Consider the following 72,089-nt stretch of genomic DNA (forward strand, 5'->3'; position numbering starts at 1 on the left):
GCAGTCTCAAGGGGCCAAATGGCCTACTTCTGCTCCTATTTCGTACGTTCGTAACACAAGGGTCAACTGCAAGACTCCATAGTTGGTAAGTAATATGTGGAATTTTAACTGCCCAGCTGCCAGGTTTCTGCCAGGTGGGTAGATTTAAAACCATCTCCAGAGTATGCAAAGAATATCAAATTAATAAGGGGGGGATATTATGTACAATTCCATGTTTCCTTTTTCAACATCCCAGCGGAATTGGGCAAGCAGCTGCATCATCATCGTAAGTGTGTAGGGAAGAAGAATGTTGGACAAAATTGTAAATAGGCTATAAATCCAGTAAAACCTAGGAGCACAGCAGTGGCCATAGAGAGCCCGACAGTAAGGGTGATACTGACAGCAAATTGGCTGCGTGACACTCATTCAATATAAAATGAATACACAACAGATTGACAATCTGTCCAGAGACCTATTAGCACAATCTGACCATTAGTCCCAGCTGCTCCTGAAGCAGTTGTAGCACCACAAGAGGTGTTGTTAGGTTGACAGAAACCTGTGTGGTGCAGCACCGAAATAGGACCTGTATGAACAAACATTACTTGATCCTTAAAGATAGGAAATCAAGTTGATTGGGAGCAATCCTGTTTGCACCAAAATACATTGGACAAACACTAGACAATTGTCTGCTCCTTATCAGTATCCTACAAGCAGAGAAAAGCCATTTTACCCAGCTGATCATGCTAATGCTTATATACTCCACAGCCCCCACCTTATTTCATCTCTTCCTGTCAGTGGAGCATGACAACAAAACCTGTGCAGTGTTGCGTCCAATCTCCCACGGGAGGGGCATCCCTCGTTCAAAGACACTCGGTGCCTGATTGAGGGACCTGGCATTAGGAACAAGGTGGGCCCACTGAAAGCCACCCCTTGCTCTCCCTCCTCCCTGACCTCCCTTCCCCCTCCTCTCCTCCACGCTCCCCACCCCTCGATCCCCCTCCCCCCATCACACTACTTTGGTCTGGGATCCAGTGATGATATTAAGCCTCAGTTGGGTGTGGTATCTGCAGCAGTCACTGTTTCCATTAAATACTGCCCTTTATCCTTCATTTTAAAAAAAGATTTCTTCAACTTTTCTGCACTTCTTTTTACTTCTCTTTCCCTTTCATTTGTTATCATCTGCCTTTCTGTCTCTTTTATTAAATTTATCTCCTGACTACAGCCCTAATAAAATATTTTGCTAACCTTGGAAATTTAAGCAGCCAGTGTATCCGAGTGTGCACTTGGCATCATTAAGAAGGATAAAGAAACAATTTATAATGACGTTAAAGGATAAGATCATGTTGGTGGAAAATTTCAGAAGTGTGGACAGGAAAGCAGTTTTAATAGTTGTTCGGTAGTACAGAACTTCAGTATTGCTGAAAAAAGAGACATGTCGAAGCTTTTCATCGTGCACTCATCAGGACACTTTGCAAGAATACCAAATAAGGGAAAAACCACAATTTATATGGTATGTGAAGAGGGTACTGATTGGCTGGCAAGTGGACTCTGATTGGTAGAGGCATTGCCTTGGAGAAGGCACCCGTAATGGTTACTGATAGTTAACTGCCAAGCACCGTTTGAAAGCAGTCTTATTTGTCTGTGAGGATCTCCACTATCCAGTAAATGTCACAACAAAGAAATGGTCAGACACAGCGTCTTTGAAATAGCCATAAGGTTGGAAAACTGTTTCGGGGAGGCAGTGTACTTTGCAGCCTTGTTGGTTGGTCAACTATCACATGACTGTCATCAGAGAGGGAGAAAGTAACATCGGGAGATGTCCGAGGCTTCAATTCTACCTCCCCCATTTCAACCCAACTGACAAGAACCAGTTAAAGAATGGAGAACGCAATGCTCAGGTTTACGCGACCTTGCTGACTGAGAGTTTGGCATGGGCCCACGGAGGCAAAAATTTAGATTTAAAAGAAGAAACCTTACTAAATGTTTGGCAAGCAGGGAAACTATAAACATTGCCAATCAAGTCACATCAAATTCTGAGCCATAAAATGATAAAATAAAAACCAACAACATAGGGAAGCACAGGATAGCTATCAGTCTGCGAAAAGATTTTCACCAACAATTTAATTTCTTTCCTTATTTTAAACGTAGTTAGAACTGTTGTGTGCTTCCAGCATTTATTTCTGATTTGCATTATTCATTTTATTTAAGCTCTGCAGTAAAAATTAAGAATATTCAAATTAACTGATCTAAATTGACTCATTAATAGTATCATTACTGGTTAAATGCTCATTCCATTGAAGCGGATTCAGACCAATTACAAGGACTATGGAGATGGGACTCATTTGCCAAAACATAGAAATAAATCAAATTGCTGGCAATACGATGACTTAAAATAAAACTGGATGAATCGAATTGAATCACTACAAGAGCTGTAGTAAAATTGTCAATAAATCAGAATTTTATGTATTTATTTCAGGTTTCCAGTATCCGCGCTGCTTTACTTTTGTAACAAATCAAAGGAGCTGAAAGCATGCTAAATCATTACTTAACCAGAAATCACAACTCGCATTGTGAAATTCAAAACACTGTACAACATAATGGAGAGCACCATGATTAATGGCAAGGATAAAATGATTAACTTGAAAAATAGGTTATCTACAGTAACCAAAGCCATAAATTAATTGAAAAGATCCTTTCAGAGATATTGAGGGTAAAATTGGTCTTGCATGAGAACCTCACATGGACAATTGCAAACTGACATATCATTTCACCCCACCTGACTTACTTTACCACTGAAATTAATGGAAAATTGACCAGGCTGTAAAATTGACGACTGATTCGCAATCACTTGCTTTGGCTTACTGCCCGAGATCAATTTCACCCTCATTACATGCCAAGGCATAGGCTAAAAACAATTAAATCACAAAACACAGCTCCATCTTGAAATAACTGTGGCCTTGAGGCTTCAGCTTTTGAGCAGCTTTGTAAGATCCAACTGAAATGAATGGGCCTCGATATAAGTGGGGAGGTAGGAAAGTGGCGGGGTTGCCCCGTAGCGGGTGAAAGACCAGGCAAGGCCAGTGGGGAGGAGATCCTGCTGCTTTTAATGACAGAGGCTCATTTAAATAAATCTTTGCTCAGTCCCAATCCGACACCAGACCAGTTTGAAAGCCTTGCCAGCGGGCGGGAATTGAAACTGGTCACCAGCAGGCTGTAGCTAAGGAGATGTGAGCGTGGACATCGGCCATCTGTGAAAGGAGCGCTTTGCAGCAGATCAGGAATGCCAATGAGTTTAGGGTTGGGGAGTGGGGAGGAAATTGGGGCTGGGGAGGCTCAAATATCCTCTGCTCCTCCTGGTCCTCAAATTGTTCTAAAAGGAGGAAATCTTTAGTATTTATCTTGACCAGTCATGTTGGAATTTCTGGCAGGCAGAAGGTAGCAAAGGATTCACTTAATTCCACATTATGGCATTGATTATGTCATTGGGCCGTGACTTTTTGAATGTAAACTCGGCCACAGCCTGCCTTTTGTGGAAGCACATCATGGTCTGATTCAGGAGTTCAGAAGTTTCAATGGCTGGGAAGGCGACTGGTTGGAATTGGGAGACAGAGGTCAGGAAATTAGGCTCTCGGTTGCCTAGTTTCTTGGCAGTGCAAGTGCCATTTGTTATCAAAATGGCAACCAAACCATGTGCAAAATTATGAAATGAGCTACACTGGACACCATTTTGGTGAGGGTGTTCACTTCCCCTTGTATGCCAGACGTACGTGGAATAGGCAGATTGTGATGTCAATCAGCAGGACCAATTTGGGGCTCAACACTCCAGCTAATGCTGCCCCTTAGACACCTACAGCTGAATATGCATTCAAGCAGGAGGGACACCCCCACCAATGCTCTTTAGTAGGTTTGCAGCGTTCAGGTTAGTTGCTGATTGATTTCTATTGGCTGTTGCTGTGATTGTAGAAGCATTTGGTAGTTTCCAGAATCGTTTCAATTTGATGAAGTCTACCGTGGTGTAAAACATGCTGGAGGACTTGTCTCAACTTCAAGGATTTTGTACAAATCTCTTGCTCCCAGACAAGGATGCAATAGCTTAGGTCCCCCTGGGCCTACAGTAGAACAAGGAGAATGAGCAGAGGTGGTACAGAGCAGGCCAAGATGCTGAAGGAGAAAGGGAGGGTTTGGGTCGCAAAAGGCATGCTGTCCTGGGTGTTTAGGGAACAATTCTCTTACCTGAATCTCAGTGAGGAGCAGTGTATAAGATGTCTTCACTTCACGAAGGATGTCTCACCAAAATCTGCTTCCTACTGCAGCCACAATTGCAGCCTCAGAGCAGGGTGAGAGCTGCATAACCAGGCCCTATGAAGGTGATTGTGAACTGCTATGCATCTGGCTCCTTCCAGGTTGGAGCAAGCGATATTTGCTACATTTCCCAATTCATCACCTACTGTTGCATAAGGTGCTGCATTCCAAGAGAGTTGAGTACATTTCATTCTCTTGCCAGGAAGAAGCACAAGGCTTGCAAGCATCCCCCTGATGCAGGACACCATTCGCTGCACGTACATCGCATTGCAGGTGCTACATATCAGTTCTAAGATCTGCTATGGCCACTCCCTTAACATGCAGCTGGTGTGCAACCACACACAGACTATCATGCAGGCTGATGCCCGGAATCCTATGATTCTATCTGCTACTACATTTGGGACATATCAGTGAATAGCTCCATAGAAAATCACTCAAGTCAACTTCCCTTCTTGTGCTTAATGTTGATTAAGAGGCTATTTCACAAGACAAGTACTGTAAAATCCCCCTGATGAAGAGTGTGTTTGTGTGTGTGTTTGTGTGTTTGTGTGTTTGTGTGTGTGTGTGTGTGTGTGTAAAATATGAACTGGAAGTCTTTCACCTGCTGTTGATCCTGCCCTGATGATGGATGTTATGAATGAGATGAATGTTGACGCCTGAGAATATTTTTTCAGCCATTCAAAAGCCCAAATCTGATCAGTTCAGACAATTTTTAGTCCAAAGTCATTAGAGTATCAAAGGGAAATATGCCCACAGACTATCGCTGGCTCTTCAGACCCTTGCAATGCCCTGTTGTTTTACATGATGAGGGCTATATAGAGACTCTATAAGGAATCGTTTTCTATCAGATGCTTTCAAAGAACTTACAGAAAGGAATTGAAAGGTGCTTAGGTTTACTTTCATTATATAATAAAAACTGCAAGTGCCGGAAAAACTCAACAGTTCTGGCAACATCTGTGGAGAGAGAAACAGAGTTAACGTTTCGAGTCCAATATGACTCTTCTTCAGATGCCACCTTTAAACGAACATGAACCAGGTGCAACAAGATTCCCGTGTGCTGCTGACTTAATCTTGAAGGTAGGGCACAACTACAGAAGGTTATAATATAATGAATATTCATGGAATGCAAAGGCATTCCAAGTTGGAACCTGCCACGGGAATGGCGTAAGGCTTGACCCGCCACTGTCCCACTGCTGGCTTTATCTCTGCATCTGAACCCACGTCGGGAACATTCAAACAAGGAGCAGGAGGAGGCCATTCAGCCCCTCGAGCCTGCTCCACCATTTAATAAGATCAGGGCTGATCTGATAGTCACCTGAAATCTGTACCTCATCTACCAACCAAAGCTTTGGCCCCTGCCTAATTAAGTCACCCTGCTTGTTACATTTCCCACACTCACTCATAAAATGCCACCCGCTAACACTGTTTCTCACTCCACAGCTGTTGCCAGACCTGTTGACTGTATCCAGCATTTTCTGCTTTTCTTTCCGATTTCCAGCATCCGCGGTATTTTGCCTTTGTGTTCACTGCTGAAAGGTTTGGCTGTAATTTTTAGACTATACTCTCTAGCCCTGCGCTTCCCCAACCAGCAGAAATCTACTTTATCAATCGACCCTATCTTGAAAAGTTCGATCAAATCACCCCTTAAATTTCTAAATTCCAGGGAATGCTTATTTCATGTGCCTAACCAGGGCTTTCTAAATCTGTTGCACAACATGAATTGACATACTGGCTGGCAGTCAGGCAGGTGGGCTAGCAGCACCAGGCTGCAGCTGGAGAGGTGAAAGGATGAGGGAGGGAGAGATTGGAAAGGCCCGAGTGGGAGGGTGGGGGGAAGTGCACAGGCATGAGGAAATATCAGGGTCTGGGGTCGGGTGTTTGGGGGGGTGGCGGTGCTAGATTAGGAGCCAGAGGCACAAGTGGAGGCTGGAGTCAGTAGCAGATCAGCAGCTGAGTGGAGGGGATATAAAGGATCATGGAGGAGATCATAAGAGTTTGGGAGGCTGCAAGGGCCAGGGGAGTATCCAATCCTGTAGTGGCTGGTGAATCGGGAAAATTGGATTCAGCAGGTAAGTAAAAAGACAATTACCTCCAGGAGACTCCCAGGAGAACAGCAGAAACACTTTAGAGATGTCCTCAAAGCATCCTGGAAGAGGTAAGACATATCCTTCGACTCCTATGGAGACCCTGGCTTGTAGCCAACCAAAATGGAGAAGGGTCCAAACACATTGAGAGAATTTGTCAGGAATATGCAGAGGCAAAGTCTATAAGCATCAGAGGGAGCTCATAAACCTCCAAATAACCTATCTATCCAAGCATTCACCTGCTCCACATGAGACAGAGGGTGGAACATTCCCAGATTTGCACTAAGTGCGGTACAGGTGGGAAAAATGACGCTTTATATGTTGGTCACAATGGTGACTTTTCACGCTGTAACATCTCAAACCTGCTGCATTAATTATGCATTCCTGGGATACACGCCATTTCGATGGCGGGCAGGCTCCGATTCGCCTGCCACACTGTCACTTCCCCGCTTCATCACGCCACGCACCACATTTAAAGTATAGCCACGCTCAGTGCTTCCAGCCCAGGACTGCAACAAAGAAGACATGACCCTGAAAGACAAGAAGACTGCAGCCCTTAAGTGCCTTTTGGATGCCGTGGAGACCCACTGCGATGTCCTCTACCCCTGCTCTGGCCTCAGGAGGGGCAGCAGCATTACCACTCTGGCTTGGCAGGTGATGGCAGTGGTGATCAGTGCCAATGTTGCACAGAAGAGGTTGGCCATCCAATGCAGGTAGTGAATGAATGATCTCATCCGTGCAGCCAGGTTATGGAAACCATCTCATCACTCTAAACTCACACACTCAAGCCCATCACACACATTTACTGGCATCTCACTCACTGCCAGCTCAAGGGACATCACCACCCATTCTCACATGTCCACCTGGCATCATCTCCTCTGGCGACTGCCTCCTCAGCCCTTGCCATCTTGAGGCCACTTGCACAGATCAACATGTGACCCCCACACACACACCCTGGGTTACCCCCCTTCCCTAGTACAGCTCTCATCCTGCAGCCCCTTCCCTTGTCTGAGGCCACTTCTCCCCCTTCCCCAAGCAAAACCTTGCCCTGCAGCCATTGAAAAGCCACCCACATTTGGCTGATCTGGCAGGTAGAAACCTACCCGTCAGCTCCCCTAAAAGTGATGTGGTGGTGTCTGTGAAGCCTGGCACCGATGACGGTGAGTGCTGACTGAAGCAAGGTAGGCAAACAAACCTTGAAGTCCCGAGTGAAGTGCAGCCCACCAAGTGCACGCTTTATGTATGCTGTTGTGAAACAAGTTGGCGTGTTTTCCCGCAATGTGGGCGGACGATTCAGCGGAGGGGGCTGGCCTAATAACGATATGCAGATGTATTGTAATGAGGGTCCCGACATCCGATGGTGGGAAACAGAGCGGAAGATCGCAAACAGGTTTCACGCGGTCGTGAAACCAATCGCTCCTTATTGTCAGCTCATGCCACCGAACACGCCTGAACACGCGGAAAATCCCAGTCGGAGTCTGCAGATCGCACATACACTTGCCAGCCATGTTAGAACTCATTGAACTGGAGTGAGAGCAAGTCATCCTCGATCCTGAGGGACTGCCAGGAACCAGCAAGCCTCTCCTTTCTTTAGCACTTCAGGTTTCTGGAAAACTCAGCCGAGCAGGGTTAAATTTAAACTGGTGGTTAAGTAAGAGGCAAGCCGACTCCTTATAGTATTTAAGTTGCCAACAAGCCTCCTGGAGCTGACACTCTGCCCCCCTCCTGCCTCCATTAACACCAGAAGTCGGCAGGCTGGGGTGGGTAGTGTTTGGAATTCAGATTCTTAACATTTTAACATCCTATTCTACCCAAAGCGTCCTTTTTTGGGAGTGAAAATTATTGGCTTTACATTTCTATTTAATAAATTGCATATAAATCCGGTTAAGCAATTTTAGCCTCGGGGCATTGGTTTGATGATGTATTGGGTTTTCTGCCTTTGAGGTAAGGAAGAACATTTCAGGCATCTCTGGTATTCTTGAAGAAGTGATGTATCACACTTGGAAGTTAATTGGCAAATCTAGACCTGCTATTCCGTGAATGATGGTGAATGAAGGCACTGATTTTAATTCATAAGCGACAGACTACTTTTGGGAACGGAATAACTGAGAACACGAGTGCACAGTATTTGGGACAAGTGTTTGAGAGCTGTTAACAAGTTGGTGCCAAACATTGTTTTTTTAAAGTTTCCCAATTATAGGAAGAAGTAAAGTTTGAATTTGGTGAAACATTCCATGTTTGTTGAATTCTTATCACAGGATTCCCTTGAGCTGCTGTTGCTTCACCACAACTTTACCGGAAGGGTGACAGAGATATTTGAACTTGTTGCAAATCCATGTTGCAGGTTAAGGTGGTAATGTGGGAGCAGCCTCTGAGGGAACTTTCAGCCAATTAGTTAAAAGAGCAGACAATGTGCCTTGGCTTCATTACAGTGAGTCTGCAGAGGCACGGGGCCAGATTTTCAAAGGGCCGAGGGGTTGGGACCCCAAGAATTAAAAATTGTGGACCCAGAGGTCGTCTTGGAATCTCTATACTTCTGGAGCAGTTTTGTAATTTTAAAAGATGGGGGGGAGGGAGAGGGGGGATGGGTGGGAGCAGGAAATGCATTCATCACCAATTAACGGCGCCTTGAGCTCATTTAACAGCTCATTGAGGGGGTCTGTCGATTCACCATTGGAACAATTAAAGTTAAAAACCTGAACCGTCTTGGTGCACTATAGTGTACAGCTGCTGGTTTCACTGCCGGACCACTGGAAAAGTTCTAGGCATTGATTTTTCACTGACCTCTCCTGGATATCCTGAATATCCTTGCACCGGTACCACCAGCGCTGATCCACAATTTGGCCTGCATAGCCCCCTTGCATCACTGTGGCCACTGCCAGCCCTCCAACCAGCTGCATGTTCTCATTGGCAAGGAAGCGGCAGCCCCCAACATGGACGCCATCTGCCCGTGACACTGGAATCTGGCAAGCGGCTCCTGCATCCTAGTGGCACTTGGTGCATCTAACTCGGTGCCAAGTGCGCATCCTGGCCACTTACATTTGAAAGTAGTGTTGTGAGAGTGACATAGCACGGGTTGGGATCTGGAATTCTTCTGGCTGTCGATTTCCGACCCTGCTTTGAAAATCCGGCTCATGGAATGTGGCAGTGCATGTTTGGAATTTTGGAGTGGGAAGTACAAAGGAGTAATTGCCCACATTGATATTGGTAAAATAGAGAGACAGAGACAGACAAGAAAGATTGGTGACGGAGTTTGGAGCAGAAAATCTAATGAGCTCTCAGACAACAAGCCTTTGCTTATATGCCATCCAGGAGTGTAAGAGGGGTACAAAGGAAACTCCTCAGCCAAAAGAGCAGCATTCAAGTCTTGGATTGAGTTGAACTTCATGGCAGCTCAAGAATTGTTGAGAAAATAAGTGACTTTTGGCATTAAATCAAACCAAGCTGCTTGTGGCCAATGTTAGAGATGGAAGAGACTTGAGATCAGAGCAGATAGAGGCCAAGAAGCCACCAGATAATAATGGACCCAGGTTGAGATGATCAAAGGTAAGAGAGAAGCTGCTGAACTTTCATGAGACATAAATAAACTACTGGATAATTTTTAACGTGTTTCACATGACAAAAGTGCATATTTGGAATCGGGTATGCATGTTTCACCACCCCAGCCCCCAAGAATTTTCTGACCATTAAAATTAATAGATGGATAATCATGCTGGATGCATGTCCACATTGTTTAAATTCCTAATCTGTGCTCACATCATAAATAGCCCTGCACCTGGAGCATTAGTTGATAAGATACCTTTTGCCTTTGAAGAATTGGATAAAACTGATTGTGCAGCATTAATGAGCATGGAGATCAAGATGATAGAGCCATTGCACAGTGAAAGGAATGTAGGGTGTTTGCATTGAGGGATATGCAATAGGCAGCAAGTTAAAGTGTGTATTTTAGAATTAGCAGTGAAAGAATGGGTAAGGTAGGATGACGAATGTTGAAAGTCACTGATACACTGAAGGAACAGAGCACCCATGACTCTCAGAACTCCTGAATGGCTGACACAGAAATGGATCATTGACTACAGCTTGGGGTGAACAAATACCATTGCACTGCCTGACTGCCTGTAATAACATGCTGAAGTGTCTGTAATGTTCATTGATTGTATTGAAGCACCTCATGATCTATGTGGAAAACTTGAATATGATTGTACTTTTTGTGATGGCCATTTTGAAATGTTTCGTAATGTTCTTTCAGATATTTTATGAATAAAGTGTATTTTTCCAAAAAAAAATGAGAGCAGAATAGATAACTATGAACTTAACTGACTTCATCTAAATTCACCCAAGTGTTAAATGTTTAACATTAAATAAACTTCTACACAAATATGTTATGTTTAGTCAATTTCTCATGGTGGAAGAAATGTAACAATGGGCAGAAATTTTCACTCGGCGGGCGGGTGCCTAGCCTGCTCGAGCCGGAAATGAGGCGCGTTAACATCGGCCGAGCATGCCAATGTCAACGCGCAGTCACATGATAGTTCGTTTGGAGTCGGCAGCACGCCCACTGACAATTAAAAGGCCTGTTAAGGCCATTAAGTAATCAAAAAGGTGACTTATTATTTAAATAGAGAGAAACTTCAGAATGCTTCAGTGCAGAGGGATCTGGGTGTCCTCGTGCATGAATCACTGAAAGCTAGTGTGCAGGTACAGCAGGTAATAAGGAAGGCAAATGGAATTTTGGCATTTATTGCTAAAGGAATAGAGTATAAAAATAGCAAAGTGTTGCTGCAACTGTACAAGGCATTGGTGAGACCACACCTAGACTGTGCACAGTTTTATTCCCTTACTTGAGGAAGGATGGAGTTGCATTGGAGGCTGTTCAAAGGAGGTTCACTAGATTCCAGAGATGTGGGGCTTGTCTTATGAGGAGAGACTGAGCAGTTTAGGCCTATACTCGCTAGAGTTTAGAAGGATGAGAGGAGATCTAATTGAGGTATATAAGATGCTAAAGGGGATAGACAAAGTAGACGTGGAGTGGATGTTTCCCCTTGTGGGATATTCTAGAAGGAGAGGCCATAGTTTTGCGCTAAGGGGTGGTAGATTTAAATCAGAGATGATTACTTTTCTCAAAGGGTTGTGAATCTGTGGAAGTCACTACCTCAGAGTGCAGTGGATGCCGGGACACTGAATAAGTTTAAGGAGGAGATAGACAGATTTTTAATTAGTAACAGGTTGAAAGGTTATGGGGAAAGGGTGGGAAATTGGAGTTGAGGCCGAAATGAGATCAGCCATGATCGTGTTGAATGGTGGGTCAGGCTCAAGGAGCTGAGTTGCCTACTCCTGCTCTTAGTTCTTATGTTCTTAGTTAAATTAATTTGTTTGTTGCCTGTCTGACATAACAGTTGGCGGGCAGGCCAAACAGTCCTTGCATTTTTTTTGGAAACCTCAGCCATGGGCGGGTTGAGGTTTCCAAAAGCAATAATAAAATAGAAGTTTTAAAATTTAATTAATAACACGTCTCTGCTCATGTGACAGAGTCACATGAGGGGCATGATTTATTATTTTTTTTAATTTTCTTCATTTTCTTTTTTTAAAAATGCTTCGTCTCCCTGAGGCACAGAGCTTGGCCTGCTTGCCCTCCTCCTCCACCCTCCCCTCCCACTCCCCCACCCCCAGCACAGGCAGCTCTGAGTGCTACCGCTCGTGTATCACGCTGGGTGGGCATTAATTGGCCCGCCGGCATGAAATCGTGGTCCGGTTCCAATCGTGGGCAGCGTTCAGCTTCCCGACTGTCCCCACCCACACCCACCGACCTCACCCGCCAAGGGCAAAATTCTGCCCAATGATTTCAATCTACTAATAATTAACCAGCATTATAATTAGCTAATTAATCAATATAATATTCCACTGCGCCTTCATCTTTCTCATATTGCATTTATTTTTATTTTTATCAAAGTTTAAGACCGTATCTTGTATAACTTTATCTGAAATGCTATAACCGAGCTAATGTGAGAGAGGGAAGCTTGAGAAATATAGACCGGTTGGCTCAATTGTCGGGAAGTAACTAGAATGTATAGTTATGGGTGGAGTGGCTGAACAGCTTAAAATTTTTCATTTAGGCGGAGAGTGCCAGCAAAGATTTGTAAGAGCTAATTCATGCCTGATGAACCTGGTTAAATTTTGTTTTGAAATGTCCCTGCGAAGCACCTCGGGACATCTTAGCATGTTAAAGGTGCTCTACAAATCTAAGTCATTGGGGGGAATTTTCCAGCCCCACCCCCCCAAGCACCCCCACCGCCCCTGCCCATGGTGGGTTTAATGCTGGGCGGGGTGGACATTGAAGCAGGAGCTGATAAAGCGGTTCAGCACCGGTGTAAAATGGCAGCAGGTTCTTGTGCTACCGCCTGCCATGGCGGGTCATCATTCCCACCAGAGGCCAGCGGGAAATCAATTTACATCCTGTTAATGGGATGCCGATGAAGGCCCAACCGGAATCATTCCCCCCCCCAACCCACAACCTGACTGTCCATGCCGCCAGCAGGATATCATGCTGTCTGGATCAACATGGTGTGGAGATGTCGAGACTTACCTGAAGAAGGCCTGGGGCAGCCTGTGCAAATCAGGATTGAGGCCTCCTGTGACCATGGACCCTGGTACACGGGCAGTGGGTGGTTGGACCATCAACCAGGTTGATCTTCGAGCTTCAGAGTATTCCAAGATGTCCATCTTTGGCTTTCACAGTGTTCTAGAAAGTACATCTTGTATGTTCAGGAGGTCCATCTTCCATGTTCAGGAGGTCCATCTTCCATGTTCAGGAGGTTCATCTTCTATCTTCAGTGGTGGGTCAGCTGATGACATTTAAATAAGGCGCCCGTACATGATGGTGGGCACGAGCCATTCAGCCTGCCCCGCTGTGAGAAACATTGGAAAACCCTCTACTGCATAAGTAATTAGGCCAGCATTGTGCATGAATTCCCAGCAGCCTCTGCGGCGGGAAACTCTCCCCATTCCCATAGCCACCACAGGACATAGTCCCAGAATGCAAAGTTATGTCCATTGTTGTTGGTTTACGATATTTAAGATGCCACCGATTTTTGCGTCATTGGCAAACTTGGAATATGCGGCTCTCTATTCCATCATCTAAGCCATTAATAAATGCAGGGAATAATTGAGGCCCCAAGGCAGATCCTTGCGGAACACTGCTAGTTACATCCTTCCTATCAGAGTACCTGCCCATTATCCTGACTCTGTCATCTGTCCCTCAGGCAATCTCCTAACTAGGTCAATAATTTGCCCTCAATTTCACGAGCTTCAACTTTAGCATAAAAATCTCTTATGGGGGATTTTATCCAGTACCCTCTGGATGCCCATATAAATAACATCCAAACACATGCCCCTCTCCACTACTTCAGTCATCTCTTTGAAAATGTAATCAAGTAAATTAGTCAAGGTAGGTGAACAAGCGCAGGGGTGATAGGTGAATAAGACTTAATGCAAGTTAAGCCACAGGCAGCAATATAAACCTCAAGTTTATAGAGGGTCAAATGTGAAAGACCAACCAGGAGTGCATTGGAAGAAGTCAAGTCAAGAGGTAAAAACTGGCATGAATGAAAGTTTCAGCCGAACATGAACTGAGACTGGAATGAAGCTGGTTGATGTTATGGAGATGGAAATCTGACATCTTAGTGATGGCGTGAATATGTGGTCGGTAGTGCTTCTCCAAGTGGAATATCACACCAAGGTTGTGAACTGATCTAGTCACAGACTGTTGCTAGGGAAGGGAATGGAGTTGGCAGATGTAGACGGAAGCATAAACTTACGAAGAGACATTGACAGATTAACTGACTATAAAATAAAAACTGTCTAAGATTGGCACTTTATGAATCTTTATGTCAGAAATATCTACAACCAACAGAACAGTGCTGCCTATGAATCTGATCATTTAGTTAGTGAAGACTTGAGTAATGTTGAGATAAACACCTGAAACGACCAGTAAACATTCTTTCTTTTGCTCATTCTCTGCACTCTATTGCAATGGTGAGGCTGTCAGTCAGGTCAATGTATATATTTTCAAGGGATATTAAGCAAATAGATTTTCATTCTGCATATTTTTCTATCCAGTGTATCCTCACCAATCCTTCCATTATGGCTCTAAGACCAGTTGTATTACTGATTTTATCTTTTGCTCCTGTGCTTGCTTTATGGTGGCTGCTTCCTCAAGGCAGCTCTGAGTTTACCAACAGCTTGTCAGAAGAATACAATTTCCTTATGAATGTGACAGCAAAGGTCCAACAATGCCCTGTGTCCTGAGATCTCATGGGAGGTGGATGTAAGCTAGGCTGTGGGTAAAAAGGTTGTGGCCTGGAACTGCTGTGAAACGGCAGTCACCATGGGATTGCCGCTCTGCTCCTACTTTACCCTGCCTCTGCTCCCCATTTCTGGCTGGGTCTTCCAAGCCCAGCTTCGCCAGGAATGCAGCCCATACCTTCAACTGAAGAGTTTCATCATACAGTTGGAGCATCGGAGGGGAAGACAAGCCAGGTCCCATTTTTATGGCACTAGCTGCCATGTTAAAGGTTTAAAGGTCTAGTGAATGGGTGAGTTTGCGAATGTTAATGAATTCGCGGGGTGGGTAGTGTGGGTAAGTGCTAAGGTAAGTGGGGAGCTGGCTATGGTGGGTGGGGCAAGTGAGTGGGGCGGCAGGTGGGAGAGTGGAAGGTGGGTAGGTTGCCAGGTGAGTAGGGTGGTAGGTGGGTAGGGTGGCAGCTGGGTGAGGCGGCAGGTGGGTGAGGTGGCAGGTTTCTTAGGTGGGCCAGGGTATAGTAGAGTCAGCTTGGGTAGTCAGGTCTGGTTGAGGGTTGGTCAGGTCGTGCTGGGGACTTTGGCTAGGGTGACGGGGGTAATCGGGGATCAGTGGGTGTAGTCAAAGGTGGAGTCTCGGGGGGGCCCACTATGAGTGATCGGGGGATCAGTTCTCTAGTATCCCAGAGTTTTCCTGTTTAACATTTCCTGGGTAACTACCCAGGTAAGTACATCAGAACTGTCTGAAATCTCCAACTCCAGTTCAGAGTCAGAGAATTTCTCGGAGGGTCCCAGGAACAGGGGAATTGCCCATCGGAAGGTCAGACTTCCCGGGTAATTCCCACAGAGGTCAGTGCATCAGGACTTCCATGGGCCCTCGACATACACCTTGGGTTGTACAGCTGGTCTCCGACAATCCGGAGGCCGGAAGATTGGGCCATTAATATGCTCCCTTAAAAGCATAACAAATGCACTAATGACATTAATAACATGTACCTGTTGAGTGACTCATTGTCAGGTGTTGACATTAATTCCAGATGGAACTTTACATTCCAGAAACTCTATTTGAATACAAAAATTGGTACCGGCAGTGCACTATCTATTAATGGTTGCAGATCAGTAGCGCAGGTTTTACAAGTTATCTAAATACTGATAAAACACTGGAATTCATTTCTAGAGAAATATAATTGAAAAGCAGTGAAGTTGTGTAAAATATATATAGAACTGTGATCATTTGGATGTCACCATAACAAAGGATACAAAGGCAGAGAAGTTGCAAAATAGCTTAACGAGAACAATATCAAAATTGAACTAGGGAGCTGAAACAGACTGGGGCTCATTTCTCTGGGAAATGGAGGCTGAGGAGAAACTAATGCAATTTCTGGCTCTTGCCAGTATAGACATATTAAAGTAAAAGCAAAATACCACAGATGCTGGAGATTGGAAATAAAAACAGAAAGTGCAAGAAAAAACTCAGCAGGCCTGGCTTCATCCATGGAGAGAGAAACAGTGTTCACGTTTCCACTCCAACATGACTGACTCTTCGCTTGAAATACAACTTGATTTTTCTCTCCGAGCTGCTGACAGGCCTGCTGAGTTTTTCCAGCACTTTCTGCTTTTATTTTAAACGTACTAAAGATTACTCCTACTTGTGGGAGAGCCCACCACTAGGTGTGATAAATATAAGATGGACACGAAGAAATCGGATAAGAAAGAGAGAGTGCACAGAATGGGGAACTCGCTACCACAAGGAGTGGCTGAATCTGAAAAGCATGGATGCATTTAAAGGGAAGTTATATAAGTACCTGAGGGAGAAAGGAGTAGAAGGGTATGCAGATAGCATTACGTGAAGTATCATACTCCTTAGGTACGTCCACACCTGTGTCCAAATATAAACAGACCTCCTTCAATAACTTATTTGCTCCCAGGTTTTGCAGGGCAGCTCATTTTAAGAAGGATTCAACCTACAAACTGTACCAGGATGCTCAATTGGCAGCTGGCTGGTATTATGTCGATGAGACCTGAGCCCCAATTTCATCCCCTGGCCTCTATCTTCAGGTGCTGAGTCCAGATACAGCACCTGCTTTGCCCCACAAAACTGAACTTGCCCCAGAGCCTCTGCAGTCTTAGATCTCTGCTCCTGCAGTTCATCAAGAGGAATCATTTTGGGTATTTTTAAGTGTGAATCAGAAGTCCGAGACATCGCTATGGTAAAGGATTGAAATCAATTGTACTCCTATGAAATATAATCACACGGTTTGGGAGTAAGTAAATCCTGACCTTGTGACTGTCAGGCAGAGATAGAGACAGAGAATGAGTTACAGCTTCAGGCCTGCCTAATACTCATGGAGTTGTGAACTAATGTTATGAGCTACCACTAATTGATCATGTGTACTGTAGGATCACAAAAACTCTGTTTAAGATTTGTGGAGTAAGGTAGGAAAGTGGAGTTGAGGATTATCAGATCAGCCATGATCTCATTGAATGGTGGAACAGACTCAATGGGCCAAATGGCCTAATTCTGCTCCTACGCCTTATGGTCTTATGCTGGAGTTACAGTTACTTCGCAAGCTTAAACAGTTTCAGCTTCTTGGAATCATAATTCAAATGGGTTCATCGGGACAGTGCTAATTTTCTGCTCATCACAGATGCTAGAAGGGATCATAAGAGATGGGAAAGGGAATGAGTCCATTAGAAATTCACAATATGGCTGCTGAAAACCCAGGTCATTCCTAAAGTAATAGTTCTTTTGAGGAAGTCACTGAGGTAGTGGATGAGGGAAATCTAGTAAGCATTTTCAAAAAGCCTTTTTATAGATTTCCTCACATTAGGTTATTTCAAGTCAAAATCTTGTGGTCTTGATGGAAATTTCAAATGCTGGATTAGTAATTACCTTCAATCCTGCAGCCAGAAAGCTGTTATTAATGAATGTGGTTCAACTTGAAGACATGTAACTAGAGACTTAGGGGTAACCTGATGGAGGTCACTAAAATAAGTAACAGACTGGAAAGCTTCAGTCTTGACAGATTATTCCTGTTTAACAGATTGGTGAGGACCAATGGACTTGTATTTAAACTATGTAAGAGTAGGGATAGATCAGATGTTCGGTGCTTCCTCTTTTCCTGGAGAATTATGAGCCTCTGGAATGCAATGCCAGCTGATGTGGTGGGAGCTGGCTCTCCGCATGGCTTTCTAGAAGGAGCTGAACTGGGTCCTGATTGGAGCAGAGGTTGCATCACATTGAAGGTAAGTTCCTCTATTGACAGTACTTGGTCCACTTTTTCCCCTGGACTGGTTTTGATTGCCTGAGGGGATCAGCAAGGAATTTTGCATCATATTTCTCTTCTGTACTGACCTGTTTTTTTTCCCCTTTCCCAGGGGGTTACATGGCTCCAGAGGTGGGTGTGAGACGACAGGAGGAGGGAGAAAGGGAGGGAAGGGGAAGGACCAGCCCTCATGATGCAAAGTTTCGATGGACCAGCTGCTCTTTCCCTACCTGCAATTTTTGTATATTTGTAAGGCAATTGATAAGTACACAGAATATAGCATGAGACTCCTCATGTTCTTGGATCTCATTCATAGCTGAACAAATAATACACTCACAGCCCATCATTTCTGACTATTAACTATAAATCAGATCTATAAAGAATTGGATTTAGCAAAAGCAAGAATAAATAGCACAGATATCACAAGGTACATAACTTGACATAAACTTCCAGCCCCTATTCCCAAAATATTATTTTCAATGTCCTTGAGGTTAATTTCGGCCACATTTAATAAAGTGACGATCTTACAAGATATTGAATATTCATGCAGTGTCTCTCTCTGCTAATCCTCACTTGTTAACAGACTGGTGAGCAGAAACTCATTAAAAAGCCCTAATAGTTACACCTAATCTTTGCTTTGAAATTCAAACCGAGAGAAAGAGGAATTTTAAAAGGAGGCATCTTTCACTATTCATTAGAGCTGTCACTCACAGTTGGATTCAATTGTATCAGGCTAGTTACTCATATATCTGTTTCCAGACATCTACCCCCACTTTAGGGCATGGACAAGCTGTGAGAGTACATCCTTGTAGGACCGCCTGATAGGACAAACAATTAGCTCTGTCTCTTTTTTTACAGCCAAGTAACTCATTAAGTGTTTCTGCCACCTATATGGATTCAGCAATTAGTATTCTTTAAGTAGTCCACCTATACAGGGATGACTTACCTGGCCCTTTGAAGTGACATTAGCACATGTGACATAGTAAATTCACCTAGGCCATCTGTTGCTGGCCTACATTAAAACAAATTAAAGGGTTCACCATCTGGCCAACTACCAAAATACCATAAAAATGTAGTCTTTTATGATCTGTCACAACCCCCTGTCTGGCATTTTGACCAGTGGGTTTGAATACATTCAGTACCAGAAATGGAACACGTGGTTTCATTGTTGTGACAAAGTCAGTGTTGTGAGGTCACACACTGAGAACTTACAGAGCCATATCAATGATGGTACATGTTGTGAATGCGTGCGTATGTTATTGGACTGCGCTTTGCTGCATTGGGCAAGTAGACTTGGAAGCCTGATTTGCGAAATCCAATGACAGGAATCGTTTCACGGCCGGGACTTTGCCCTCGTCGGGCGGGCTCGGCGGGGGTGAGTGAGGAGTGGACGGGAAGCGACCGGCGCCTGTGCTAGGGCCACGACCGCGATTACACGCCAATTAACGCCCGCCCAGCGTGAAAGGTGCACTGCAAGCCCTCAGCGCTGCCAGTGGGGGAGGTGGGTGGGGAGGGTGAGTGGGGAACTGTGCGCATGCGCGCGGCTGCCTACAGGAAAAGCTCCCTGAGGCAGGCGAAGATTTAAAAAAAATAAAAATAAAGAATTTTAAAATGTTAAAAAAAATGTCCCCTCATGTAATTCTGTCACATGAGCAGGGACATGTTCTGAATGAAATTTAAACATTTTAGTTTAATTTTTATTTGCTGTTGTAAACCTCAGCCCGGCTGTGGATGAGGTTTTCTAAAGTATCAGAAGGCCGCTTGGCCTTTTCGCCTGCCCGCCAACCGTTGGACGGGTAGCCAAAAATTTAACTTAATTATTACTTTGATAAAAGCAAAATACTGCGGGTGCTGGAAATCTGAAACAAAAATGGAAAATACTGGAAAAACTCAACAGGTCTGACAGCATCTGTAGAGAGAAAAACAGAGTTAATATTTCGAGTCTGAAGGAGAGTCATAGGGGCTCGAAACGTGACCTCTCTTTATCTCTCACAGGTGCGGTCGGACCTGCTGAGTTTTCCCAGCATTTTCCGTCTTTTGTTAATTATTACTTTAATGGCCTTAATTGGCCTCTTAATTATCGGCAGGCATGCTGCCAACCCCCCCCCCTCACGCACCTGCCAACTGAAATGTTGCTCGCCCGCTTCATCATGCGCCATTTTACGCTTGTTTGGGTTGGGCGCACACCCACCCGACGAGCGAAAAATTCTGGCCCATATTTTTGGGGGCCGTGCATTAACCCTACGCAAATTGCTCCAATGCTGAATTCTTGGATTTTCTTTTTAACTCATGTACATTACCCGCTGCTCTGGCCGTTGGGAACTTCCTTTATGTTTGACAGTTTAACATAGCATCTAAAGTTTTGCATTTTATTCCCCTTTTGGGTTATCTATATCTACATTTCTTGCTTGCTGCTATGAGCATTTTTTTTTTTGCCTTGCAAGACTGCTTACCCAATTTTGTTCCCCTGTGCTGCTTGCAAACAGATTCTATTCTTGCAATGAACAAATTGTTTAGTTTAACAAATCTCTTGGACATCTTTGTAGTTGGCCTTGATGTTGTGGAGTGAAGAAAATCAAGTGCAATTGAGGCACCTGGCATCTGTTGCTCTTATCTCAGGAGTTGAGACACCTCGGCATGTCTGAAGAGACCTGAATTTGTCTTTCCATTTTACAAGGTAAGCCATTTCCAAGTTAGCCCTTCTCCTCAAGCATGTCCTTCAGACAAGTTCCATCATAGGTACAGATATATATTGGACATAAACTTAATTGGAGTTGGAAAGCCATATCTTAGTTTTTTTATATATTGTTTTATGGGTTGTGAGCATCACTGACAAGGCCAATATTTGTTGGCCATCTCTAATTGTCCTTGTGAAGCTGATGGTGAGCCACCTTCTTAAACTGCTGCAGTGCATGTAGTGCAGGTACACCCACAGTGCTGTTAGGGAGTCCCAGGATTTTACCCAGTGACAGTGAAGAAATGGTGATATAGTCCCAAGCCAGGAAGGTGTGTGGCTTGCAGGAGAACTTTCAGATGATGGATATGCCTATATGTCTGCTGCCCATGTTCTTCCATCAGAGTGGGTTTAGACTGTGCTGTCAAAGGGCCCTTAGTAAGTTGCTGCAACACATCTTGTATATGGTACATACTGCTGCCACTGGTGGTGGAGGGAGTGAATGCTTAATGTGGTGCATGGGGTGCTGATCAAGTGCTTTGTTCAGGATGGTGTTGAGCTTCTTGAGTGTTGTTTGAGCTGTATTCAACCATGCAATTGGAGAGTATTCCATCACAATCCTTGCTTGTGCCTTGTAGATGGTGGTCAGGATTTGGGGAGTCAGGGAATGCGTTACTTATCACAGAATTCCCAGCATCTCACCTGCTCCTGTATGCACATTATTTATATGGATGGCCAGTTATTTTTCTGGTCAATGGTAACCCCCAGGATATTAATGGTGGGAGATTCAGCAATGGTAATGCCATTGAATACCAAGGGGACATGGTTGGATTCTCTTTTGTTGGAGATGATCATTGCCTGATACTTGTGTGGCATAAATTTTACTCGTGACTTATCATCTCAACTTTGAGTGTTGTCCACATCTTGTTGCATATGAACATGGATGATTCAAAATGCTTAGTGTTCTTCCTCAGACCAGGGAACTTCCCTTTCATCTGTTTGTACTGATGTGTTCAATTTATTGGTGTTTTGACAGTGTGTGTCTGTTCTCTGCTCATTGTGCCATGTGCTGTTAGTCAAGCCCGTTGGGTGTGATTAGAGAGAAACTGAACCCAATAGTAAGGGTGAGAAAGCAGACATTTTAAAAGAATTATAATAAAGCTCCTATTCACTCAGGGAACCTGGCGAGTGTCATCTCTGCATTTCTCCAAGGCATAAAACCCAATATCCATAATGTACAAACATAGATAGGTTGTTAACTTAAACTGCCGTCTCTGCCATACTTGTTGTGCATGCTGGAACATAGGAGGATTCCCTTCAGCTCTAAATATTAGTACCCTCCACTGTCACAGATCACCTATAAGAAATAAGGGTTTGTATTTGTAGAGTGTCCTTCACAATCTCAGGATGTCCCAAAGCCCTTTAGAGTAATTAAGTATTTTCTGAAGTATAGTCTTGTAATGTAGAAAACACGGCAACAAATTTGTGCTCAACAACCTCCCAAGAGCAGTAATGTGACAATAATTGGACAATCCATTCTTAGTGATTGTGAAAGAGGGATAAATATTGGCCGGGACACTGGGAATCGCTCCCCTGTTCTTCTTAAAAATAGTGCCATGGGATTTTTTAAATCAACCTGAGAGATGGGGCCTTGGTTTAACATCCCATCCAAAAGACAGTACTACACTGGTACCTGATGTGTCAGACTAGCTCAATGTGCTTAAGTTTCTGGAGTGGGACTTAAGCCCACAACCTAATGACTCAGCAGTAAGAGGGCACCAACTGACACTTGGCTACCACTCATCAAGCAAGATATCCCAGCTTCCTTCACAAAAGCAGAAAGTTCTGGCCATTTTTTTATTATTCATTCATGGGATATGGGTGTCACTGGCTAGGCCAGCATTTATTGCCCATCCCTAATTGCAGTTGAGAAGGTGGTGGTGAGCCACCCTCTTGAACCACTGCAGTCCATGTGGTGTAGATTCCAAGCATTTGTAGGTCAGACCAGGTAAGGATGGAAGATTTCCTTCCCTAAGGACATTAGTGGAACCAGATACGTTTTTAACAACAATGGTTTCATGGTCCTCGTTAGATTTTTAACTTCAGATTTTTATTGGATTCAAATTCCATCTGCCATGGTCAAATTCAAACCTGAGCACCCAGAGTATTACTCCGGGTCCCTGGATTACGAGTCCAGCACCACCGCCTCCCCTTGTGTAAGCTCCTTTGCAGAAGTAGCAGAATTGCTACAGTGAAAGACAGCAGCCTGTTGGCAGTGCAAGCTGAAACCCTTTAATAGCTGTAAACCATTCAGATATCCTGCCAATAAAGATGCTCCCTCTGCTAGGGAAAAACATCCCAAGGGCATATTCTAATGACATTTATTAACTAACCTTACTGAATTCAGTGAGGTAAACTGGACATTCCACTGGTGCAAAGTTTCATGAGCATGCAGCTCATGCCATTCAGCTGAATTGGCCCCTATTTCACCGAATTTATTTGATAAACATTGGGAGTGAATTCCTGTGGGGAGGGTGGGTCCTGGTGGTCTTCCATAATTGCGTCAGAAGAGCTGTGAAAACCTCTGCCATTTTCTGAGATTTGCCAAGGGCTTCTATTAAACTCAAATGAGTGGGGGAATCCACATGGAAATCCAAATGCCCCGTGTCAAAAATATCTGGGGGAGATAAAATGTTAGGTTAATTAATTATATATGTGCTGTGCTCCATTTACACCATAGGACAATGCACAGTTCTGTATGTTTTCTGGAAATTAATGCAGATGGATGATCAGTACATTTTAATGCAGCCAGGAACTGAGTCTATACAGATCAATGCAAACTTTAAATAAATTATAAAAACCTCATGCCTACGACATTAAATATGCAGAAAAATATGTTTCATAATGAAGGGAAGCCTTGCTGAATAATCAAATATCAATCAAGAAGAGAACGCTAGATAAAAATTACATTTTCTTATTTTGTTGCCTAGCTTTTTTTTTCGCTGAAACCAGGTCCAAATGTCATTTCTTAGGCAGGAAGAGATAAAGGGAGCACTAGGACTCGATGGAGCAACACAGTTAATGTAAAAGGCTGTTACGTGAACTTATTAAAAAACTAAAATGTTTTCCAGATGGTTTGTTCATTCAACTGAACCCAAGCTGAAAAGCATGTTGTTCCCCATTAAAAAAAGCAAGCAATGGATTTGAACAACACATCAGTTATTTCCCGTGTTGCACCTGAGACTGAAGTCTCTCTGAAGCCTCTCAAGCAAAGGGAGGTGTAGTTAACCCTCTTCCTCCTTTATTATTGCTTGATTCAGGTAAATTCCACATCATAATGGATTCTGGCTCCAATATATCTCCAAAGGATAAAGATGAAGCAGAAATGTTGTCACTCGTTACCATTTCAAACCAAAAGATGGTCAGTGGCCACTGCCCAGATTTTCAAGGACATGTCCAGAGTTTCAAGTCATGTGATTCCATACAGAAGCAATTTCATCTTAAAGTAGAGACACAGTAGTGTCCCAACCACAGCAACTTATATTTGTATTGCCCCTTTAAAGTAATAACATGTCCCCAAGACGCTTCACAGGAGCATTATAAAACAAAACACACTACGGAGTCACATAAGGAGATATCGGGCGAAATTTTATGGCAGGGGGATTTTATGTTCCCACTGAAGCCAATGAGGTTTAGAATGTCTCGCTGCATTTTACAGCCCCATCCCCGCTGAAATGGGGCCGTAAAATTCTGCCCATTAGGTCAGAAGACAAAAAGTTTGGACAAAGGGTTAAGTTTTAATGAGTGGCTTTATGAGAAAAGTGAAGTAGAGAGACTGGAAGGTGTAGAGAGGGTATTCTAGAACTTAGGGCCTAGGCAACTGAAGGCATGGCCATCAAAGGTGGAACGATTAAAATCAGGAATGCGCAAGAAGCCAGAATTAGGGGGGTTGCAGATATCTCAGTGGATTGTAGGGCTGAAGGAGATTATTGATGGATTTTCTGCTATCCCTACTGGAGGATAAATTATAGGCTCTTTTTTTATCCATGTCCATTTCTATGTGCTTTCTTGCCTCCAGGCACAAGATAGAAGCACAGGGGGAATAGTTGTAGAAGTACATCTTAAATGATAAGTCAGGGGTTATTTGTTCCATTTCCTGTAGTCTAACTGTTAGCAGCAAACCATATGTGAAAGTCAGAACACAGTTTTGGACCAATACCTACTATAAACCAATACATCTGATATTGATAATTTTCTGTCGTCTATACAAGGATGAAAAGTGATATGTCTTCTGGTTCTCATAGGTTAGAAATAATCACACTTAATATGCAAAATGCTGGAGCTTCATTGAGTGTATTTCTTGAATTTTTCTATGTGGCTGGTGGACTGATAGACTGCTACACTGTTGCTCTGCGCATAAGTCCAGTGCAGCAGTAAAATGTGGCACCCTGGGATATATATTCACACAACAATTAATTCTTAGCTCTTTATGAATAATATAACAATATAACATTCCTCGTTATTTAATAATTATATATAATGCTTCTATATCAATATAACTGTTCCAATCATTGACTATTTTTTCTAAACTAAAGACATAGCCATTTGGTAGAACTTGAGCATTGCTGGAAAAAAGAGACATTTTTTCATTGAAGATTTTCATCTTGCACTCATCAGGACAATTCGCAAGAATTGAGGTGTGCAAATTTCTTTCAATTTTCCATTTGATTTGTTTATGCTGCTATATTGCTTCAATAGGTGACCGCACCATAAGCAGTACCCATTTGAAATGCATCCACACCATAAACTCGCTTAAGCAGAAATGGTTTGGCAATGCAATTAACAACAGCACTAAACACATAACAAATTGCTCAGCGTGACCAGACAGCCTTGCTCGAAAGTAAGCTAAAAAAAATGCTTGCAGGACTTGTGTAAGAGTGATGAGCTGCAACGTGATATATATGACAGGGTTCATCCTCACGGCTTGCTGCATCTGCTATGTATGGGCTGACCAAGACACAAAAGTGATGTCCCTTTACGCCCTATCTTATCTATGACCCATCCAGCACGGCATGATTGGGCAAATTGTTACAACCAGTTTTGAGCACCTTATCCAGATACACGGTGAAGGATTCCTTCAAATTTGCAAAGACCATATAGAACTTGCATATTGATAGCAATGTTGTGTCTATGTGCTCATTTGACATTGTGAGCCAACGTTCCACTTATTGAAGCCATAGATATTTGCACTGCAGCACCATATCATGGCCATTTAGACCCGCAGCCATTGAGTGAATTGGTATTCATTGAGCTTATGAATTCAGCAACACATGCATTTGAGTTCAGTTTTAATGATACCACGTATGCCCAAATAGATGGTGTTGCCATGGGCTCCCGTCTAGGCCCAGCTCTCACAAACAACCTTGGGTTCCATGAGAAATGTGTCATCGATGGGGTGATAGCCAACCTCCTACCCCTTGAATATTTCCAATATGTGGATGATACATTTGCTATATTTAAATCCGCATCTGCATGTAATAATTTCTTGTATGTCATAACAGGCTCCGTCTTGCACTCAAATTCACCTTTGAAGTAAAGCAGTCAAATGAACTCCCCTTCCTTGACGTACTAGTTGAGAAATCTGCCAGGTTATTCTCTACCATGGTCTACTGCAAGCGTACCATCACTGGTCAATATACACATTGCGATTCTTACAGTTCCTTGCGCGATAAGATTGGCCTTATCGGCAACCTTGTAAATATGGCCCAAGCCATTTGCTTGCCACGCAAGCTTGAAGCTGAAGTAGGGTGCATCAAAGACATCTGGCAAGATAATGGATACCCTGATCAGATCATTCCACTCTGTATATTGCACAAACTCATGAACGGGCACAAGGCTGTCACTTTCGGCCCTGAAAAGTGCCCAGTCTATCTCAGATTACCCTGGAAGGACAAGGTATCTCAAAAATTTGAGCAACAGGTGAAGCTAGATATTTCACGCTGCTACTGTGCAGTAGCAACATGAGTGGCGTTTGCCACTAACAGGATGCTGCTGTCAAGCCAAAAAGACATTCTGTCTATCACACAAATTCACACAAATGAGTAATGTGATGCATGAATTTCAGTGCCAATGTGATGCTCGGTAGGTAGGCCACATGTCCCAAAGACTAGTAGATTGTATCAAACAGCATGTCTCTTCCACTGTTCACAATGGGCAAGGTACAGACCATATCCAACCAGCCAATTTTTGCAAAACTCAAAACACAGCGTCCAACATTAAATGTGATTCAGTGATTGGACAACATTTGCTAAATAATCCTCAATGTGCTAAGAATTACGCTGACAACCAAGTTAAGATTGTCAGCCAGGCTTGCAGTGTGGTGCATTTGCATGCACTGGAAGCTACATATATCAATGCACAGGGCCCTGCTTTTTGCAGACAGAAAGAACATGAAGACACATTGTGCCTGTTTTAGCTAAACAAAATAAGTGACAGCCATTCGCTGATTCATTCCCCAGGGCAATGCCTTGACCAATCAGAATCAAGCTGCCTGGGTTCAATCTCAAACAATGCTTGGCAGTTTACTGGCAGTCATTGTGCTTGTTTCAGCTAAACAAAATAAATGACATAAAAATAATAATAATAAAAACAAAAAAACTGCAGATGCTGGAAATCCAAAACAAAAACAGAATTACCTGGAAAAACTCAGCAGGTCTGGCAGCATCGGCGGAGAAGAAAAGAGTTGATGTTTCGAGTCCTCATGACCCTTTGACAGAACTTGAGTGAGTCCAAGAAAGGAGTGAAATAAATGACAGCCATTTGCTGGTTCATTTTCTATGGCAACGCCTCTATCAATCAGAGTCCACTTGGTCAGCCATTCAGCACTCTCTTCTCACACAGTATTAATATGTTGTTTCCCCTGACATTGGTATTTTCTTGCAAACTGTCCTGATGAGTGTAAGATGAAAAACTTTGAGGAGAAATGTTTTTTTTTTCAGTTATAAACTAAAGGGTAACAATCAACTTTTATAAATAAACTGAACATCTTAAGGTCCTTTTATAGCGTGTTTTCTTTTATCAGAGAAACATTACGTACAGTATCATTTAGGTGGTAGGATCTGTGCCTCCATCTTGTGCATTTCTCTCAGTGGTAAATTGGTATACTGCACAGGAGATGTTGTTCATGGTGCTCCTGGTGTTGTAGGAGTCATGCTTGATGTTGCTGGTGTTGTGTGACTTGCTGATGAAGTAGTTGATGTTGTACCACTCGCTGGTGATGTCTCACTGGTCACTAATGTTGCTGGTTTTATTGGTGACCATTTCTGCTTTTCCAGCTTAGGTGTAGGTTGAGTATGGACCTGGTTCCTTCTCAATTCCTTATCAGTTTAAGTTGCAATGATATGTGACCTTGCAACCTCAGTTTCACCAATAAATTTTATTGGATTCCAGGTTTTTATGATTAGATCCTTTACATGTATGGTTTGTCTTTTCAACAGCTCAGGCAGGGATTTAGCATGCTCATTGAAGTGTTGATGTCATTCTATCTGTGCATCAGTGAGTTGCTGTCTTACTTCCTCCTGGTCACTTGGAGGGAATATCTTGTTTGACAGATTTGTCTTGTATTTTCTTCCATTCATTAGTTCTGCAGGCGATTTCATGTATTGAGAGATATAGATCAGAGTGACAATAAGGCAAGGTTTGGGTCTTCCTTTGTCTCTCTCAGCATTTTGTGAACGTTCCCTTGACCATCTGGACATCTTTTTTCTATAAACCTGTATCTCCTAGAGTAACATGGTGATGAGGTGAAAATATTGAACCCCCGCTGTTCTGCGAATTCCTTAACTTCTCTGGAGGTGAATTGGGTTCCATTATCACATATTACACTTTCAGGAATCACTTGTTCAGTGAACAGAACTCATACTGCTGAGATGATTGCCGTAGCTCTAAATCTTTTATCTTTTGGATAAAAGGGAACTTTGAGTAGTAATTTGCAACTGAGATACCGTTCTTGATTGTGTGTGATTAAATCGACTGCCATTATATGCCACGGTCTGGGTGATACCTCAGTAGCCATCATCTTCATGTTCTGCTGTATAATTCTATATTTCAGGCATGTAGATAGCATTCTTTCACTGTCATTGTAGATGCCTATCCGGTACACAGCTGACCTGGCTCTGCAATTACACTTCTCCATTCCATGTGGCTTTCACGTATCATCTGGAGAAGTTCTTCCTGCATTGTTTAGGGTATGATTATTCTGGATCCAGCTAGCAGAACACCATCTTCCAGTGAGATATCATCTCCGATTGACTAGTATTGCCATATTGCTGGCTGTGTTTGTTGTATCTTATCAGGCCATTCCTGGATCAGTTGTGAGAGAGCGTCTGCAAATCTTGGCCTTTGTTGGTCTCATTTCTAATTGGTTCAGTTTCGGTGGTGTTTTGTTTGCTAGGTGATGGATCTTTATGCCTAGATCTTTTTTCTCATGGTTTACTGGGATAAGCTGCAGCTCTTCACAACTGCTCAACCTCAGTAGAACAGGACCACTAGCAGCGTGGAACATCATTTCCTTTCTGTATCCCTCTGATTTGGGCTGATCCTAACTGTCGAATTACAGTCCCCCCATATGCCATTAGCATGCTGTTGCACGGTTTCACAGCACCTCACCTTGGGTAACCATTTTCTTTCACATTTTTAGGAAAGATCTTAAGGTGTAGCCTGAGCTGGATGATGTTACTCTGTGTTCCGGTATCAAGCTTCAGCTTCAGATTTATGGGTGTGGGCTTATTTCTCACCCTCTCCCTGATCTGAATGGTTGTGTGAATTTCTGACGTTGGAGAGAAGACCATTGAAGAAGCAGCTGAAGTTGGCTGGGCTTAGGACACTACTCTGAGGAAGTCTTGCAGCGATGCCCTGAGGATGAAATGATTGGCCTCCAATGCTCACAACCATCTCCCTTTGTGCTGGGTATGACTCCAACCAGTGGAAAGCTTTTCCCCCTGATTCCCATTGGCTTCAATATTGCTCGGGCATCTTGATGCCAAACTCAGTCAAATGCTGCTTTTTTGACGAGGGCAGTCTCTCTCATCTCACCTCACCTGCTAACTTATGAACAGCTTTGAGCTCAAAAGTTGTCAAGGTTATTTCTTTTAGAAATCCCAGAGCCCACAGAATGCGGAGGCGTTCACACCATGGATTTGGGTTGCATTGAAACCCAACTTTGAGTAGTAAAAAGCATTATATTTTAATTGACTAAACTACTAAGACTATCCTTAGGGGTTTAATTTCCCTAGGGTGAGGAATCCCCTTTCAAATTCACATGTATTTAGGGAACTTTTGCATAAAAAATGTGAGTTTGTAGATTTTCAAAACAGAGCATCTTCCTTTTCCATTACTATTCCTGAGATTTTGAAAACTGGGTAGGGAGGCGGGTAGTGATAGGTGCAGTGGAGAAACTGGCAACAATGCCCTGTTAAGAAGTAAAGACAAACCACAGTGAATTTAAGTTTGTGAGTGCAACATTCAACAAAAGAACACAAAGCTCTATCACGTCATGTCTCACCAGAGTAGCAGCAGGTGCCCTTTGCAAAATCCAGAGTATGAAGTGGGTAGTGAGCATAGAGCAACAATGAGTAACCCTATATGGTGCCAGGTGGAATGGGGGATATGACAACAAGAAGCTTTGAGATGCTTGGTTTCAACATTCACTGTCGCTGGGTCAAAATCCTGGAACTCCCTTCCTAACAGCACTGGGGGTGTATCTACACCACATGGACTGCAGCAGTTCAAGAAGGCAGCTCACAACAACCTTCTCAAGGGTAACTAGGGATGGGCAATAAATGCTGGCCCAGCCAGCAAAGCCCACATCCCATGAATGAATAAAAAAAAAAAATCAACATTAGCTAAGACGCAAAATTACTTTTAAGTCTCCCACTGTTTGGTCATTGAACAGAATGGAGAAACTCTTGGGGGGAGAGGGTGGTGTAATGGTAGTGTCACTGGACGAGTAATCCAGAGGCCCAGGCTAATGTTCTGGAGACAAGTGTTCAAATGGCAGCTGGTGGAATTTAAATTCAATTAATAACATCTGGAATTGAAAGCTAGTCTCAGTAGTGGTGACCATGAAACTGTTGTTGATTGACGTACAAACAGATCTGGTTCACTAATGTCCTTTAGAGAAGGAATCGGCCATCCCTACCTGGTCTGGCCTACATGTGACTCCAGACCCCAGACCCAGAGCAATGTGCTTGATTCTTAATTGTCCTCTGAAATGGTGTGGCAAGCCACTCAGTTCGATGGCAATTAAGGATGGGCAACAAATGGTGGCCTTGCCAATGATGCCCAAATTGCATGAAAAAAATAAGGAAAAAAGATCAGGGTCAGTCCAAAGGAGAAAGAAATTGAGAGCAATGAATGGCTTCTTGGGGCTGGTGATGTGCCCTTCAGAGGATTGGGAATCAGCGTAAGGCACTAGGACTTCATCATTACATTTGATTCATGATTCATGACTATGCTGTAACATGATAATGAATAAAGGGGTAAAAATGCTTTGTTTGCGACTTCCTTGAGTAACCTCATTGAACACGGTTATGGACATGCTTTTGTACATTGTGCAAGTTTTAAAATCTTTCCCAGGATGTGGGCATTGCTGCCAAAGGCAGTATTTATTACTCTCTTGGCCATATTGGTATTTACTCATTCCCTCCTACTGTGGCAATGGTCCCAGTGTCAATCGCTCTCACTGTGCTGCTAAAACAGTTTCGCCCGCTCCTAGATAATTGCCTCAACAGACCCAGCCCTGTTGCTTCTCCTGCCACAGCAGCCCTGTCATAATCATGACGTCTGCCTCTCATCTCACCAGAATTCTGTTTGTTCCAAAGCTTGTGTTCCTCACATCCTCTCACCGAGGAAGAAACAAAGGGAGAGGCATGGGAAAAAAGAAAAAAGAAGGGAGCAGAGAGAAAGATGAGAGAGAACCACAATAGGAGGTAGTGTGAGCAAACTGGAAAATAAGCAAGCGAAAAAGCAAAGCAAGGAAGGACAGAAAATGAATCAGAAAAGGGAAAAAAAGTTGAGAAAGCATAAGGCAGAAATAATGATAGGAATCAGAGGGAAACAGAAAAGAGGTGAGAACAGGAGTGAGAAGGGCAAGAGAAGAGGGCATGGATGGAAAGAAAGATCACAGAGGCAGACAAAAGTTATGGAGAGAGGAAAGAAAATAGAGAGATAGAGAGATAGAAGAAATGATACAGGCAGCAGAGATCAGCTCAATATATATCAGTTTCTTCACTTCCACCTCCATTCCAGCTCTAGGTATATGAAGTTAAACTCTCTATATATGATGTACCACTCTGTAAGCATCACTACATACAGTTCCGACTAAACCAGGATCTCCTTACATGCAATTCTTCCCACCCAACAGTATAGTGCTGTCCTCAGTTCTGTTAATAAATTGTCAAACACAATAAGAATTAGCTGCACAATGGAGAAATAAAGTTTCAGATACTTGTCCTGGATAAGCAGAGTGGTTAGGAAAGAGAAAAATTCAAAAAATCAAATGCAGCAATACTGGGACAGAATTTACATCTGTTTAGAGTGTGACATTTACAGCAAAAGCCAAGAAATATATAAATATTTAGTTCCATTGCTTCTTATTTGTTTCTTTCCTTCTTCACTAACTATTTCTGCAATGGTACTTATTGCATTTAAGCAGTAACCTTTGGTAAAACATGTTTAAAAAATCAGGCGGTTTGTTCAGATCTTCCCTCAAAACTTGATTAATGGTACTATTCTTCCAGAAGTTTCTCCCTGTTTATTTGTCAATTATTTTTTGCGACCTCAGTATAAAGGTATAAAGGTATTTCAAAAATACAAAACCGATGCCATAACTTTGTAAAATATATTGCAAAATGTAACTATTTCAAATTAAAATTTGGCACAGTTTAGAGTTCCATTTGCAACCTCCTGAGGATTTACAATCTGATTTCAATCCTATTGGTGAAAACAGTGGGGAAAGGGCAGGCCCATAAGAAATAGTTACTAAAATGCTCCATGAACACCCAATAGACCTGACAATTATTAAAAATGATATATAATTCATAATTTCAGGTACATTCTTGGAGCTGTGACCTTCAACTAGCATTGTTTGCTGTGGAAATCTGGATGAACTACAGGCTGAGGCCTTTTGCACTGGCATTGCCTTCCAACAGGGAATACAGTTACAGGTAATTTCACAGAGAGAATACAATTCAATGGATAAGTTTAATCATCTTCTTGTAATATCCTCATTCCAAATAGCATGGTATGAGATCCCCTAAGATATCATCCACACTCACCCATTTTAAATCTTTTTTTCTTCATAAATCACATTGTTTATTGAAGATTCTGTGTTTAATATGTAACTGGTTGCAAATATACCTTCTGTTAGCTTTCTCTCTTAAAAGTCAATTCACAACCAAACATCCCCACAGAGACAATGGACCAATCCACAATCAAGCACTCCCATAGAGACAATGGACTAGTCTACTCAGGAGCAGGGAATACCATAACTTTGAAGTAGCCATTTTGCTGCTCCCTCCTGCTACTTCAAACTATGCACATTGGGCAGGATTCTCCCCCCATCGGGGGTGAAGTTGAAGGCCGGGCACGCACAGGCGTGCTTCTGATCAGCGTCCCCAATTGGGGGCGCAACACCATTTTATGTGGGCAGGCCAATTAAGGTCCGCCCAGCATGACGTCTGCCGCTATGTGCTCCCTGTGCGGGTGGGGGAATCCCAAAATCGAGAGTGCGCTTTTTTGCACAATATCACGAAAGAGCACACTTACCTCCCTGAGGCTAAGTGCTGCCTCAGGGAGATTGGCTCTAAATGTAAAAAAGCTAAAAATAGGAAAATAAAATTTCCCTGACGGGACATGTCCATAAGTTTTACAAAAACTTCAGTAAAATTTTTTAAAACCTACATGAAACCTCATCCCGTCCATGGATGAGGTTTCAAGATTTTTCTAATTCCTGCCGAGGTTCCTGGCCTGCCCCCAACCTTAAGGTTGGACGGGGAGATCTATTAATTAGTTTAATTGCTCTGTCAATGGCCTGAATTGGCCATTGACAGGTCGGCGGGTGGGCAGCTGATTTTGCTGTGCCCCCACCTACTGGAAAATTTAATTGGGGCGCGGTGACGTTGGGAGTTCCGCCCCCTGCTCGCCGATGGGAAAATCCTGCCCATTGTCTCTTGATCTTTCTTTTGTTTGGGGTAAGATGGTTTTTTTTAAATTTATAAATTGTTGTAACCAAGCAATGAAAAAATGCTTACTCAAAGTATTAAATTTGACTATGTTTAAGATGTTTTGGACAGTTGTTAACTTATAACTAACATTGACTTTGCTTAGAAAAGCTAGTATTACTCTGTGCATTGAACCAAGTTGTGATTTATTATTTCCAATGACTTGGATAGCCATAACACATGTAGCAAGAGTTCCATACTGGAATACTTGCCTAGTGCTTTGTTTATTATAGTTTAATCCTTATGATCCATTGGATGTAGTCTTAAAGTTGAATAAGCCATGGATATAATTATTTTGGTATAAACAAAAATTTATAATCATTAGATCATGTGAAGCTAGGCTTATCATTGCATATTGGACTATCTGACTTGTCAGATGTGTAAACGCAATTTTGCAATGAGTTTCTAGTATTGTATATGATTAGTTGTTAAGTGCTGGTACCTGGGTGAATGATTGCACTGTTGTGTATTAAATCAAAGGCCACTTTCTTATGATACTTCACATTATACACAATTTCCCCTGTTCTTTCTTCTGTTTTGGGCAAATACGACACATCATTACACACCAACACCCCCTGCCCTGACCCACCCACCTCCACCTCCACCATCACTGCTCCCGGGTAGGTGCAACAATATCATCTTGATGGCAAAATCAAAATTTCTGTAGTGCTTTGCATGAGCTCAGGATGTTGCAAAAAAATTTAAGCTAATTGAGTACCTTTGAAGCGTAGTCACTATTTGTAGTGCAGGAAACAAGGCAGTCAGTTCATTCACAGCAAGATCCTACAAGCACCAATGTGATAATGACCAGATAATACGTTGCCCTCGAGGTGGCTGTGGTGGGGGCGAGACCGTTGTTCACCTCCTTATGGATTGTGCCTTTGCAAAGAAGGTCTGGAGAGAGATGCAGTGGTTTCTTTCGAGGTTCATCTTGAGCAGTTCTGTGACACAGGGCTCTGTGCTCTACGGGCTGTTCCCAGGGACACACATTCGAGACAAACATCAACTGCAGCTGGAGGATCATCAACTCGGTGAAAGATGCTCTTTGGTCTGCCCAAAACCTTTTGGTCTTGCAGTGCAAAGAGTTGTCCCTGACTGAATTTTGCAAGCTGGCACTTTCCAAAGTCCAGGACTACGTGCTGAGGGACGCACTAAAGCTTGGGGCAGCCACTGCAAAGGCGCAATGGGGAAAGGTCGCTGTCTAAGACCTTTCTGCCATAGTGCACCGAGAGGGTGGGAACTGTTGAGAGCCCCTCGGGCTGTACAGCTCACACTGAATGTATGCATTGTATACTAACTGTGTTATAATTGTATTGAAGCACCTCAGAGTGCAACATGATGTATGTTGATAACTCCAATACCATTGCATTGTCTCCAGTACCATTGTCTGACTGTCTGTAATGACCATATTCAAATGGCTGTAACATTCATTGATTATTGTTGAAGGAGCTCGTGATCCATGTGTAAAAGTTGAATCTGATTGCACTTTTTGTGATGGCGATTTAGAAATGTTTTGCAATGCTCTTCCAGATATTTTATGAATAAAGTATATTTAAAAAAAAAATGACCAGATATGTTTTTAGATGTGGTTTGATGGATAATTATTGACTAACTACTGAATTCTTCCCTTCCCTCTGCTATCTGTCTGAGGCAGCAAGGTTGTTTACTACCTTGCTGTTGCATTTGATCCTGGAATGAGTTCCCGATCACATATGCTCCAAAACCAAGACCACCTACTTTTATCTCTGCACCATCCCCTTGTCTCATCTCATCTGCTGTTAAAACTCTCATCCATGCCTTTGTTATCTTTCAACTTCGAGTGTTCTCCTGACCAGCCTCACATCTTGCAGCTTTCATAAATTGAGCTCATCCAAAGCTCTGCTGCCCATATCCAAAATTGCACCAAGTTCCATTCCCCCTGTGCTTGCTGACCTACGTTAGCTCTCAACACTCCAATTTTAAAATTTCCATCCCTATCAAATCCCTTCATGGTCTAACTTTTCCATATCTCTGTTAGCTTTAACAGTCCTTTAAAATTTCTATGCTTCTCCAAATCTGGCCCCTTCAGCATCCCTGATTTTAATCACTCCGCACATGGAAGCCACGCTTTTGCGCACCCAGGTCCTAAGCTCTGGAATTCCACCCCTAAACCTCGCCACCTCTCTTTCCTCCTTTTAGACTCTCCTTAAAACCCATTCCTTTGACCAAGCTTTTCCTCATTTGTTCTCACATAGCTAGATGCCAAATTTTGTTTGCTAACACTCCTGTGAAACAAATGGGACATATTACTACATTAAAGGCATGATAGAAATGCAAGTTGTTATTGTTGTTTGAGTAAGACTTGAACCCACAACCTTCTGACTCAGAGAGGTGAGATTGCACCGCCAAACTGCAGCTATGAGTTGGCAACCAAAAGAACTTTCAAGCACTAGGGCAAATGATTTCATCGGTTCACTTCTTTCTGTTTTCCTTGTTCCTGTATGAATGTGAAATTTGAGCCAGTTATATATTTGCATCCCGACTGGCATGAGGCCCAAAGTGTGATGAGCAACAGTGTATATACCATTGGTAATTTAAGAGTTTCTTCATATTTTGTTGACATTTTACTGTGTGGTATACACATTATAGTTAATGGCATATATGGCTCTATCAGGCAAATTATGACCCAGATTTTTGCTCTGCGTCAAGTGCGTAAAGATGGGAGAATTCCCAGCTCTGTGAACCTGACCATTAAGAATGGTGGCCCGCAGTTCCGATTTTCATTCCAGTGGGCCTGACTTCTAATCCAACTTCTAACCTCCTGAATTGAGTGCGAAGCTGACTGGTATGGAGGTGGACTGGGCAGAAGACCTGCCTCTGTGCACTGGCACTTTGTTGAATTCAATAAAAACATATTTTAAGCAAAAAATAGCCCTCCGGCCCGCATCCCTCTCTACATACTCTCCATGACCCCTCATACCCCCTTGGCAACACATACCTCTCTACCCACCCCTCCTGGCCCCTCATACTCCCTATGCCCCTACATACCCATGGCCCTTTATAGCCCCCTATGCCAATTTAGTGCCAGCTCATGCCAACCCTTGCCCCCTCTTCCACTACCTTTTGCCCTTACCCCGTCCATGCTAATTCACCTAATATCCACCATGGACAAACATCAGGAGCCATCCTGAAATAAAATAAAGTTATGTGCTTATTGGTGATGTCACTATTTTAGACAAAAATCACTATTGTTGATTAAAAAAAATCACCCAATTCATAGTAATTCCTTCAACCAATTTCTTATCAAAAAAATATTTCTATGCTACAACCACTTGGAGCTGTCAATCAAACTGCTCACTTAACAGCACCCTACTGTGACAATGTTAGTTTGTAAAATCAGTTATTGCAGCACAAATCCTATTATGACAATCCTCAGGCTTATGTCAACAGGTAGAATGAAATCTCAAGCACTGATACTTTGTTTTGAAGTCCAGCCTGTTTTTTTTTTAGTTGAAAGCCCAGCAGTTAAATTCGTTGACAGCTTTGACAGTTCCCTTGAGTTTTGACAGTTCCAATGAGTTTCGATTGTTGAGTTTTGACAATTCTGATAAGTTTTAACAATTCTTCGACAGCTTGACCGCTCTTTGACAGCTTTGACAGCTCCAATAAGCTTATGCACTTATGGCGCACAATCATGTTTACTTTTGGCAATCCCAAAGAATGCCTTACTTGTCCCAAAAGTGACCAGGGACCATAGACCAGGGACCTTGTCTCTCCAAAGGGGTACCCTAGCTACCCAAACAAATCTGCCAAGTTCAGACCTCCTCTTTCCTGGTTTAATCTGCGCATTCTGGATTTCACACTCCTGGCCTACCCTCCACTTCAGTGGAGGGCAGCTGATGATTTGAATGGCCAGTTGCCTCCATAAGCTGCGCACGTGTGAACCCCAGCCTGAGTCCAACCGGGCTCCAGTGAAAATAAGAAATGCAGTTTTTTGGGGGTGGGACTTAGGATTTTCGACCACTTCTGCTATTTTTCCATGAAAGCCACGGCAAAAATCGGGACCTGTGTGTCCAATAGCTTCTAAGTGAAGGGAGGCAGTACATGGGATGTGGGGAGATAAACTGGCAGTATCACAACCTCTGCTAAGTGTGCTGTAGCAGCACAATTTAGCTATGCTACAAGGCATTCACTGAAACAAATTCTATTCCTGATCTAAAAAATACTTATTGAAGGGAAAATCCACTGAGTAAGTGGCAGTGGGCATGGTGTGAAGTCATTTAAGGTGGGAAGTAGAAATACTTGCACTGCGTCCAGGAGTTCAAGAAGAAACATCTGGAAAAGCAGGAAGCTGGGAGTGTCTTGTTTAGAGGGAACAGTTTCGTTTGCAGTGAGTTTGACATATTAAAGTTGACTCTGTCTATGCTTCAGCTAAAATGTGAGGTGCTTACTGAGTGCAAGGTTGCATGCAAAGAGTGAAAGTGGCTGATGTCCCAAGTGCTTAGCTTGGACTCTTAGACTATGTGGAATATGTTGAAACAATTCACATAAATAAACCACACACAGTTTCTCTTGGAATCATACAGCTTAATGTTACAGGACATTTCAAATCCCGACAAAATCCAAATAACTCGTTAATGTCATGATCAAGGCAATAAAGACATCTCAACCAGCCAATGTGACCTGAATTCAAGGTACAAAAAGTGTGCACAAACGCAGACATCCAATTATTCCGATACCTGCAGCTATTCAACGATGATTCACTCCCAAGCACCAGACAGATTAACTTTGATATGCTTTGTGTACACTTCAATTCAGCATAATATGCCGATAGGGTTAGATAAAGTAGAGTGGGGCCCATGTAGAATGTAAGAAACAACACAGACCAGTTGGGAAAATGGGCTGTTTCTGTGCTGTAAATTGTGAGCAATTCTATAAGTCATATAATATAGAAAATGATAGAAATATACAATAGGTTGCTCAGAAAGATAAAAAGATAATTTACATTTTTGAGCAGAGTGGAAGTGGCCAATGGTTAAAGTACTTGGCTTTGATTTTGTACCAATATAGCCTCTGGGTAGGATTTTGAGGTCATCGGGCGGGAGTGGCCAGGAAATGGGCCTGCGATCGGCCCCCAACCACGATTTCATGCTGGCTGACCAGCGTGAAAGATGCGTTGAGAAGCTCAGTGCTGCCAGAGTGGGGGCAGGAGGGGGCAGGGGTAGGGGGCAGGAGGGGGCGGGGGTAGGGGGCAGGAGGGGGCGGGGGTAGGGGGCAGGAGGGGGCAGGGGTAGGGGGCAGGAGGGGGCGGGGGTGAGTGCAAAACTCTGCGCATGCGAGGGGGGAAACGGCACTGAAAGCCCCTCAAAGGCAGGGAGCTGAACAATTTTAAAATCAAAAATAAAGATTTTTAAAACCTGAAAAAAATGTCCCGACATAGGACTAACTCACAATAACATAAGCAGAATAAAAATTCTGCCCAAAAATTTATATTTATTTTTTATTTAATTGTAGAAACCTCATCCCGTCCGTGGATGACATTTGCTAAAATCTCAAAAGGCCGCCTGGTTGATTTGCCCGCCTGCCAACAATAAGGTTGGACGGGCACTAAAAAATGGCTCAAGTTAATTGATTAAGGGCCTCAATAGGCCTCTTAATTGTTGGCGGGCGTGCCTGCCAACCAAAATATTGCACGTGTTCGTGATGACGTAGGGACATTCACCTGACTGGGTCTGGCACGCGCCCACCCATGGGACGTAAAATTCTGCCTTTTGAGTTCTAACAAAGAGCCTCCACCTGAGGTGATATGTGCTGATGGACTTCTTGTGTATTTACAGCATTGTCGGTTCTATTTCAGAATTCCAGCATTTAGAGTTTCTTTCTTTTTATCTCGATATTTAAATGTGTAGGCAACCTTAATTGGATAAGAATTGTGATTAGTGCTGTGGCTTGAATATCAAATAGCAATGCTTGGGTTCTTGAGCTTTGGGGAGAATTGAATTTATAGGGAGAAATTTAATTCCCTTTGCCCATTGTAATCTGTAAAAATGGGAGTTAAGGTCTAGACACTTTTCGCCTGACTCTTTTCGTCCCTCAGTCATTTTAGTACTCGCTTGACTCATGAATAAATATAAATAGGCATCTTTATAATGTCATTAGAACTCCAAAGCAATTTTAACTGCCCTCTGAGCGAAACAATTACCACAAAGTCTCCACTCTGAATGGAGGTCCCAACATGAATGTTTAAAATTTATTTTCGCTGATAAATTTATCATAGGCTTTTGGCCCCATACCAAAATCACCTCCCCGGGCTTCCCCACCACCACCCTGCCCTGCTCCAGCCAAACAAAATGCTCTGAAGCGCACCCACCTCACCCCAATAGCCAGGCTGTCTGCTTTTTGCAGACTGTAAGCCAGTGAGTTGCCTGTTCCTCGTGGAATGTTAATGAGACCCAGCTTATAAAATGGAGTGGTGCTCCCAACACTGCTCGCTGGTAGGGCAGCCTGTGCATCTAACTGATTTTCCACACAGGAGTTAAAAACTCCCTCTTCCATCACTAAAATCACAAAGTTGGGAGTGAGCTAGCCCTATTAATGCATGAGTTTCCATAACCAGATAACGCAGATACTTTGGGCCTGATTTTTAACCCTTGTGAATTTTGAATGGGTTAAAATTGGGCCCGTTCTTTCCAATCCCTGCAAGGCAACAGAAATGTTTCCCTGCACTAAATTGATGAGGGTTGCTCTTGTGTCAATCACTGCCTCAGGTCACCTATGGTACCTAAATTGGCAGAGTGCTTAGATATGTAATGACCAATCATCCCAAACCTCCAGGGGCTAATTTCCTCCAAACATTGCTGGAAAATTGGTTAGAATATACTTCACCCAGCATAGTGGTAAATGTTAAACAGTGCAGCCATATGGCCATTATACTTCCCACATTCCATGGATACCTTCACTTAAAAGTGATGCACTCACAAGAATATTTATATCCCTTCGTACCAGTAAGCCATTTTTAGGACTTTTCATCAACATGATATTTTAAGACACATTTATGCATTTCCTGCATTTATTAATAGATGCTTAAGAAAATAAGAAAGAGTTAATTTAAAAGCTAATTGTGAAGTTTATTACACTTGTATGCTTCTCAATGATGAAAATTAAATAAGATGTTAAAATTCTCCCTCTTCTCATTTTTCGATATGTGAAAGCTTGTATTTAAATTTTATTTTTTGTAATCGCCATTGTGAACTTCTAATAAATGGAAGACCATACTCTGTTTCATACAAGAGAAGGGATTCAACTGTTGAAAATAGAAAATGGATAATAATTGAAAATAGAAATCTTCAGTTGGCCATGGTTGCCCTCTCCCCTCTGAGTCAGAAGGTCATGGTTCAAGTTCCACTCCAGAGACTTCAATACAGAAATCGAAGCTGACATGCCTGTGCAATACTGAGGGAGTGCTGCGCTGCTGAAGGTGCTGTTTTTTCTGATGAGATTTTAAACTAAGGCCCATAGATCAAATGTGAAAGGTTTAATGACTCTATTTCAAAGAAGAGCAGGGGAGTTATCTTCTATGCCTGGGCCAATATTTATCCCTCAATCAACGTCACAAACACCCCTCTGATTACCTGGGAGTATCTGGATTGTTATACTCATTTGCTGAGTCTATTGTTAATTGTTTAAATAGAATTTCTCATGTCAATTTATTTTAACATAGTTTGATACCGAAATGAGAAAAGTGTTCTGTGTTTATCAGATTCTGCCTCTACTCCTTTGCTGCTGCACTTCAGATAGAATTGCTAAGTTATTTAAAATGTGAACCTGCGCAATTTTTCGATAAGGCATTCTGATCATTTCACTAAGCTAAAACATCCACTTGTATTTTATTGAAATCAGTCCCTGTGCAGCCATCTCTGAATGTGAAATTGATGCAAAGTATTTCACCTTTATAGAAGGGTGAGGATTAGCGGTTAGAAAAAGCGACAGCAATCTCCAAGAACATCTTCATCTTAACAATTAAGGATTGAGCTAATAAATCTCAGACTGAAGCATGCTGGGGCTCCAATTAATTCTAATCCTTTTCTGATCTTGTGCAAAAGTGAGGCATGCTTTGTTAGATTAACTGATCCAGCAAACTGGCATGTCAATCAGATACAGAATATTCTAATCAAAATATGAGGGATGAGCTGGGGCCAGCATTGCCCAAGAGTTCAACAAATTCATGACTTATGAGGCTGACATTATTTGTGAGAGATTTTGCTGCACTGTACAGCCCAATTTATGCCTGGTTTTGCCAGCCATGGATTAACTGTCATTTGTACACATCGATATATGTTTCCCCTCTAGTTTAGAAGAGTGAGGGGTGACTCAATTGAAGTATATAAGATCCTGAACTGTCTTGACAAGGTGGAAGTGGAAAGGATGTTTCCTCTTGTGGGTGGCTCCAGAACTAGGGGCACTGTTTTACAATTAGGGGTGGCCCTTTTCGGACAGAGATGAGGAGAAATTCTTTCTGCCAGAAGGTTGTGCGACTTTGGAACTCTTTGCCTCAGAAGGCAGTGGAGCGGGCTCATTGAATATTTCCAAGGCGGAGGTAGATAGATTTTGGTTAGGCAAGGGAATCAAAGATTACTGGGGTAGATGGGAATGTGGAACTCAATACAAACAGATCAGCCGTGATCTTATTGAATGGCGGAGCAGGCTCGAGGGGCTGAATGGCCTTCTTCTGCTCCTATTTCACATGTTTGTGATTCTTGAATTGTGTTTATCGGCATTCATTTAAAATGGAGGGACCCTCTCGCTAAACAAACTTATGGGACAGAATTTTGCCGTCGGTGAGCAGGGGGTGGGGCCCGCTCGCCGATGTGTAAAATGACGCGGGATGACACTGGGCGGAACCCCTGACGTCATCCCGCCCCATTTAAATTTTCGGGAAGGCGGGGGCGCAGCAAAATCAGCTGAATTGAGGCAATTGACAGGATCATTTAGCCAATTGAAGGACCTGCCCGTCCAACCTTAAGGCTGGCGGGTAGGCCAGGAGCCCCCGCGGCAACTAGAAAAAACATGGAACCTCATCCAGCGGCGGGGTGAGGTTTCATGCAGGGGTGTTAAAAATTTTAATTAAGTTATTCTGTAAATTATGAACATGTCCCAACTCATGTGACATTGTCACACGAGGGGGACATGTAAGGGATTTTTTTTTTCTGCTTTTAATATTTTTCAAGCTGCACTTAGTCTCAGGGAGATGTGAGCTTTATCGTACGCATGCGCGAAAGAGCGCACTCTCGCTTTTGGGGAACTCCCCTCCCCCCTCCCGCCTGCACAGGGAGCGCATAGCGCTTCCCACCGGATGTTACGCTGGGCGGGCCTTAATTGGCCCACCCACATAAAATGGCGGCGGGACTCGCTTCACTGACGGGGATCGACTCCGTGCCTGCTGGAGTGTTGCTTGAGGGAGGAGGGGCCACCTTGGTCACCATTTTGACACTCAAAGCTCTTCTGGTGCAGTACTCAATTGTGCCTGTAAATGGGAGAGCAGCCTGCACAACATAAGCAGGGGTAAGGCTGCATAAAGATGCAAATTCTGAGGCTCAGATGGGCTTGCCCATCCGACAGGCAGAAAATTCTGCCCATGAGGTAGCTGATCAGCAACAATCAATGTTTAAATCGATATATAGTTTAAAAATATAGAGGCAAATTTTGTTAATCTGTTTTTAATGATATTAGAATGGTTGACAACAAGTCCTGAGCAGTGAAAATGTCACTTAAATGCAACCAGAGAACATATTTTAAGTCAATAAGCCACACAACTGTCATGTCCCCTGCACCATTCATGTCCCCAGCACAATTATTTGTCAGTCTAGTTGGTAGCACTGACACAACAGGAGTTAATTCAGGAAAATCATGATCCCCGTTCAGCTTAATGCAATGGAACTGTGATAATTAAACCCTCACTGAGGGTCAGAGGGCCCAGGAGATTAAGTTGTGGCATATGTAACGGCATTAAGTCATTTAAGGCATTATTTCTGGAACGTCTGCACTAGAATAAAGGCACATGCCATAGATGCACCGTTATTGTGATGCAAGTTTCCCAGAAATTCCAGTCTGGTATTGACTGCTCAACACAATTATACCACTTGCATCGAAGTGCATTACGACACCAGACGGACGTTGTTGTGAGAAAATTGCTGTAGAGTCGCCCACTTCACATGAGCTGTTGCACATAAGAGGGTCGGTGGCGGAGTAAGGAGTGTTGCTTGAGGAAGGAGGGGCCACCTTGGTCACCATTTTGACATTCAAAGCTCTTCTGGTGCGGTACTCAATTGTGCCTGTAAATGGGAGAGCAGCCTGCACAACATAAGCAGGGGTAAGGCTGCATAAAGATGCAAATTCTGAGGCTCAGATGACCACTCCTGCCTCTCTTAGCCCACAGAAAAACCTGAAAAGTACATTTGAATTTTACCTACTGAGCCTCTCCGGACCTATGGCTCTGAAGAAGAGTCATACAGGCTCGAAACGCCAACTCTGTTTCTCTCTCCACAGATGCTGTCAGACCTGCTGAGTTTTTCCAGCATTTTCTGTTTTTATTTCAGATTTCCAGCATCCGCAGTATTTTGCTTCTATTGCAAAAGGTTTTGCTTGACAGAGAAGTCAATACTGGCCCTTACCTCCACCACTCCCCACCCACCCCCACCATTCACACTTGCCTCCGAATGATATCTGGTCCAAACAGCAACATCCTCCTTTAGGTGTCTCGCTGCCGTGGAATAAAGGTTAAAATGGGGACACATTGGGAAAGAAACAAGATCACTGGGGCTAACTAACATGCCATAGAGGCAGTTAAAATTAGGGCCATTATCTCTGTTTCTCTCTCTGCAGATGCTGCCTGGCTGGCTGATTGTTTGCAATGTTTTCTCTTTTCATTCCTTCAAGGGACCATTGGAGGCTGTTCAGAAGAATAGGTCAAAGAAATTACTAATTTTTATTTATGTGAGTCCAGGAGATGCCCCCCTCCCCCACTATGGGTGTACAATTAATCACTAGGCTCATTGTTAAAGCAGTCATAGCCTTCCGCCTCTTCAGGGTGACTTCATCTGCTCCAATCCCCAACCATCCAGTAGACCCAAGAAAGCTGGCCAAATAAGGGACGATTTGTTTGAAGTCTTCAAGATATTAAGGTTAACTGATAGGATGGACAGACAACAATTAGTCCCACTGTTCGAGGAGTCTAGAATTACAGATTAGAGCCAGATGTTTCAAGAGTGATTTGGGAAACATGTGGACTTGCAAAGGCTGCTAGCAGTTTGGAACCTAGTTCCTATATGTGGCAGTTGCTGCTAGGTCAATTTTTAATTTTAAATCTGATTTTTATCAACCAAAGATATTGAGGGGATTATGGGGCAAAGACAGGCACATGGAGTTAGGTCTTAGATCAGCCATTGAATGGTGGGACAGGCTTGACCCACTCTTCCTATGCTCCTGCCCTCCACACCCAACAAGCTGCAGCAGGGGCTACATCTGGCACCCACAGCTCACTGGTGCCATTTACCTGAGGCAGTGGCTGCACAAGGAAAAGCTTTTTAACGCAGCGAGTGGTTCGGAGCAGGAGTGACCTGCCTGAGAGTGTGGTGGAGGCAGAATCAATTGTGGCTCTCAGAAGAGAATGGGATCGTTATCTGCAGAAGAAAAATTTACAAGGCTATGGGGAAAGGGTGGGGGAGTGGGACGAGGTGAATTGCTCTGACAGAGAGCCGGCACACAGACAAAAACAGGATTCCTTCTGTGCTATAGCCATTCTATGATTCTATATCAGTCAAATTTGTCTCAGGCCTTGAGCCAGAAAGGACGGCACACCCAGCTGCTTCTCCTCTGACTGTTTTTTTGGGCTCGAGCTGAATTTTTTGGCCATTGTGCCCTCCTGTGCACAATGCTTTGTGATTAAAATGACAGATGATTATACTGGCTTTTCTTTCCACCTGAAGTGAAGATGGTGCCTCTGATTTGACATTGTAAAAAGTTGGAAGATTTACCTTGAGTACGATTACTAATGACATCATGAATCCATTGTTTTTGTAAGTGCTATTCATTTGAAGAGAATTGCACAACATGGGGAATTTGCCACTGTGTTTATGTTTTCATGAGGAAAGGGAAATTTTTTGTGCAAGCTTTCATGACTGCATATCAGAATTCCATAGCCAAGGAGAAAGTAGCCTTGTGTGTGGCACAGCTTAGTTCCCCTTGTGAAGAAAATACGCGTTAATTTTTTTAATGTGCCCCCCAGTTGACCCTGTTGATATAGAACCATGTGATGCTGTGCCAGATAGAGCAAAAAGGTTCAAGGCGATGTTCCCTCTAACTCCTGTTTGCCCTGCCCGGCCAACATGGTCCCTTTAAGACTGGCATGCATACATTCATTTGGTGTGTTCCCCATGCGACACATCCCTGATTGTTCAGTGAAAAGATTGCCCCAGGTTCTGAGTTAGTTCTGAGTTAGCGGTGGGGAGATGATATCTTTCTTCAGAAATGGGAGAAACAGCCACGGTTCCTGTTCATGAATCTTATCCACTGACCCTGTGGAAATTTATATCTATTTGGGCATGCTCAGTGTGGTCAGGATTGCTGGCTGGTACCCTCCAACACAGCTGAACAGTCACCAATACTTATTGTTCTGCTACATGATGAGTAGCCACTTATTGGGCAAGTGGCTTTCAGGAGGTGAACATAAAAACTGGGAGAAAATTTGGAGGAAAAAGTCACTTTCCCAATAGCTGACCAATCACAAAGTTTTGTCCTAAATGGATATTACATTAAAAGTTCTATTATTTCTAAACTTTTGTGCGTGTAATCCCTATCAACAACAACGTTTTTCATCTTTTGAGGAATTTGGCTTTTCTGCCGTCTCTATGACAAGTGTCCTTTAAAGCTATAAAGACACAATTTTATTAACTAAGAGTAAGAAATTATCAACAGTTATGTGATATAATGTTGCTTAATCTGCAAGAATGATGGGAATTTGCTCAATTGACTTCCTTCTTGAAGCTTCGTGGATCCCTCTGGAACTATGAAACACTTAATGATTCAAATACATAAAGGCATAGTTTCCCTGCAAATGATCAAGTGGATCTTCATCCGCAAACCCCACAACGCCACAACACCATTTAAAACAAGTTTTAAGTGGTGGGATCTATTGCTGAACGATTGGGTCTGGGAGTTGCCATGGAAACGTAATGCTGTCTACATGAAAGTGTGCAATCCCAGCCATCGTTCAGGCTATTGAAATCTTCTTCTGATGTTGTAAAAGGATATTCTTACTTAACCAGAGATGAGGTGGGAGGCTGTGATCCTTTCTAAAACATCACGGAGTGTTTGTGTGGTGTTGATTTGCTGTTTTAACTGTGGCAGTTGCGGTAAGATCTGAGGTAGAATCTTCCTCTTGGAAGGGATTAATGCATTATTGAGGATCAGTATAATTGTCCAGTGAATACTTTTGTCTACATAATGGCAAAAAATTTGTGGACACTTGCATTGTTGTAACAATATAGTAGTCACTAAATGGCAAAAAAACAATGAAGAATTTATGGTGGAGTTGAGTTTCCCGCTTAAATTATGCCAATACAGATTTTCCTAGTGCTTTTACGCTCATCTACCCTGACTTTTGCCAAAGACAATAAAAGTTAAATATCATAATTATCCCCACTCCTGTAAAAGTCAATGGTGTTGGTGATTATCTTGGATTAGCACCAGTTACTATCTAATCAAAATTAATGAAGCTAATGGCCTCAAAATTTGGTTCGTTTAAACGTATTTCCAATGCCCGCAAAATCATTTATAATCAGCTTTAGCAACAGCAGCAGGGCCTTGATATTAAACTGAAAACTGCAGGGGATATCCGGAAATCAACTGAGCCAGTCAGAATCTGCAAGCTCAACTCAATTGGACCAATTAATTTGGGTTTCGCTTTTCCAAACTCCACAGCTGGTACGATGGGCATCTGCATGATGCCACCTCAGCTGTGTTTAAAGGGAAAGTTCACAAATGGAAATTGGAGGTGCTCAGGATGAAAGCTGAGCTGACAGCAAGTGCAGCACCCAGATTTAATGATACCTTACTGCAATTACTGCTGGGTGCAGTCAGGAGGAGAAGGGGCATACTTTTCCCCAGCAATGAAAGGAATAAACCTACTGCTCTCGCCAAAATGATTGGAGGTAGCTGCGGAGATGAGCACGAACATTGTGCCAGGTTTTGGAAATAATGCAGGAAGTGGTCTAAAACTGTAAACAGATTAGGAAAAATGAGCACACTTGCTGATTTAACTACATCCCTGCCCCTTTTCACCCTGTCTTGCTAAGCATACTCTATCATATCCCTCCTCAGACTTACTGAACTTCCAGCAACACCCAGCTTTCATTTTTTATGCACTCCAGCATTTCCCCACTTATCCATCCATTACTGCCACTCACCCCTATCCTACGCAATGTTATGTGTGTGTGTGTCTCACAGTCACCCTCGCTGAATGCACTGCATTTTGTCGGGCAAATGCCTTATCTTCATGCGCTCACAAGTCTGGTTTTACACTCTCTGTGGGAGAAAGGAGGACAAAATGCAAACGTGAGGGACAGGATTGGAGGTAGGCCACCACAAATAGTACAGCCCACGGACAAGGACGCCCTGGAGATAAATGCAGCATCTACATTCCTCTCAGCTGGAGATAGAGAAACAGGTAGCTGGTGAAAGAATTATAAATATCCCTGACACACGCATGCTGCCTTCATTTCATCAATGATTGAACTATGCAAAGAGTGACCAGGGGACTTGAGCAGCCTCCCTCTATCTCTGCTGAAGCCACATTGGATGCACCATGTAGAAACTGTACAAAGCATAAATTGAAGAAATTGCAATTCACCAAGGGTATGCACAAGGGTCTTTGACACAGTGTTGTTAAATTTCCTATTTTTTTCAATAATAGTACATAAAAGTAATGATTTGGATCACTTCTACATCTTGCCCATTAACATCTTGGTCATTTAACCCCTTGAGTCTGTTCCACAATTTAATGGCTGATCTGTGACCTAACTCTCCATATTCCCACTTTTGCCCCATGTTCCCTTCAGCACCATCGGTTAACAGAAGCCTATCAGTCTCAGCTTAAACAATTCCTCCAGCATCAACTGTCATCAGCAGAAGAGAGTCCCAAACTTTTATCACTATTTGTGTGTGGAAATATTTACTAACTTTGCTCCTGAAAGACTTGGTTCTAATTTCTAGGTTAAGTCCCCTTGTCCTAGATTCGCCAACAAGTAGAATTTGTTTTTCTCTATTTGTCTTATCAGCTCCCCTTTAATATCTTAAGAACTTCAATTGAATCACCCTTCAATCTTTTAAACTCCAGGGAATATAAACTTAATTTGTTTAATAATTCCTTGTAATTTAATAGAATGCAGGTATCATTCTGGTAAAGTTATGCTGCGTTCCCTCCAAAGCCTATATACCCTTCTTAAAGTGTGGTGCCCAGAACTGCTCACAGTGACTCCAGATGTGGTTTAACCAGAGCTTTGTAAAGCTGAAACATGACTTCTACCCTCTTCTATTCTAGTTCTCCAGCTATAAAGGCCAGCATTCCGCAAGCCTTTTAGATTATATTTTTAGTAACTGTTCATGACATTTAAATGATCTATGTACCTGGATCTCCAAGTCTCTTTGGATCTCCTCTGCCTAGCTTTTCACTATTTAGAAGGTACTAAAACCTTTTTAGCTCCAAGGTTAATGACCTCGCAGATGCCTATGTTTAAATCTATTTGCCACTATTTTCTCATTCACTCAATCTATTATTCATTATGTTATACTTCTATCTACGAGGCTTACAATGCCATCTTGCTTTGTGTCATTGGCAAATTTGTATATTCGTGGCTTTCTATCTCATCATGTAGTTGTTAATAAAGACAGTGAATAGTTGAGGATGTGCTGATCTCACCATAGTAAGCTATCACTGCCATGGATAGTGATGATTTTTCACTTCTGATATGCCATTAAACACACCTTCCATTCTGATTTATCCAATTTGAAATCCATCAAGGTGGAAAAGAAGCTGTGTCTACGCAAGCACTTTCTGCCAGAACTGAGACAGCAGCTGCAAAAAATGAGGTTGTATTCGGATGTGACAATGACAAGTTTAAATATCCACCTCCATCTCTCTGGTTAGTTTCCTGGGCCACAGGCATACTGCTGAAGTAAAATTTGAAGCCCATTTAAAAATGGTTAACAATACCTCATTAATGTCTCCTGAGGATATTATTTGCGCCAATAAGCATCAATTAGGAAATTCTCAATTTTGGCAAATAAGTGTCTCACTGAAATCCAAACGAGCTTCCATTAAATCAGGAAGTGAGCGTGTTGGCTCCTCTTTTAAAATCAATCATTTTTATCCCCGCCTGCTCCCAACTCGCCTGTTCTGGGGTTTAAACTCCTCTCATCACATTTGTGACTAGAAACCAGCACTTAGTGGGTACAACAGAGATTTCTGATCCAAGATCCCTGGTGCCATGCCTGAAGGCTCTACCGCCCCATGATCCCCTAATTTGGGTTCTCAGTATGGATTGGAGTAGCACATAGTCCTGAGTCCATACCCAATTTGTCTCTTTGTTAAATGAGATGGACATCTCCCTCAGTTACATATGCACACACACACCACTCCCTCTTGGCATGTGCACCTTCCACTTGACACCTTAGCAATACCTATGTGTTACATTCTGTTACATTGCTGTGCCCACCTGTGGCCTATCTTAATCTGGAATACATTAAAACATGGAGTAAGTTAACACTGGCAAGATCAGCACATTAGTCAGTGAAATTCACGGTGTATGTCACAAATCTTGCGAATGCAGAAACATTTGGGCCAGCATATTTAAATTCTGTTGAATATAATGATAGCACAAAAAGGATTAACAGGTGGCATGTGATACCAAACAGTTCCTTAATCCATAGAGGTGGTTACTGAGAATAATTCATGTGTTTTAGAGGTATAACTTTTAGGTTGGGGGTTAAAGAGTTAAATGTAAGCCAGGTGGAAACATTAAGCTGAGAAGCTGGTAAACAGGCCTGTTTTAATTTAATAGGGTTTGAGTTAGAAGTGGGAAAACTTAAACAATATGACCCATGTTTGGGTTTATGGTAGAGATAGGAGGTCTACAATTATTTCAATAACGGATTTGGATTATTCATGTAGTTCTCAGATCAAAGAGGCTAAAAGCGCCTTTGTAAACAAGGGTTTTTTTTTTGGTAGAATCAGGGAATCTGGACAGAGTGTTTTTTAACTACATTAGAAGCATAAATTATTCATGTAGGCCTCAGAAGCAAAAGGTTTGGTTTTGAAGCTAAAAGTTAATTAATTTAAATATCTACCATACATCCCAACTAACCTCTGTCACCATGGAGATAAGTGATTCAGGGTGGAGTCTTGGTTAGAATTCTGAAAAGTTGCCTGTGGGATTTTTCCAGAAGACCTTTGGGGTTAGAGCTGGAAACAGCCAAGTTGGTGCGTGTAAGCCATGAAGGCAGAGGAAAGGAATTTGCCAAGAGCTGTGGACCAGGACAATAAAGCGAATTTTCTGTTGAAGTCACTGCGCAGGAATTGCGAGTGAAGCTCTGGCTCGAGCTGAAAAGACCCAGACCTTACAAGGCAGCTGTGGAAAAGTTTGGAGTGGGTCCTGAGAAAGTGGATAACCTTCAAGAACATGATAAGCAGCCAAAAACTTTCTGGGAGATGTCATAGTGGAAAGGGGAATGTTCTGTTGAGAACACTGGTCTAAAGTATATGTGATTGCGTCTCTGAAGAAGGGTCACATGGACCTGAAACATTAGCTCAGTTTCTGTCTCCACAGATGCTGCTAGATCTGCTGAAATTTTCCAGCATCTTCTGTTTTTATTTGTGATTGTGTTTTGTTGTGCTAGTTATCTTACACAGCATTTATTTAGTGGCGTTTGCTTTACTTGATTCTTATATAGTAAAATTAATTTGTTTTAAACCATGGAATCTTGTGGCTTCATTCTTTCAGTAAAAAACTGCGTGTTTGAATTTCTCTTCAAATGTCAACTTTTGGGTTGGGGATTAAAGAGTTAAGGAGATTGTTACATGGTACCCTACGACTGATGCTTGGAGGAGGATGAAACTTGAACCCCTCTTAGTGGTACAGACATACTGCTAGAACACAAGTGTAATTTGCAAACGCTATCACAGCAATAGCATCACTGTATGATAACAGTAGTGCAGACTAACAGCAATTTAAAACTTAAAGCTTTCACATTTGCTCTTGGATGAAAAATTTCCCTTCGATAATGCCATGGGGATCATTTTCCCTGACACTTTCGGTATTAAAGAGTCTCTGATGTGACCAAGTTGGATTCTTCAGCTGAAAAGCTAGTTTGAGTTTACACAAGTCACCATCTTGGTAAAGGAGGTGAAACTAATGTTAGAATGGCCATGTAGAGGATGGTTAAGGGCTGATTGCCTGCTGGTACTCAGTAATGAGACTGCAGGGCATTTGGTGGTTAACACTTGAACTGATGCCCTCTTATATCCAATGAGCTGATGGGGGGGTGGGGGTGGGGGGGTAAGCAAGTTGCAGAGGACTTCAAACGCTATTAAAAGGTATTTCACATTTTACCATTCATTTGCTGCTGGAGGTTTGAAAAGACTTTTGGAAAACATTGGGGGGATTTTATGGAACGCTATTGTCAAGATTTCACCAACTCTAGCCACATTTATTCTGCAAACTTTGACGATTTAATCCAAAACTGCTGTGCTACCCCACCTTTTGGACACCTTAGAGGAGTCATCAAGAGAAAGAGAGTGCTTGGCCATTGACATCTTGCTTGGGGTCTTCAAGGAATGGGCCGGGAGTATGATGACAGACAAAGTGGCAACAGCAGTGGGAGGGATAGGGTGATGAGCAGGTTCTCTGCCCCCACTTCCCCCTTGGCTAGTGGCCCACCCTCATCTTCTGAGCCCCCTCCACTGGAACCTCCATTGACGCAAATTCATTTTACCTTGTGTTATGATCTAGATGCTTTTGCGCTACAAAAGTTAGACTAGCTGGTCTATAACTAGCTGGCTCACCCTTTGCTCTCTTTTTGGATAGAGGCAGTGTCTCAGTCCTTTCGCACAATTTCCATATCCAAGAATGTTCAAAGAGATTCTGAACAGTTTCGCTGCCATTATTTTGAAAGAATGATATCATCTGCTTGCTTGAGAATCTATCTTTAAGCTTCTGCCAGCAGCTTCTTGCTAATGGCCACCCTGAGTCATTGATTTACTTTGCTTGAGAAGGCTTATTATTGAATATTCCTGGAGAAAATAATTCTGATGCTGAACGGATTGAAAACTGCAGAATGTTTCTGTTCAGCAGTCTATTCTGACTTAGTTCCCTCAGAAGGGAATCTTCAAAAATATTTCTTGTAAAGGGCAATGGGTTATGAATTTTATTGATTATAATTTGTACTCAGTTGTATTCACTTAGTTCCTTGTACTTTATATTTTCATTGAATTGTAAACAAATATTAGTTGCTGCACTGAATAGCAAATTTGGTCCATTTGCGATAGTAGTTTATTTGCAGCAAAATACCCAAACTCTGTTAAAGTCCAAAGTGCAAACTGTTACATTTACAGAAATAATTAACATTTACACTCATCCAAATCTACAAGAACTTCTGAAGTTAGTAAAAGCAACAAACAATACCTGCATTCTAATATTTCAACTTTCTTTTCTGTCTCACTCCTCACACCCCAATTGCCCTTCATCATTACATGTTCATATTTCATTTCTAATACTTTCTGCTTTGTTTTCCATTCAACCAGTTCACCCTGCTACATTTATTAACCAAAAGATCTTATGATAATAACACTGTGCTGCCAAAGAACCATTGCATAGCCTTGCCCCCAGAAATTAACGTTAGACCCTAGTAGCTATCAAAGTACAAGTAGAAAACAAAAATCTTTCTGCCAATCATGTTCATTTCACCTAATTCATGTATTAAGATCTGCTTAAACTGTTTTTATTTTGTCTCTTCCATTGCTGCCAAAACTTTTCTCTCTGACGAGTATGGATTTTGCCCATTTCGTCACTAAATTCTGCATGCAAATTTGCATTTATTCCACTTGGTCACTATCTGTTCTGTAAATTGATTGAGATGGTTACTCCTTAAGTTACACTTAGCTTGAAGTTTTCTTAGCTTACAGTCATGAACTCTGGTTCCCTTCTTGTTCAGCACAAAGGAACACTGTTATTAGCTCTCTCAGCACTGTGAGGCCGATGATCTACTCACTCACAATGAGGATTTTAGAATTTAATTGTATCCTGCTTGCAACACTGTGAAGATCCTGTTCACTCTCTGTGCCAGTGACACTATAATTTGAAACTTGTCTTTAAACCATTTAGTGTTGTTGTTAGGGACACAGGAAGTTTTTGAATTATAATTTTGAAATAGAGGTTTTTTTTCTTCATATGGAATGTGATAAGTAATCAATAGCAGTAAGAAATGAGATGAGCGCATACTCAGTTTTCCATTTAAGTTTTACTCTGTTGTGATAAAAACTAGTGTCATCTAGGGAAGGAAATCTGCCATCCTTACCTGGTCTGGCCTACCTGTGACTCCAGACCCACAGCAGCGTGGTTGACTCTGAACTGCCCTCTGAAATAGCCAAACAAGCTACTCGGTTAAAGGGCAGTTAGGGATGGGCAACAAATGCTGGTCTTGCCAGCAATGCTCATATTTCATGAAAGAATTAAAAAAAAAACACTGATGTATTTATTTGTTCTATTTCATTACTGCTTAATGATTCTTAACTTCATGTTGGAAGGATTAAATAAAGTGTGTATGTATAATTCACTCTGTAGGTTTAATTGATTTTTGACATTACCACAGGCCAACAGCAACAACAAATGACATTTATAGGGTGGGATTTTCCCATCCCGCCCATTGCGGATTTTGTGGTAGGCGGGAGCGGAGAATCCAGCTGCAGCCATGAAGTCAGAAATCTGCCGGCACAAAAACAGTTTGCAACTCTCCCGGTGGCAAGTCCTTTATCCCGCCCACTAGTGGCGTGAATGCCATTTGCATTCATTAGTATTTCATGAATGCTCATTAAGACAGCTGAGTGCCGGAATCTTGTCACACCTTCCAATCTTGCCTGGAATGACGTTGGCCTCAAATCCGCTTGAGAAGGGGTGGCGTGCACAAGTCAAGCCTCAGTTCGCTCGTAACTTCGAGGCCAGTGCAAAATATGTGGCCTACCTGCCCTAGTGCTGCGCCAATCTTACTGAGGTGAACGCCACTCTGCTGGGGCTTTGGGTCAGTCTGCTCCTGTTCTTTGCCTATGTTGCCCTGAGGAACATCACTGTGCTGTGGTACTCATGCAGGTCTCCACTTTCAGACAGTGACCAGTACTGCGGCCGGGATTGGGGAGTGCAGGGGTCTTCGACTCCTGGTGGCTTAGACCATTGTCTGCAGGGCACCGCTGTGCCGTGGTAGTCAGGCAGAACTCCACTTTCAGAAACTAGCACTTCAACCGGGGGTGGGCTGTGAGGCGAAGGTGGGGAAGGGTGAACATGAGGGGGCAAAGGGGAGTAAAGGCTGTGGAATGCTGTGAGGGGAAGGGCGAACACACGTGGCCTTTTTGGGGTTGCCCTTTAATTTGTTGTTGCCGTAAGAGTGAATTGCAATCTGCTTAGAAAGAAAGGAAGAAGACCTCCTTTGATGAAAGCCAATGGCTTCATTAGCACTGTTAAAAAGCTACTTAAAACTCAGTGGCTACACATCACAGTCGCTGCATCTCAAGATTAACATGTAGGAATGTAGAATTTGGAAATCCAGGCAATACTGAGGGAGACACAGCTGTATCATGTATGGCATTCCATCAATGAAGACCTGTCACGTGTTCACCAGATGTGACACTCCTAATGGGCCAAATGTCATCCACTCATTGATCATGAACAACTGATTGGTCATTAATATGGCACATTAGATATTGGAGCACAGAGCTAAGTTGGGCCACTCATCTCACTGAAACTTTAGCATCCCACACAGGGCTCAAGATGTTACACATCTGCAATGCCATCTTGGTCACCTCGATGTGTGTGTTAGTGTCTCAGGGACAAGGCAGCATCAGCGACCATGCAAGCAGATCAGGATAAACTATGGACCAATACAGTCCCCAAACCTGTTATCTTCTGAGCTTCACTTTCTTCTTTTGAATCATTTCTGTCTTCAATGTTTCCTTTCAGAGAGAAGATACAAGCACATATGGATCCAGGGCTCAATGCTGCCTTTGTCAGGGCCCTAATGCAATGGAGGAGGCAAAGGAAGGAGAGGCAACTCCCCACACAACTTCAGCAGGAGGCCATGCCTGAGAAACATGGTTAAGCAGAGCCAGAGCATGAGCAGGAGGGTCAGGAGGAGAGTCCCAGGCAACGGAGGTGAATTTCCAGACCTAAGGTTTATCATAACAGCGTCTCCTATTTACGAATGAGTGCGTGGCAATGCTGTGCACATCTGTGCATGTCCTAAGCTCTGGTACATCACATATGTCATTTTCTTCATGAAGACCATGTGGAGTTGGAGGGTATCTTCAGCCAATGACTTTGAAGGTGAACGCAGAGCTCAATTTCTTTGCCTCTGGGTCTTTCTAAGGATCAACAGGGGACCTGTGTGGCATCTCTCTGTCCGCAACTCATTGATGCATAAACGTCACAGATTCCCTTTACAGGAAGAGCCATCATTATGTCAGGTTTGCTCTGGACGAAGATAGCCAGGCTGCGAGATTCACCATCTTCACCACCATCTCAGGCCTCCCTAGAGTGCAGAAGCAATAGACTGCACCCATGTGGCTACACAGGTTCCATGGCAGCAGCCCCTAATGTTTATAAACCGCAAGGGCTATCATTTCATTAATGTACAACCCCTGCGTGATCACCGGAAGCACATACTGCATGTGTGTGCACGGTACCCTGGGAGTTGCCATGACTCCTACATCCTGAGTCACTTCCAGGTGCCTGAGATTTTCGAGGGGCCATTACGCCTGCAGGGATGGCTGCTTGGGGATAAGGGGTACCCACTGAAACACTGGGTGATGACATTGGTGTGTTGCCCTCAGAGTCATTCTGAGGAGAGCTACAATGCTGCTCACAGCTCCACATGCTCCCTTATAGAGCAGGCCATAGGGCTTCTGAAGATGCACTTCAGATGCTTGGACTGCTCGGGTGGCTTACTCCAAGATACTCCTGACAGGATTTCCCATATCATCGCAGTGTCATCTGCCCTTCACAATCTGGCAATGCAAAGAGGTGAACCCCTTCCAGAGGATGAACTGGAGGAGGATGAGAGCTCATTGGAGGACCAAGATCTGGAGGCCCAGGGACATCAGGAGGCTGCTGAGGGTCAGTATGAGCACGATCACACCATGGAGGAAGGAAGATGTGAGAGACATTCCCATGATACATTAATTGCTGACACGTTCTAGGGAGAGTAAAGTTATGTGTGGGCATATGGCCACATCTCTTCTAGCCTTCAGTGCTATTGCTTTTCATCTCAGGGGATGTGCAACCACTTGCAGCAAGAACAAGTTCTGCATTCACACTTACGTGTTCTGGCCTCATAAATAGCCAGGCCATGATCTCTGCTTTGGTCGATGAAGCCCTGTGAGTGAGCTCACACTGGGAACTAAGAGTGCCCTGAGGAACAAGAGCGATGCAAGAGACTTGAAGCCTTCGCCGCCATCCAATGATGCAAACACTGCTACAACTGAGATGTGGACATGCCGAGGGATCTCCTCCTCCCCTGCATGTCTTTCCTTCTGCCATACCACTGAGGAGACAGAAATGCCACGAGATTATCAATGCTGATGAGCGGCCTTCACACAATGGCGTTCCTTGAGGAAGAAGGGTTAGAAACAATTACATCACACGCTTCAAATAAAGATTTAAATACATCTCCCTGACATTGCACAAGGGGTGTGGATACTAGTTCAACTGAGGTTGACCTCACAGGAATGTGAATCTCACAGTGGGACACTATCACTGAGTGGGAGGATGACTAAACCTCAACATAAGAGGTTTCCAATGGCCAAGTTCACAACACCTTCAGTTGCACAAACATTCACATAACCATTAAATGTATTCTCAAAAGTGCAATTTCTTTATGTGTCTAGCACACCCATGACCCAAAAACGACATAAATCTTTCATAACTTTCCTAACTCTACCGCTACACCAGGGTGCAGCCCCAACATCCACAACAGAGGTGGAGGCAGCCTGCTGACTGCTACATCCTGATGTCTGTGATGACCTTGGTGGACGTCCTCTGGTGGTCCGAGGCCTGGAGAGTCTCAGCCTGATAAAGGTCACCTGCTCAGGGGCATAAGCGCCCTCGGTGTCCTGAGCAGCTGGAGTGGATGGGATAACAGGCAGAGGGGGCTGTGAGTGGCTGCACAACCCTGGAGTGCCCTGAGCGGAGGGCCCCAGGGTGTCCGGCTGATGCTCATCCTCTCTGTGGGTGCCCGAGGGCCCCGCCCTGACTCCAGGAAATGGTGCACCTGGAGACAGGTCAAGGGGCCTCGCCCCCATGTTGCCTAGATGTTGCCCCACCAGGGTGTGTGGTCATGGAGTGCAGGGCTGTGCCCCGCTGATGTGTGTGTCACTGAGCTGATGGTGGGTACGTGTGAGTGCCATGAAGATTCTTCCAGAGCTTCCTCCTTGGATGAGTCCTGGGGGCTCGCACTGGTGGTGCTAGACTGGCTTGGGGGTCTCGATCTGCTGGTGCCTAGAAAATAGAAAATAGAGTATCAGTTGATGAGCATGAGTTAGACAAGACTGCATGTGACTCACTGTGATTGTCAGGTTTTGCTGAGGTGATGGAGCTGTGATCCATGCTGGGTTGCTGGGAAAGTCCGATCTCCGCTTCCCCACAGAAGCGATCCCTGTCCTCCCCAGCCAGCTCGCCTGCAGTGCCCTCAAATCCAGTGAAGGCAGTGATGTTGGCCGTCCCTCCACCCCGCGTGCCTGCGATCTCTCGTGCCTGCTGTGTGCCAGCTTGACCTGTACGAAGAAGAAAGAAAGGCAGGTGATGAGAAGGGATGGAGCAGAGGTTGGGGTGAGGTGCATGTCCCCTGTGTGTGGTGAGCCCTCCCCAGAAGGGCCAGAGCAACATGATAGATGGGACGATAGTGTTGTGAAGGTCTCAGTGAGAGAACGAGTATTGATATATGTCTCCCGCTAATGGTTGCGTGAGACTCCTGAAGAGAGTAGCCGTTTGAATGCATGATGCCATGATGAGAGTTTGATACTGGAGTGAGTTGAAGGATGACTTACCCTGGTGGAGCGGGTGAGATCATTCATCTTCTTCCTGTGCTGGATGGCATTTGGGTGCAGATGCCAGCCGCAATGACCTGCTCTGTGACTGCTTTCCAGACCAGAGGTGTGAGGTTGCTGCACTTCCTGCAGCCATCCCTAGGAAACAGGACATGCCTGTGCACCTGCACTCCTCTGATCAAGGCCTGGTGGATGAAGTGGGGTTCTGCCTTCTTCTTGAGGTCCTTGGCTGCCTTCTTCTGGCTGCAAGACACCTCTGCATGTGTCTGGGAGACAGGTGAGTTGGAGAGAGTGAGATGTAATGTGTTGGACCAGCCTTTAAATATGGCGCCTGGACCTTTGACCCTGCCAGCTGAAGGCGGGCGGACGAATCAGCTCCCGACCCACCAGGTGATTCGACCCACTTGTGCATAATTTATGACACTCCAAGTGTGGAATCGGGTGCGAGTTGCCGCCATTCTGGCCAGCAAAGTGGGCGCCGTCAAAACTACCCACCACCGCACTTAGTCCCATAATGGAAAATTCCACCCATAAGAGTGCCTTTAATATAGAAAAAATGCCCCAAGGCACTGTGACAGAATCACACGATGGATGATGAAGCGAAGAAGTAGATATTAGGATGGGTGGCCAAAAGCTTGAGTAAAGATGTGGGTTTGAAGGAGGGCCTCAAAGGAGGAGGAGCAGGTCTAGGGTTCCGATTTCAGAGCAAGCTGATCACTACCTATGGTCGGTGAATGGAGGAGATGATGCCCAAGAGTCGAAAGCGAGAGGAAGAGCAAGTTTTGGGTAGATTTGTAAGGCTGGAGAATGTTACAGAAAGACAGAGTGAATGAGGCAATGAAGATGAAGCATGACAATATTATGTTTCAGGCATTAGAGGCCTGCAAGTAGGACCTGGTGGAGACAGAATGGCAGAGTTTTGGTTGAGCTGAAATTATAGTTAATATTATAAAATGCGGTGGTTATGTAAAATGTGGCAAAATAACTGGGTGGGATTTTCCAGTCCCCGCCAATGGCGAGAATTGTGGAGAGCGGGGCCACAAAATTTGGAGTGATTGCAAAAGTTGGTTTTCCGCTGGTGAGAAAATAAGTTGGAATTTTTCCCTCTGGACTTTCATGACGGGTCGAGTTTCCCGCTGCTCCACGTCGGGAACCACATAAGCATCCCTTTGTATCTCGTGAATGCTCTTTAAAAACCCGGCACATCGGACTCACGTTTGCATTCCGAATTTAATTGCCCCGCCAGCGGATTTTAGACCGGACTGATTCATGGCTGGGTGGAAGTGGTGCGCACCTGGTGAACTGCTCCTCGCTCTCAACTTTGAGGTCTGCGCACGCGGTGTTTGCCTACCTTTCACCGCACTGCTCTCGCGGCTGCTCCAACTCTGTGCCAAGGCTGCTGGGCAAGCCGAGCGGGAAAGGAATGGGGGGGCGGTGGAAGGCACACACTTGAAGGAGTGTTCGGGGGGTGGTCACTGGACAGAGGCAAGGGAAGGAGTGGACAGAGACACATGACTCGGCGTGGTGGTGACTGGAGTCTGCAAGGGACGGGGTGGACAGAGACTCATGAGGGTAGTGGTGGTCATGGGGAGGTGGTTATTGTTAAGGGAAGAGGGGGGTATAAGTGTGAGGCAGTGCTGGGGCAGTGTGAATCACAGTGTCAGGGCCAGAATTTAAAGGCAGTCCTGGGGAATTTGTACCATGCTACAAGGATATGCCTGGCACGCATGTCCTGTACCCAGTCCAGGAAGTGGGAGGTTCTGTCTGTGTCGTGTCAGTTGTACACGGCATAGTGTGCAGGGTGTGGTCAGTCCCTCACACGTTTGGGTGACTGGGTGGCACAGTCACAGTCAGCGGAGGCATCTGCAGCCTGTAAATGGGGAACTGGTAAGTAAGAGGGAGGTATTTGATGGTCTCATGGTGGCGGGAGCAGGGGTCCTGGTGGTTCACTGTGTATAGGACCTCAAGATGGGGAGGGGTGAGGTTGACATGGGACATGGGGACATCCACAGAAAACGGCTCGGAGGGTAGTCAGGGATACCAACTATAATAGCGATGGGCTCCAGGGTTAAAGGGAGAGGCAGGAGATTGAACGGAGGGATGGAAACTTGTGCATGATTCTCCTCTAGGATGAGAGGAGCGACTTGGATGGTGATGATGTGGAGAGGGGGCGGGGGGGGGGGGGTACTGGGATTGGTGGGGGGGTGGTGGTGTGGTGGTGGGATTGGAAGCTGGCCTCATAATAGAATTGGAACAGCACCATTTTGACAGTCGATGTAGTGACGCAGTTGAAAAACAATCTCGGAAAATAAATTACTGGGGTCTGCGGGCTTGTGGGAGGAGTTGACTACTGCACTCTTGGGCTGATTGAAGGGGCACCCTAATAATTACCGCTTCAGGAAATGGCGAACAAGGCTCCGCTGAGGCATGTTGGGAAGAGTCAAATGCAAACTGAAGGATTTGGGCACCTTAACTTATGGTGCGCATTCTATCTGGATCCATTAGGGCTTGGGCCAAATGTAAATTTAGTAAGATTGATCATTTGTCCCTCACAGAGGAATGTGAAAAGGCCAGGAGAATCAAAGTATTAAGGGGTCATGGCGACATTACATGTGCAACATGCTCCAGACAACCCTACACATTGCAGTTGGGAGGTTCGGGGTTTAGATAGCTCAACAATTGCTGTCATTAAATGAGTGCCAGGCTGAGCTTTAGCCTCCTCCAAAGGAGGCAGCCTGACGTGTCCTGACTGGGACTGATGGCGCCTGGCTGTAATCATCCAGATCCAACCCCCCTTTGCGAATGCGCTGTCATGCCTGGGGTGGTGGGGCTGGGGAAGCTCAGCTACCTGTCATCCTTCAGGAGGCGCTTCAGCTGCTAGGGTAGGACCTGGGGATAGAATTTCTGGAATGAGGGCAGCCCAAGGGCTTCACCATCACTCCCTAGCTTGGCAAACGAAGGTAATCATTGCAGAGTAAGGTGCAATCATGTCTCTCAATTTTTTTTCCACAGAGACAAGGAATGCAGGCGGCAGCCAACACTGCCTTCTTCATGGCTTTCATGCAACTGAGGAGAATAAGGGCCTGTTGCCATCAGGCAGGGCAAAGGGAAGAGCCTCGCCCTCAGGAACATGGGCCAGCGGAGTCCCGTGAAAATCCAGAAGCTGAGGAGGAGAGACCATTTCCACGGAGGTGTTTGCCACGACTCAGGAAGTACCAAAGATGCCTCATACCTGCAGATGAGTGGGGGACAGTGCCACAGACACCTTCGCTTGACAAGGATGTGGTCACATCTACCACATTTTTCCGGAGGATCTGATGCCACACGGACCGGGGGCCATCCATTGCCAATGGCTCTAAAGGTGGCCACCGCAATCAACTGTTTTGCGAGCAGCTCGTTCCAGAGCTCCTCTGGGGACCTCTGTGGATGTCACAATCCTCTGCTCATAAATGTATATGAGAGGTCACAGATGACCTCTTCAGTAAGGCACACAATTACGTTCAGTTCTCCCTGGGCAAAGCCAGCCAGCCTGCCCGTCCAGTAGGGCCTTGCAGTGATCCCTGGCTTCCCACTGGTGCAGGGTGCATCAATTGCATGCATGTGGCCTTAAGAGTTGCCTGGCAGTAGCCACTAAGATTTATCAATAGAAAAGGCTTCCAGTCTCTCAACGTGCAGCTGATCTGTGACCACCGAAAACAGATAACGCAGGTTTGTGCGAGATACCCTGGGAGCACGCACGGCTCTTGCATCTTGAATCACTCGCAGGTGCCACAGATCTTTGAGGGCCCTCAGCGCATTCAGGGTTGGCTCCACGGTGATAAAGGCTACTTGTAAAAGACATGGCTAATGATGCCCATTAGGTGGCCATAGAATATTTCAAATGAGAGGTACAATGTGGCTCAAACTGCAACATGTTCCTTGACTGAGCAGATCACTGGCATGTTGAAGATACGTTTTAGATGCCTGGACCAGTCAGAGGACGCTCTCCAGTACTGTCCCCAGAGGGTGTCCTGCATCATCATAGTTTGCTGCGCTCTACAGAACCTGATGCTCCGAAGGGGGGATGAGTTACCACATGGAGAGTCGGAGGAGCTGCGGGGCCCCTCCAATGAGGCCTCCAAAAGGGATGACATCGAAGAGGGAGAGGATGTTTACAGCCCACAGGAAGAGGCCATTGCATGGGTCAAATGTGGAAGATGTGCCCATGAGACACTTATAGCAACAAGATTCCAGGATGATAAAGAAGAAAAGCTCAAATTAACCCACTTCACTGTCCCTTTGATGCAGGGTAGACATGAGCACCTTCTTTGCTAGCCTCAATATCTCAATGAAGGGCATCAATCTCAGAACAATCTTCTATACCGATGGCCTCATACTTGGAAGGCTAGGCAGCCTATGGAGCATGTGGCCATTCTGTTATGGGATAAGAACTCCACCAGCGCTCAATGTGAAGCAAGTAGACATTGTGCAGTCCTTTCAATTATTGCACCAATATTACATTGCCCATGGCAGCCTTCAAGAGGCAGGAACAGCACTGCAAACATCAATGCACTCATGGCAGTATGCCTGTGGCATTGCAAGGCACCTCGAGGAGGACAATCATTAATCACTGGTTATCACTTGACTGCCTGAGGACTGATCTAAATCCAGACAGCAGCATCTCTCCAAAGGTCGTCCCTCATGCATGACTGATGTTCTAGCCTCATCCTCATACTGAGTCCCTAGGATGAGACCACTCTTCATGACGCTCTGATTTGTCACCCTCAATTATAGATGTGAGACTGGGAATCAGGTTACCTTTGTGAGCACCTAGAGAGCTCCAACAGTACCATCTTCTGATTGTTGACAAACGCTCATGATCCTGCCTTCATCGGGTGCTTCCCAAGATCACACCCAGCATTGCCATGGCATCTGGACTGTGAACATCACGGATGTAAGAGCAAATCATAAGCATGCATGTAAGGACTGAAGATGCAACTTGTGCAGGTTGTCACAAGAGATGATGATATTAAAGAGCGTGTGAGAGAATCAGTGGTGATGTCCCTTCTGCTGGTAGTGAGTGAGATCCCTGTGGACTGTAACCCTACAAATACTTGATGGCCTTATGAGAATGTGAGTTGAGAGTGAGGAGAAGGTTGACTTACCCTGGCGTATTGGCTGAGAAAATTCATCCTCTTCTTACACTGCACTGCAGCCCTCTTTTGTGTCCCACAGGCACTGACCTCTCTGGCGACCACTTCCCAGGCCAACGCAGTGAGGTTGGTGGATCTCTGGGGTAGAAAACCTCCCGCCAGTCCCTCCAGGGAACAGTTGCTGAACTTGGGGGCCGAGCACTTGTTCCTTCTTGGAGCTGTTTTCGCCTTCCCCACAACAGGTTCTGGGCTGCAGAGAGTGAACGTGGGTGCTGTTCAAATATGGTGGCCACCCATTAGGTAACGACAGGGTGGATGAATCTCAACTTACCCCACCACGAGATTCGATGAGCTGTTTGTTTATGTATAAATAATGAGCTGAAAAGCAGACGATCTGGCACAGCAATCCGCTCTGCCACCCAACGGGTATCACACCGACTTTTCTGCCTGCCACTGCACTTAGCCTCCAGAACAGAAAATTCGCCCGCTGATTCAATATGACCTCTGTTACACTCCTAGTAAATGGTCAATCTCAGCTGAACCGGATAGTAATCATTTCTGTATTATTCTCTTCTATTCAGCAGCTCGTATGCTATTCCACCCATCCTGTACTTACGCTGTGCTCTCAAGCATCCTTATTTTCACGTATGATTTTACACAATGCGAACCCTCTTGTTCTGCAATGTGATGCAAATTATATTCCTGAAGCAAAGCTTTCCTCGTGAAATCAATCATTGACCACAGAATATTATATATTGGTGTTCATAGATACTATTATGGCACAGCAGATAGTAAATACCGAGCTGCTCAAACCCCCGACAGAAACTTGGAACAGCTGCCACAACTGTTTTGCAATTTGTATTTTATTTCGAGATACGTGCCTTGAATTCAGTAGTAATAAGTCCACCGAGGCTTAGAGGCTTTTTTTAATACAAAACTAAATTAAACATTTATTAATAAAAGAAAAGATTTTAAGCACATACATTGGTCTACAAATTACTACTATAATGACCCCTAAATCCCCTAATTAATCTGACTCTGTTAAGGCAACGGTAAAAATAAATGCATTTTAACAAACCCAATACCTGGGCAACAATATTCATGGTGAATTTTCTTCACTTTGCATCCTGTCGATAGCAACTTGATGCATAGAGGCTGGAGGCTTTTCACACTTATTAGATCTTATAATGCCTTCTCCCTTATACATAACATCATCTCCTTTATATATGTTTCTCCCTTTTTAATGTAAATTCCATTGTTCCCATATGTTTCTGCAACTTTACTTTTCCCATAATATAAATATTTCATAGTACTCATATTATTTGTAAACTTTGTGAAAAATCAACACATTGTTTGGCTTAGCTTCTTTTAGTTAGGTGTAACATCTTACCATCTCTTTGAAATTCAAATTACTCTAATTTATCTAAAAATGCAAATGTTCCCCACACCTCCCATTCTAAAACTTCAGCCATGTTTATGTATTTAGCATTTCAAACCTAGTTTCCCTTCTGATATCTCAAAAACTCCAGACCAGCTGCTTTCAATTCAATTAACTCCCGCACACACATCCAGACAGAGAAACTAGTTCAAACCCCAGTATTAACTTACCTTTACAATAAATCCCAATAATATTATGAAAGTTATTATATTTTCATGACAATACAATTTCTTGAAATCTTTAACGCAAACAAGTAGTAAAACAAAATATAGGTATCATAGTAGAATTGCATTTTCATTTGGAACAGATGGTATCTGCCTACGGCTGAGGTTTGTAAACCATCTATGAACAGTCTAGGGATTATGTGAACAGGAACCATATCATTTTGGTCTTTTATGAACTTTAGTAAATGGGCATGTAAGTAATTATGTGTTGGATAAATTAAGAGGTATTCTGCTGTAAGACACAGAGCTATTTTGTTGATGCGTTGAAATACACTGTACAGTGCATGGATCCACACACCCACTCTTTAAAATCCAATGACGATTAGGTAGCTGCTTTTCACGAGAGTTTCCCATGGTGGCCACTATCTGTAACGATACTGCAAACATATTTCTGGAGATCAATTATTTTGGTATTTCCAGCAAAACTGGAAATGTATTTTAAAAATTTTGCAAGGAATACTGAACAGAAACAAACCCCATAAAGACATTTACAATGCTTTTGTGAACAAAGTTTGAAGAATCTTTACCCTATGAGAACCACATGTTTTTAATATGCTAATTCCTAACACAAACCAAGCAGTCTGTTTCCATGTTTCTAATTTTTACATAATTGAAACTAAGAGAAGGGAGGTTCAAAAACAGTATGAGGAAGTAAAGCTGATGTATTTGAAATTTACTCGTGAATTAGCAATTAACTATTCGGCTTAATCACAGTTTTAATTATTATCCTTAACTTAAGCTTCCTGCAGACTCTGCTACTTGTGCATAGTCTCCAAATATTGTTAGATTACTGCTTTTCATGGAAAGCATAAATTTAACTGCTGCCATACCAGCTCCATTAATTATTAGTAAGTGTAACTTTAACTAGGGAACTCTTGAATAGTTTCATTTTGACATCTCACCCTTGTGGTTCTGTAACTCTGTGATTTTCCGATCCAGTAATTTTCATTATGAATGAAAGAAAAATACGACTGTGGATAGCCTGTGAGTTGCTGACGCTGAGCCCTTTCCTTGATGGCCTGGAATTGGCAAGCCTGGTCCAATGACCCTCAGAGCTGTACTGGCAGTAATATAATTTTTGGTAGGGCCAGCCAAGTCAGATAGCAGCAGCCAGGTTAAACCCACCACAAATCCTCCTGCTGAGTTTGAAAGTCAGTCTAATGATCTGACCATATAAAAAGGTCTCATTTACTTCCACTTTCACCCATCCAATCATAGCCAGAGTATCTCCGGCAATGGCTTCTTTAGCTACCCTAGCACCATTACCTCTGGAGCCTCCCAAGGATCTATCCTTAAACCCCTAGCCCCCTCCTCACCGGCATGCTGCACCTTGACAGCATCACCCAAAGATGTGCCATTGGGTTTCACAAGTATCCTGACAACACCAAACTCCATTGCTTCTCTCACTATCTCCATCGCAGCTGTTTTGCCAGCCTGCTTGTCCAATTTACAGCCCTGAATGAGCCACAGTTTGTTTCAGTTAAATATTTGGGAGACCAAAGCTATTGTCTTTGACCCCAGCCAAAAATTATGTACCTTAACCCACTCCGAACCTCTTCCCATCTATTGCCTCAGGATAAAGCCAACAGCTTGTAATGTCAACATCCTTCTGACCCAGCATCTTCTCCATCTTAAAAACAACCTACCTCTAACTCTGTACCATTATCTGCCTCCATCCCTGCCTCTGCTCATCTTTTGCTGAAATCTTCGCCCATGTTTTTTGTCACGAACCAACTTGACTATTCCAGTACTCAACTGGCCAACCTCCCAGGTGTTCCTCCCTCTATAGACGTCAGCTCATCCAAAGATCTGCTGCTCGCATCCCAGCCTGAACCAAATTCTGCCCACCCATTGTTCTTGGACTTGCTGCCCAACTTTAGCTATCAATCTCGCAATGCCTCAAATTTAAATGTAATCCCTTTCTGGCTTCACCCGTCCTACCTCTGTAGCTTCCTTCAGCCTGCAACCCTCCAAGAACTCTGCAGTCCCCCAACTGTGGCCCCTTGTGCATCTGCCACTCTCTTTGCCCACAATTGGCAGCCATATCTTCAGCTGCCTAAGCTCAAAACTCTGAAATTCTATCACTAATAATCTCCACCTCTCGCTCCTACCTTGAGACCTTTGTTAAAATCTATCTCTTTAACTAATTATTGATACTCCTTCTGGTATCTTCTTTTTCAGACCCGGTGTCAATCCTTATCTGCTTATGTTTCTGTGAAGCACCTTTCTTTTGTTAAACGTTCTCTGTAAGTGCAAGTTATTGTTGTTGTTTAGCTACAGAAATAGCCCAGGGACAAAAGGATCCTCTGATAGATGTACAAATTTAAATTTATCAATGAAAAACCACAATCTAAGACATATAAGACAAGATGATTCTCCAATGGGTCTGTATCCATTTGCTATCTGGGCAGAGAGCAATGGGAGAAAATTGGCACAGGAGGATGTTTAACTCTGAGATACAATGCAATAATTGAATTTAATGGTAGGATGAGTTCCTATGTGAGCAGAACCCCTGAGATTTAGCTAGTCTTGTAAACCTACTAACAGTTTTCACATTTATAATCATTGATACGTTTCTACAGCTGTTATTCTGGGAGTATTAGAATTAGTTTCCACTTTAAAAGCACTTACTCCCTTTGCGAGTGGATACTATTTTTTGCCTTGTGCCCAATAAGCACACAGATCAATGATGTTCAGCCACAGCTACCAGTTTCAGAGGAACATTAGCAGAGACCTGCAGCACACCACTCATTGATAATGAATGATCTGTGTTGTGGAGAGAGAAAACTGGATAAAAAATTTAAAAGGAATGTCTTGGAATTGGCCTCTGAACAAATAAGTTATCAGCTTAATTTGCTATTTTAATCCTCATGCCATAAAATTAGATCAGCTTCTTTGAAATGAACTGCTGGCATGAAATTCTTTGGCAAAAGTTTTGGTTCAAATGTATATATGCTAAATATAAATATGCCATATATGCTACATACACACACACATATCTATGTGTGTATCAATTCTGTGACATCTCAGTTTAGCAATACATAACTGTTTGATATTTTATACTTAAGCTTGATTTGCTTTTTATAACTCACTTCATGTTACATTCTGGCAACTAGATTTTGGAAAAGCCCCAGCAGATTGGAAAACCGCAAATGTAACACCTCTATTCAAGGACAGAGGGAGACAGCTTAAAATTATAGGCCAGTTAGCCTAGCATCTGTCAGTGGGAAAATGCTGGAATCCTTTATTAAGAAAGCAGTAGCAAGACATTTAGAGAATCATAATGTAATCAGGCAGAGTCTACATGGTTTTGTGAAAGGGAAATCGTGTTTGACAAACTGATTAGAGCTCTTTGAGAATGTAACAAGCATGGTGGATAAAAGGGAAACATTACATGTGGTATATTTGGATTTCCAAAAGGCATTCAATAAGATGCTAAGTTAAAGCTTACTACACAAGATAAGAGCTCATGGTGTTGGGAGTGATATGTTAGCATGGGTAGAGGATTGGCTAATGAACAGAAAACAGTCAGGATAAATGGGTCACTTTTATCTCGGCAAACTGTAACTAATGGAGTGCCATATGGATCAGTGCTGGGGCCTGAACTATTTACGATCTATATTAATAAATATTTTCCTATTTAAGACTGAGATGGGAGAAAGTTTTCTCCTCAAAGGGTTGTCATTCTTTGAAATTCTCTCCCACAAAGAGCAGTGAAGGCTGGATCATCGCGTACATTTAAGGCTGAATTAGACAAATTTTTGATCAAAAAGTGAGGCAAGGGTTATGTGGAACAGATGGGGAAGCGGGGTAAAGCTCACAATCATATCAGCCATGATCTTACTGAATGGTGAAGCAGGCTCAAGGTGCTGAATGGCCTCCTCCTACTCCCATTTCTTATGTCTTATTTTCTTATCAGAATACATGACTGTATTTGGTGGAGTGGCTGACAGTTAGAGCTGAGTGACCAAGCAAGTGCAATGACTCCCAATATTACAGATAATGGTTCCATTCCTATTATCTAGAATTATCAAATAAGTTAGTATGGAAGCTCCTAAAGTTCATCTGCATTGCCTCTTTTTAATATTTTATATCAACTATACAAAGCCTTGTCACATCTTAAAGAAAGTTTTGATTTTAAAAATCCCAAAATGATTGACATCACTGTAAAGCAAAGAATACATACAATTTCATTGATGTATTAAAGTGTGAAACAGGTTATTTGAAAATGTAACAAGATGGTACAAGAAACACTTTTTTAAATATTTATGTCAATCTTGTTTGTGTATTTCTAGCTCCTAACCATACTTCCACTTGACACAGTCTTGAACCATTCAGCCTGACTCCAAACCATTGATTTGTTAATCCTGGGACTTATTTCTCCAAATAACGATTCAAGATTTAATCATGACAATGGGTTAGAAATGCATTAAAATCTCCCTCATTGAATATGTATGTCCGGTTCATCTGGTGTTCTGGATTGTATGTGATTATTCCATATTTTGACCCAGAATTTGCTGGAGTGTGACATCTCACTATGAGGGGCCATGAGTTGGATATTTTCCCTCAGCCTTCAGCTTCAATCATTCTCGTGCTGCAAATTGCTGGAAGTGTGAATTGATGGAGGGCGATGAGGGCAGCGAGGCATCTGGGACCTAAGTAAACGATGGGACTAATTCCCTAACCAATGAAACTTAAGAATAGAGAAGAAACAGAGGAATGGCAGGGAAGGAAATGTGATCAATTCAAGTCAAGAAAGAAAAATAAAGAGGGGGAAAGAAAGATTTGATTAAGAGGAAGAAAAAAGGAGATAAAAAATAAGAAAACACGTTCAAAAATTTGTAATTTATAATTTAAAAGCCTCTGGAAACAATTTACTAACTACAGCATTGAGACTCCAGAATGTCAATTGTTTCTTTTCTGAGCCAGAGAGTTTGAGTAGGATATCAGGACCATAAAGCACCCTATTAACAGGACCCATAAGCCATGAAATTGCTACCATAACTTTCTATGGGGGTTTAATTTGTATTTACAATGTGAATCCAGCAATTTCCTGATGCTCCCAGGCCAGTGGCTGATAAGTTGTTGGAGAGGCATAAATTGCCCAGTCATTGGAGATGATTTGCTGCTCAGGCTGTATTTTATAGGGTGCCTTGACCCCCAGTGGCCTGGCTTAAAGGTCAGTGGCTAGCCCACCCACCATAGTGATGGCTGCCCCTCAGCAATTTAATACTGGGAGCTTTAAGATGAGACGTCCACCCCTGTCGTGGGAGGAAGTCCCGTCTTAGATAGCTGCTGGCCAATCAGATTGGTGGCAGCTCTGTAGTCCCAGCATTGCTAGGCAGGAGTGATGCTGGGACTACAGCCAATCCCAACGAAGAGGAGGCTGAACTTGAGGTAAGTCCAGGGTATCACCAGGGCCTGGCTGGCAGGCTCCAGCAAAAGGGGTTGAGATGGGTGGGGGGGCTGGGTTTGAGAGATGTGGGGTGGGAGGGTAAAGGGTGAAGGCTCACCTTAAAGGTGGGGGTGGATACCTGTGATGGGCACAGGGGACCCACAAAGGAGGCTCCCACCTGCCCCAGCCACTCCCCACCACCCCCCCCCCGCCACACCCCCCCAAACCCCACTTGCCCGACACCAGCCCACACTTTTTCCAGGCGAGTGGCCTTCTCAGTTCTGATAAATGGTAGGACAACAATTAACACTGAGCAATGGATGTCTACACTGGGGATGCCTTGATGCTTTGTGTTGGGATAAAAGTGGGGGAAATGGCACAAGTGGGTTTCGAATGTGGCTGACAGATGGATGCACTGATATAATTTACCTGAATTTTAACATGATGAGAGCGTCCCAGGCAGCAGTGTGTACCACTGATTTAAGTGAGTACCCCATGTCTCCAAACAGCCAACCAAGGTACAAAGGGCTCAGGGAAGGTGGACTAGCACAGGATGAAGGTATTGTGGCAGAGTCTTGGGAATCTTGCACACGGCTGCATCAACTCTTTCTGTGCTTGCAGCCCAGCTTGCACAAACACTACTGGGTGATATTTGGGCTCCAGAAGTTGACACATGTGGGCAGT

General features: G+C 43.5%; 1 long non-coding RNA gene across 1 annotated transcript; it reads left to right on the top strand.

The window, feature by feature from the left end:
* Positions 1–9,632: 9,632 nt before the first annotated feature.
* On the top strand, positions 9,633–33,378 carry LOC121284499. The gene is made up of 3 exons (XR_005944485.1): positions 9,633–9,911; positions 20,473–20,603; positions 32,709–33,378. It is a non-coding gene; the product is annotated as an uncharacterized LOC121284499 (long non-coding RNA).
* Positions 33,379–72,089: the final 38,711 nt, after the last annotated feature.

This window comes from Carcharodon carcharias, chromosome 11 (assembly GCF_017639515.1).
Source record: "Carcharodon carcharias isolate sCarCar2 chromosome 11, sCarCar2.pri, whole genome shotgun sequence".
Taxonomy (NCBI): domain Eukaryota; kingdom Metazoa; phylum Chordata; class Chondrichthyes; order Lamniformes; family Lamnidae; genus Carcharodon; species Carcharodon carcharias.